Here is a 72089-nt window from a genome sequence, read left to right as displayed (position 1 = left end):
AACCAAGCAAATGTTAGCATTTTTAGTTTTGGAGATTTAATGTTCATCTAGCAGCTGTTCTCTGTTTAATTTGTTTTTATGGCGGTACTTCAGGTATGGCCTCCTGGATACTGGTGAATAAGCTCCAGGGCTGTGGTTAAGGAAGCAGTATATTACTCACTAATCTGCTCTACTCTCATGGTAATTTGTCAATTTTGATGTAGATTCCTATGATCTCCTTTGCAGGCTTTAGTATGATTTATTCATCCCATGCTACGGTTAGGGGTTGGGTTTAGAGGTACACATGTTTTTTAAAAAGCATAACTGTTCATAAGAATAAAACTGTATTAAGTCATACAAATTAGAAATTACAAATTAGCGAAGTTTTCCCATGAGCAGTAGGAAGGGCAGCCTTCAGTCACCCGGGCTGTCTCATTTCAGGCATGCTTCACAGACTCCTACAGGACTTAACAGCAGCCTGAGACATTGATTTCAACTGACTGCAGAGAGGTTGATGTGGCCACAAAAGAAGTGTTTTACAAGCTGCACCAGCAGAACACATTCTGGTTGCCCATACAGTTGTGGCCATCATTCGAGTACAAGAAACCACTGATTCCAAACACATGGATGTACAGGTGTGTTGAAAATGATGGCATCTGGCTGTTTTGCTTTTTTAGAGGAACTGCTCTTTTAGAATGAAATCCAATGAGACAGACAAAATCTCACCATGAGGTAACAGAACCAACCATGTGCATATAGTATTCAGACACCATGGCTTGCAATAAAGCAAACATTTAAGAGAGATCTGCACATGGTGCCACTTACATAACCATATGTGGGGGAGTGGTCCACTTGCTAATTCATATCGCTCCCTTTTCATAAAACTTTGTTTGATTGGTCTCCTAAGCAGAATCCTCCAATCTGTTGGTTTATATGATGTAACTCTGTAGAGTGTAGTTGCAACTTTGTTTCAACACATTTACCTGTAGGTTTCAAACAAGCCTGAAGGATTAACTTAGTTTGATGAGGTGTTTAATTGGTGTTAAAGCTAAACTGTGCACAGCTGTGAATCTGTGAGTCTGCATGCATAGACTGTAATTACAGTGCCGTTTTCAGTTTAATAAACAGCAAACGTTTTACTATTCAAGGACTGTCCCGATCAGGTTTTTTTGCTCTCGATTCCGAGTAATTTGATTTTGATATCTGCCGATACCATAACCCGATACGATCCGATACTTATACTATACTATAATACGATACTATACTGCATAAAAACAATAAAGAAGAATGAAGACACAGATCCAGAATGTTCCTTATTTTTTATTTAATTCACCTCATTTTAATGTTCAACAACTCTGTTAACAAACAGAGCACTTCTGTGAGGTAACTTCAACAATCAAGCAATAATTAAAATAAATTCTTCACTTTTGGACTTTAGTGCAACAGTAAAGATAAAAAAAAACTAATATAAAAACAAATAGCACCTCAACTTAATATACCCGGCAGGCAATTCCAAGTTTACATATTTCACAGTTTACTTTGGCATTGTTGTCATCATCAACTTTATAATACCTCCAGACTGCAGACATACTCGCACTTTCCGTTTCAAGCTCCTTCCGTGTTCTACTTCGCCAGCATTTAACCAATAGCGTCTCTGCAACAAAGTGATGTCATGCCACACGCGTTGCTGTTTCTGTGTGTCAAGATAGTCAAGATAGAGGTTTAACTCTGTGCCACCACATAACTATAGATGTGTTAAACAAATAATGAGTGTATAAATATATACATATACACTCATTACTTGTTTAACACATCTATAGTTATGTGGTGGCACAGAGTTATATATATACACACATATATATTTGAGTCTGGATCGGGAGGTAAAGTCTGATTCCGATCGAGCCTGAAACAGTGTGACTGGGCTCGATTTCTGATAACGTGATCGGATCTGGACATCCCTTATTCAAGCTATTCAAAAGTAGGTGCATCCTCTTCTGGGTGCAGGTGCCCTAGATATCTTTGCATTTATTAAACTGTTCTCTTAAGTAAAAACCTTGTTATAATTCCAAACTAAAATTATTGGGTGCATGCAACCCTACAAACCATTACATAAATAAGTTTAGTACAAAATTCTCTCAACCTTATGAATGCAGCCAATGTGACCTATTGTTCTCAAAGTTCACAAGACTCTGAGACACTGGCTTTTGCATTTGATCTTTTCTCAGATTGTAAACAACCTGTCAGAACACAGAAAAACAGATCACTCAATACAAGTTTGTCCTTGTTGTGTACACTGAATAATTCAGTGTGAGGCCAATTGGAGAGTTTTACAGCAACTTGCAATCCTCTATGGACCACATGCAGGATAAACCAAAGGAAACAATTTTTCATTCAGTTGTACACCCTGAAACCAATGAACTGGAAGACTAAAGTTTGGTGTTTGTTTAAAATATTGGAGCAGCTTCCTATAAAATAATTGCTTTACAGACACCTTTAAGAGAAACTCTGGCAGACGGTAATTTATCATTGATGGAAAAAGGACTGTTTCTTACAGTTTCTCCTACATAACAATTTTTATATAAGAGCAATTATTTGTCTTCAGAGACACGTCACTGATTTTGGTAGTGTTGTATTCAAGTTAATATAGACTAAAACCAATACAAAGGCAGGGAGAGAATGAGTTAACACCAGGCCATGAGTCCTGTAATTCAATTGAAAAACCCATTTTAAGACAGGGGTACACTGTGTGAATTCAGAAGATTGTTGAGTGTATGTGATCTAGAGCTGCGGTGTCAAACTCAGTTCCTGGAGGGCCACAGCCCTGCACAGTTTAGTTCCAACACTGCTTCAATACGCTTACCTGGAGGTTTAAAACAAGCATGAAGGACTCAATTAGTTAGATCATGTGTGTTTAACTAGAGTTAAAGCTAAACTGTGCAGAGTTGCGGCCCTCCAGGAACTGTGTTTACACCTGAGGATTTTGAAGCAATAGCATTCTGCACCAAAAAACATGGACAGAGGAAATGCTTTCAGAGCCACTCTCTTGCTCTCTTTCTCATTAATCTTAATAGTGATAAGAGCTGAGAATGTTTACGAAATTTTGAAGTTTTGCAAAAGGTGGTTTTTAGACAAAAATTTGTTATTGATATTTTTGGAATATTAAGGATCTCCTTTATCACATGGGTGTGCATTTTGAGCCCATTTAGTTGTTTTCTATAAATCGACAATTTCTAATATCCCAACTTCTGTATAATTAATTTGACTTAACAAAATGCCTTTTACTGTATATCTGGATCACAATTAAGTTGTCCTTTTTGCAATGCATTTGTGTCATAATTTTTATATAAAGACCAAATTAAACTATCTAAGGTAGACGTCTCTAAAGTAGAGAAACAATTCTTGATTACCATAACACTACATAAGGTTTTTCAGAATCAGAATCAGAATAGTTTTAATTAAAAAATATATATATTTATTTGTCTGTGCAATGCAAAGGTACAAACAAAGAAAATTAAAAACAGTCCTAGCTACAGCCCACAGCTTGATGATGTAGTTGACCAGGTCCACCACATAGTTGAGGATCGCCTGCACCTCCCCCTACCCTAAACCCAACTATCATAGTAGCATGGGCGTTACCTTAGTGGGCGGTACAAGGTCCACTACGTAGTTGACGGTCGCCTATGTCATCAAGCTGCAGACTGCAGCGAGGACATCTTGGAAAATTAGGGAAACCAGAAAATTATCTGAAATCTTCTCAATCATCTGTCAGTGATGTTGTCAAACTAATTATCAACAACAAATTTTAGCTTTGTGTTACTGAAATATTTTAGAATTTCATAAATTTGAATGTTTTGAAACACTGCTCTGAAGCATTTTGAAACACCCAAGTCTTGTGACTAAACCCATTCAAAGCATTGGGGCATTTCATATGCATTTCAGTGCAAATTTGTGTTTCAAAATCTGTATTGTAAAACTCAACCGATTGTGGGAGGTGTAGTCCAGGTTAATGTCAAGTGCAGGATGGAGTGCAATCTAGTGGCACTCCCACTGTTAACCATAACACATATATTTTGATTTTAATACTTGATTTAATGTGAGTATGAGTGTCAGATGATTTGTTCATTCTTTTAAAATGAGGCACCAGTCATGGAATTTGACCACAATAATAAAGAAGTATTAAAGTCCGTTGAACGAAAAGGATTATACCAATTTGAAGGAATTTTGTTTTTACAAAATATGTTTTTATTGATATAAAAATAGGCTAGTGTAACTAATGACTAGGGACCACAAATGAAGTGCATACAATAAAATAATGAAATTGATTATGTTAGATGTAATGACTTGCTTGTTATCTTATGAAAAGATAACGAATAGCTGAGGAAGCTTTTGTTATTAATTGACATTTGCTATATAGACAATCTAATACAAATTAGGGGACATCATACTGTATACCAAAATAAACTATGACAGGACAACGTTTTATTGCTTTTATAGTCTTGAACACAAAGTACTGAGGATCCAAACTAACACCACGAAAGGCCTATCTGGAACACAGATAACTGAATCCTTGGAGGCGAGAGAGCTGAAGTCTTGTGCAGAGCAGTTCAGATAGTCTGGAACATGCAGACATAGATCCCTGAAGAGAAGCTGAAATATGTATACATACAGTATGTGAATGATATCGATTGCCTCTTTTTGTGTTCATTTTTGTGATGGAATTTTCTGTGAGATTTTATTCTGCCTTTCAGTCACAAAAACCTATATCAAAAGATAGCATCTTGAATAAAGACATAAGGTCATGTTTATTGTGAAATGAAATCCAATTTCCAAGTAAATTAAAAGTATATTTTGCCATGGTTGATACTTTTTTTTACCATTGACCATTACAAATTCAAAAAACTGAGATACTTCTGAAAGTATCTGTGTGTGGTGTTCATAAAAAAAAAAAAGGTTTTATAGAATATGTATAAAAAAGCCCATGAATTTTAAAGTACTTTACATATTGTTACCCCCGTAGCTTTTAACCCTCATCATTGATTAAATTAGCATACATACATTACATATAAATGCAGCAGAACAGGGTTAAGACATGAGACAATTGAGCCGCTTATAGGGTCATAACTGATCTACTGAGATTTTCCATTCAACCATCTCTAGGGTTTAGAGAAAAGAGTCAGAAAAAGAGAAACTATACAGCATGTGTCATTTTTAAGTTAATTAAGATAATATATGTAATATTACTTTTAAAAGTAACTTAACCCAACACTGTTGGTGACACTCATGACAGCTGCATGAGAACAGCAATGTGAAAGTCCACACAGACTCTAAAAATGGATAAGACTATTTTAAAAAAAGGTTGTCTTTTCTAGTCTTGATTTCTGCAACATTCATCTAGTACTGTCAGAGTTTGGTGTAAACAACATAAAAGCATGGACCAATCTTGCCTCATATCAGTGGCTTAGGCCTAGTGGTGGTGTGATAGCATGGGGGATATTTTCCTGACACACTTTTGGCCCATTAGTACCAAATGAGCATCTTTTAAATGCCACAGCTTTCCCTTGTTACTGACCATGTCCATCCATTTATGACCACATCTTGTGGTGGATACTGTTAGCAGGACCATGTAATATGAGGATTTTTGCTTGTCTGTCTGTACAATTACTATTATCTGGCAGATATTTAAAAAGAAATAGACATGCAAATGAACCTACAAGCATGCACGAAAACTGATTTGAACAGATATAATCCAACCATACATTTTTAATGATGTCAGTATGGTAATATTGCCTTGTTTAGTATGAAATAGGCAATAAGGCATGATAAGCAAGGGGTTTGGCTTAGCAAGTTGTAAAGCAATGTTAGTTGCTAGTTGATCATCTGGAAAAGTGTCAGAAGGTAAATTTTTCTGATGAATCATCTGTTGAACTGCATCCCAATCATCACAAATACTGCAGAAGACCTATCAAAACCCACATAGACCCAAGATTCTCATAGAAATCAGTCAAGTTTGGTAAAGGAAAAATCATGGTTTGGGGTTTACATTCAGTATAGGGGCGGACAAGATATCTACAAAGTGGATGGCAACATCAACAGCCTGAGGCATCAAGACATTTGTGCTGCACATTACATTACGAACCACAGGAGAGAGCAAATTCTTCAGCAGGATAGCGCTCCTTCTCATAGTTCAGCCTCCACATCAAAGTTCCTGAAAGCAAAGAAGGTCAATGTGCTCTAGGATTGGCCAGCCCAGTTACCAGACATGAACATTATTAAGTATGTCTGGGGTAAGATGAAGAAGGCACTGAAGATGAATCCAAAGAATCATGATGAACTCTGGGAGTCCTACTAGAACGCTTTCTTTGGCATTCCAGATGACTTTATTAATAAGTTATTTGAGTCATTGCAGAGATGTATGGATGCAGTCCTCCAAGCTCATGGGAGTCATACACAATGTTAATTCTTTTTCCACTGCACCATGACTTTATATTCTATACTGTACATTATTTCTGCTAAGTCACAAGACTTTTGTGTAAGCAAAGTCAGACCTTACTGTCCTAATTAAATAAATAAAAAGGCATTATCATGTTTTATTTTGGCATAATAAGCGTAATCTTGAGGTCTTTGCCTTTCATATAAGCCACTTCTGATACCAAATGATCAACTAGGTTATTATTTGTTGTTTCTAAATCTTGGATAGGCGACAACACTTTTGTCAGTTATTGTCTGTGTACATGTGGTAGGGCCGTGCACAGGGGTTGGCCTGGTGGCTAGAGCCACTGCCCCTTTTGCCCTCATTGGCTGAGGTGCCTCTCTTGCTCAATCGCCACCACAACCCCCCCCCCCCCCCCCCACTCTTCACTTTGCGATCACAAACGTCCATCCATCTCCACAACCCCCCATCCCCCCTGCGCTCTTCGCTTTGTGATCGCGTTGAGCACCTACCCCTGTCTGTGGAGTCTGTGCACGGACCTGTGTGGTAAAATTGCCAGTACGGTAAGTGTAACAAAACCAAGGTTTTTCATTCATTTATTTTTGGCTTAGTCCCTTTATTAATCTGGGGTCGCCACAGCGGAGTGAACCGTCAATTTATCCAGCACATGTTATGCAGCGGATGCCCTTCCAGCCGCAACCCAACACTGGGAAACACCCACACACTCACATACACTATGGCCAATTTAGCTTATTCAATTCACCTATCCGGGGAAACCGGAGGAAACCCAACCGAACATGGGAAGAACATGCAAACTCCACACAGAAATGCCAACTGACCTAGCCGGAGCTTGAACCAGCGACCTTCTTACTGTGAGGTGATTGTGCTACCCACTGCACCACGGTGCTGACTTTTGACCTTAAAATGTTTTTTTTTTTTAAATAAAAAAACTGCTTCTATTCTAGCCAAAATAAAACAAATAAGACTTTCTCCATAAAAAAAAATATTATCAGACATACTGTGAAAATTTCCTTGCTCTGTTAAACATCATTTGGTAAATATTTAAAAAAGAAAAAATTCAAAGGGTGGCTAATAATTCTGACTTCAACTGTATATATATATATATATATATATATATATATATATATATATATATATATATATATATATATATATGTATATATATATATATATATATATATATATATATATATATATATATATATATATATATATATATATATATATATATATATGTATATATATGTATATATATATATATATATATATATATATATATATATATATATATATATATATATATATATATAAATACAACCTTGATTGATTTTGTTACACTAACCATAGTCAAACTGTAGTTATACAAATGATAATCAATGATCAATACACAAAAAACATGGTTCCTACACCTTTGCTATACTAAAACTGTAGTTAATTTTTTGTATGGGGAATGTGATTTTTTCCTCTATGGAACTGTTTTTTTTTTTAAACATTTAAAGATTTAAAGGAAATAAAAACATCAAATAGAAAAAAAAGTTAATAGCATGAATTAAGAAAAATATGAAAAATTCAGTCATTGTTCTTAAATACTTATTTAATGATTTGTTAAAATAACCTCCAGTGCCAGCCTGAGGAGTTGGGCTTCCCCATATTTCTTGTCTCCTTCTGTTTCTTACACATCGCTTTGAAGCATCTAGTGAGTTTTCCTGCAGCGTTTGCCTTTGGCTGATCACTGGGGGATTTTTTGTTAGCTTTCCTTTAGTATTCTCTGGATAAACACTTGTGCCAATTAAATTCCAAAACCAGACAAAAAAGAAGAAACCAGACAAAAAAGATACTGGCTGTAATTTCACTAAATATCTTAAACGTTTGCCAACAATATGGATTATTAGACTATCAGTCATATTAGCAGGAGCAAATCCCTCTGTGATAAGTGCATGTGAGAGTCGGAGGTTCCGTTTTCCCATTGTAAATGAAAAATCAGACCCCCCCCCCCCCAGAAAGGCATGTCCTCTTGTTCAGTTGGCTTTTGTCTGTTTGGTGTGTTCAAGAGCATCTTTTTGGTCAAGACGGACCCAGATGTGAGTCAGCGCGAAGAAATTACACAGTTGGGTTTTATCGATGCTAGTTGTTTGGCATCGGCTTGGTGTGTCCCGCCTTTAGAGGTTTAGTGAAGGTGGGTCAGTGGCTAAATTTACATGGACATCAGTAATCTATTTATTTGGCATTAATCTGAATAAGACAATAATAATAATAATAAGGTGTTTACCAGAGTTGGTTTTTGAATGTTCCTTTCATTATCTCGTTTTGCATGTTAAAGCACATAATTCAAATAACATCATTGTGTCACCACGCTATCTATGATTGATTAAGGTGTTTACATTTCTGTACTGCACTTGAATAATGCGACTAAAATAGGGATACTCCACATGTCTTAATTCTATTTCTGTTTAGTTCGATTATAACCTTAATCGTATTATGGTAATCAAAAATTGCTGTTTACATGGTAGACTCTTAATCAGAGTATTGTCTTAATCGGAATAAAATCTGATTATTGGTGTCCATGTAAACGTACTCACTGTGACCCAAAGGGCAAATGGAGTATACAGAACTCTAAGACAACAGGAGGGTCAAGCCATAAAATACACTGTATGAGCAACTGACCAAAATGTAAGTTATGCACATGACATCTTTTTTTGCCTTCAGTGTGCAGAAATCCAATAGCTGTTCTGCTATAAATAACTCTTTTATGTAAGAAAGACGATCATTATGGTTTCAAAAGACACGAGGGAGAGTAAATAATGTTCGAATTATGTCTTGTCTCTGGAGCCATTTTTTTCCTTTTTGCAGTCATTTGTCAAAAACAATGATGTTCCTCTTGGTTACTGTATTAAATCTGTAATGGTTGTTGCATCTGATTTAGTCCCCTCAGTGAAGCTTCAAAGATGAGATAATAGAAAATAATTATAATCAGATTATTGTGTCTTCTGAACTGTGCTTGTGGTCATCAGTAACACAATATTCCTCATGCTTCAATTAGAAACATTCGTTAGAAGACTATGTCTCATTACTCCAGATTTTTTACTATCTTTTTGTGTACAAGTGATAGTATTTTTGAAGTATTTTTGCACTCAATTAGTCTGTTCTTTAATTCCTCAACCAATTACTCTGACATGGTTTTAATGTTCCCATGAGAGATCAATAAAGCAGCCTTCAGAGGAAGCGGCTGATTGATGTCATGGCCGCTCAGTCCTGCAGCTATTCTGCAGAACAAACAGTCCAAGTCCAAGGCCAAGATTTCATAGTGCTGGTCCTTTTGTTGTCTAAATGACCACGTCCAGAACCCTAACAGGCTTTGAGACTCTGCAACCAAGCGGGACAAAAGCAGGAGATAAGCCCGTTCATGCTGGATTTCGACTATGGAAAGGGAATTTCAGAGGTAACATATAGTGCACACTTCAGTTTTAATATGGAACATAGTCTAATTGTATTTTCCAAAAAAAAGTACAATCAGTTCTCAAATTTAAATAGAAAACATTTAGAAGGTCATTATCTTAAAAGAACAAATTCTAGCATAATCGGTGGCTTTAACCTTGTTTCAATCTAAACCCATTATATGTATTTATTATTGATTTTTTTTATCTTTGGAACTTAAAGGAATATATTTTAATGAAACCTGGAGATTTTATGAAAAAAAAAAGATATAATTTGTGTGTGCCAAAAATCAATAAACACATCTTAGAATAAATACCTTGATGTACCTACGAAATCAGACACACATTCACTAGAGAATCGTGGCAAATGCATGTTAGTGACTTGAATCAGTAATGCACTGTTGCACAGTAATGTGCAAGGAGTGCATAACTGATTCAAGTCACTAACATGCTACTTTGTTACACTTTTTATTGAGGTTATTACATGCTGTTAATATTCACTTGCATTTAATAAATGAATCAATGCCTAGTCAATTAAATATTTATTATATATGTATATATATATGTATATATATATATATATATATATATATATATATATATATATATTTTTTTTTTTTTTTTTTTTTTTTTTATATATGTAAATATGTAAATGATATGAGTTTGCTCTCAGAAGCTCAGTGAATTCAAACTGTTATAGTTTGCCAACTGTGTAGTTCATTTGTGTAATTTTATTTGTGTAATTTCCTCTCTCATTAGTATTCCAGTCAACTGTTGGTGGTATTATAATAAAGTGGAAGCACTTGGGAACAACAGCAACTCAACCAGTGCATGCAGATGGTCACAACATGCAGAAGCCAACAACTTTCCTCAGAGTTCTCCAAACTTTATGTGGCCTTCAGATTACCTCAAGAACAGTGTAGTGCTTCATGGAATGGGTTTTCTTGGCCGAGCAGCTGCGTCTTAGTCTTGCATCAGCAATGAAAGACGTGCACAAAGCAATGTCCATAAAGAAATGTATGAGCAAGTTTAAATAAGCTTGACTGGCCTCCACAGTGTCCTGATTTGAACCTGATATAACACCTTTAAGATAAAATAGAGCAGAGACTGCAAGAGAGGCCTTCTCATCCAATAGCAATGCCTGACCTCATGAATGTGGAGGAGAATTGACAAAAATTTCTCATAAACACACTTTTAAACCAAGCTAAATTGTCCGTAGTGTATGGGTGTTTCCCAGTGATGGGAAAAAACATATGCTGGATAAGTTGGCAGTTCATTCTGCCATGTTGACCCCACTTTTTTTGAGGTTATTGCATGCTGTTAATCCTCACTTGCATTTAATGAATTGACCCCAGATAAAAGGGCTAAGTCGAAAAGAAAATGAATGAATTAATGACACTTTTAAACCTTGTGAAAAGCTAACTGCATATTAAACACAATAGATTAATTTTGCATATTAAACACAATGGAAAATATAAGTAATAACAAAATGTGTCTGCATTACTGGAAGTGTATATCGATTATTGTGTCTTGAAATGCAATTTTCAGATTTTAAAGGTAAAACACTTTTATATTTATTGTTCCTGTTGACGTTCACATTTTCATCTTAAAGGGCACCTATGATGAAAATCATCTTTTAAAGCTGTTTGGACAGGACTGTGTGTAGGTATAGTGTGTCCACAGTCATATTGAGATGATAGAAACACAATACGTCTCTTTTTTTACATTTCCTGGCATTAAAATAGCATTCGAACCCCTCCCATTTTGAGGCCGACAGCAACTTGATGTAGGAGTGCGGTTTCCCTGTCCACAGAATTGATTGACAGATGCGTATTAACATGTCTCTGTAACAACGCGTAAAGTCATATCAACAAGCAAAGCAATGGGAATAAAAGAACTGCTCGGTTCGCTAGAATCATCAATCATCATCACATGTGATTAAGAGTGAGTTTTACAAGTTTAACACGTTTTTAAAACAGTACATGTGTGGAATGAATCTGTATCTGGGTGTGTGCGTGAACTTTGTAACAACATTGTGTGTGACTCAATGTTGCAACTCCACAACAAATGCATCAAATAATTATTGATAAAGTTCTTACTGTAGTATTTCTCACAAACGCTATGTGAGATCTGCTTCCTTCATGTCTCTCTGTTGTCTGACGCAGTTGAGGGTGGACATTAAGGCACACTGACAGGCACAAGGGAATGGTGGGCGGGGAAGACTAGCCTGAAAGGCACAGTACACAAAAACAAGGTGTTTAAAGCTAAAAATCACAAACTTTTGAAAGGTATAATAAATAATCTGTTTTGAGCTGAAACTTTACAGACACATTCTGGAGACACAAAAGACTTTAAAAGATATTAAATCTGGAAAAAGGGGTAAACTAGGTGCCCTTTAATTATTTATTCTTTCAGACCAGAAACACAGCAAGCTTCATAGCCTTTTATCAAGCTATATAGCCTTAATAGCATGATTCTCATAATGGACAATACAATTTTTTTCAGTGTCACGCAAGTTGGAGAAATACCTCCAGATATAGAGAACTGTTGCCAGACTTAACATTTATTAAGTCTGTGTGCCAATTACATGTATTTAATACTTATTTAAGCTTTTCATATGGAAAATGACAAATATGTTTTTAAGATATATGTGAAGGGAAAAGGGTTATTGAAATTTAGCTTTTAATTTATGCTTTAAAAAACAACATTCTTTGATATTTTTTCAAGAATAACAACTGTCTTTGACAGTCTTTTCTTGCAAAAGTTAATAAATAAATAAATAAATAAATAAATAAATAAATAAATGAATAAATAAAGCAATTGTAAGGATGCTAAGTCTCTCCATAATATTAAACCCTGAGAACTGTTATGGAATTCCACATGAGACACTACCACAAGAATTGTTCAGCACTAAAACAATAAACTTTCTAGTCTGGGAAGACGATCAGCTAGGCTTCCAGTTGTTCAGGTTGTCTCAATCATGCATCCTGAGCCCCCATTTTTGGCCTGGACTTTACCTTTTCCACAAGAGCAGTTCAACACGGAATGTCTAGGTTTTTAATATGGTGTATCTTGTGACTATATATTCATGTTTGGTGTCATTTTAAATGTCTCTGTGTGATTGGTAAAGTGATCTTAATTTCACAGTAATATTTTACAATTTCCCTGATATTTTGACTTTGATAAGATTTTTGCCAGATGCTCCACTCCAGGGAAAATGGTCTTCACATCAACTTATGACCAGGCAGTGGTCTTAGTGAAGCTTTTATTGTTTTGAATTTATGGTGATTTGAGTATTTACGGGAAATGTGCAGAAGTGCCAGGGAGATTCTGTATCCAAGATACCCCGTTGCAGTGTTGAGACTCTGAGCTCTGCATCAAGGCTTATATACTGCAACGTACTTCTACACAGTCAGGTATTCATCATTAACTCTTAAATTAATCTTTGGGTAATTGATGTTGTTCAATCTTGATTGGCTTATTTTGTTTATTTATGTGAATTGGAATGGAAAGTGCCTGATAAATAAATGTAAATTTCTTGTTTAACTCTATTATCTCCTGAAATCACTTAAATCTAGTAGATTGTTTAGGCTGATGTTTCCGCAGCCTACGGCCAGTATTAGACTTACATTCAGGTTCAATGGATAGAACATAGGCACAACATTAGAGACCTGCTGATTTCTGACAATCACTGACTTAGTATGATATAATCTAGGGACTAAATCAAATTTCTTTAAGTATGTACAAGCATGGGGCGGCCTATTGTTACTTAAGGGAAATTAGCTTCCAGTTATATTCTCTGACTAGGCTAAATGAAACTTTCTTTAAGTATGTGCAAGCATGGGGCGGCCTATTATTACTTAAAGGAAATTAGCTTATCTGCTAAGAATCGGTACTGGCGAGGATGTGTCCATGAGCAGATGAAACTGGCCAGCATACTGACTCTAAGCGACTTCAGGTATACGATGAACCATTAACTGAAAATAAGGATTCATTAGGTTAATCGATCTAAATTAGAACAAATAACTACCTATAAGGTGATCAGCTTGAATTGGATGAATCTAAATTTAAATGATTATAAATTGGAGTCGGATTAAATTTGGAGCTGGAAACAAATAAAAAAAAACCTAACAAATAAAAATATTTATTATTCTAAAAAGGCTTACACACATTTAACCTTCACCCCTGCTGTTAGTTCTGTCATAGGACTAATAGATGGACCCTTACACAACGAAATTTTATTTCACCTTAAATGTGAATACATAAATCAATTAAATATTTTTTTAAATGTTTAAGTAAAATACCTTTTTGAGAGGAAATTGCACCACATACTATGTATGAAGCGAGAGACACTGCACCATGACATTAGTTTTTTTATTTATTTCAATAAAACTAAAAAGCTTTTTTCAGAGGTTCAGAAGACTACATTTCTCCCTTTTTTATAAGACTTATTCTTAATTATGATATCAGAACAGTTGTTTTACCTTGACATTTTTATTACTATCAACTTGAATTCAGCAATTAAACACATTCTCATAAGGTGTTTTGAAATCCTTTATGCAAATCATTTTTTAATGTACTAAAAAAAGGAGGCAAATGAAGAATAGACTTGTATTCAAGCCCTTTCACATTGATTTATTACCCTGAGCATATGATATTTGTATTACATCATTCTGAAAATGACAAGCCATGGACTCCTTTCTGACAAATGACAATGAGCACTGGAAACAAATAAAATAATATAAGCAGTACAGTCATTTTGATTTATTCACTTTCATCAGTTTTGCCACAATGAACATTTCCACGTGATTGATGTCTGATTCAAAAGTGCCACTGTTTCAGCCGAATGTTTTATTACAGTGTACAAGATATTTACTCATGCAGTCAGTCTCAGTGACCGGATCATGAAAAATGACCAGCCTCGTAGTGTGACCACATCACGTCTACATCACTAACACAACACATTAAAAGAGTAAGTAATAAATGAGTCATTTCTCAAGTTCTCGATCAGATTGAATTCATCATCTGCCCTAGCCCCTCTTCATACTCTCTGATTTGACTCTTTGTGACAGTTTTCGTCTCGCTGCTTGGAACATCGCATTCAAGCACGTCACTAGATTTGCACCAGTGCTATGCATTCATTGAGGGCTGAAAGCACAGCAGGTTGAATCACTGCCAGAATTGTCCTATTTCCAACGATGTCAAAGGCACTGCTGGAGCAAGGCCCTGTGCCAGGCAATGCCTGATTACATTACCAAGAGCAGATCTCTGCTCACTCATTGGTTACAGCAGAAAAGACAGCAGAAAGTTCAATGCGACTAGATCTGTGATGAATCACACGGCAGTTTGATCAGACACATTTTGCTTTTCATTGTACTTCAAGTACATACAAAAGTCTGGAGGCTTGTGGCAGGTATCTTGCGCCTTTAAAGAACAAATTGCATCATTTTATTCCATTCAGGTAAAGGAAATGATGACAGAATAAGTGACGATTTTGAGGTGTCGCACCAACAACTTAAATCCAAAGAGACATTCCAGTATTTTTACACGATGCTCCGGTGAGGGACATTTGAAGCCATGTCTGGTGCAATGATGTCAAAAGAAAATCAAATCAAAAAAAGCAATTGAGTTACACTGCTTTATTAATCTACACCAAAGCATATTGGGATCTCCACAACATAAACAACACTCCATTTTCGGTCCATCTCAATTCAGAGAGAGAAAGTCAACCCTAAACACGGATTGCTTTTTTACTGAGTGTTGCAAATCTATATCAAATCAAAAAAAGAGTCAGTCACAATCACTTTTGAAACATTACTTACTATTTTTAGCATGTATTCAACACTTATATAACAAGATTCACAAAGCTTCAGATATTGACAAAGTTTACATCATTGCTTTTGCAAATATGTCATCAGAAATACATAAATGAACAATTTCACAGCAACTACTGTACTCTGTCCTTTATTAACAGCATGTTCATTTTCAGTGAAATATAATGTTCCTTTGACAAATGTGTCCTTTGCAAATCTTGATGGACCTTAGTCCATAAAGTCACCTTGTAATCACAGGCATTTCTACCTCTTTATGTCTAACTATTACTTCTGGCTAATTTTCACTCTCACTTTACAGTTGTGTTGCTGCCTTAATCATGTGAGATTGCATTGCAGTGTGTAGTGTCTGCTGTCAAGAAGAGGGTAGAATTAACATACTCATCTCCCATCTGCTATGATAATCACAAAAAACAGCTCTGTTGAAAGATTTAATCTACTGTCGACAACATACTAGAGGACAAATCCTCTGTATGTTGGTATTTTTCAATGTCTTTAATGGCTCACATAAGTAATCCAACAAACTCCTGTCACGCTATTGAATGAAAATAGTCTAGGAAATGGAAATGGTCGGCTCTATTTGAAGACAAGAAAGGACTTTTCTGCTGACATTCGCAGTGAATGTAGGACATTCATCCATTCAATGTGAGAGAAAAAAAGATGGAATGAACAAACATAAATTCTGTAAGTTTACCCAAGCAAACTGGAATAAAGGTTCCAAAAAGGTTATGTTTAGACATGCCAGTTCAGTTATTTTTAACCAAATTGAGTATGTTTCTAAACACAATGTAAAAAATCAAAAGAAACACTTTCCACTGTTTAAAAAAAAACCTTCTGTGGACAGAAAAGTTTCCATGGATTTTAAAGGTTCTTCATGGACCCAATCCATAACATTTATTTATAAAAGTGTATTTGTGTAAAGAAATTAAATGTGAGCCTTATTACAACTTTTAAATCTTCAAATCTTGATTAATTAATATAAAAATCTATTGAAAATGACAGTAAAACAGCCTGTTCTGTCCTTCTAAATACCAAGTATGATGTAAATTGACAATTATTTCTAATGTTTACTGTCTAATCTACACCACCTGACAAAAGTCTTGTCATTGATCCCTGTTGTAAAAGCAACAAATAATAAATTGACTTCTAGTTAAACATCTGTAAAAGTGTCAGAAGGTAGATTTCTCTGATGAATCATTTGTTGAACTGCATCCCAATCATCACAAATACTGCAGGAGACCCATTGGAAGCCGCATGGACCCAGAATTCTCGCATAAATCAGTCAAGTTTGATGAAGGAAAAATCATGGTTTTTGGTTACATTCAGTATGGGGTGTGCGAGAGATCTACAGAGTGGATGGCAACATCAACAGCCTATCAAGACATTATCAAGACATTTGTGCTGCCCATTACATTACAAACCACAGGAGAGGGCAAATTCTTTAGCAGGATACTGCTCCTTCTCATACTTCAGCCTCCACATCAAAGTTCCTGAAAGCAAAGAAGGTCAAGTTGCTCCAGGATTGGTCACCAGAAATTAACATTATTGAGCATGTCTGGGGTAAGGTGGAGGAGGAAGCATTGAATCCAAAGAATCACAATGAACTCTAGGAGTCCTGCAAGAACGCTTTTCTTTGCCTTTCCAGATGACTTTATTAATAAGTTATTTGAGTCAGTGCAGAGATGTATGGATGCACTCCTCCAAGCTCATGGGAGTCATACACAAAAGTAATTATTTTTTCCACTGCAGCATGACTTTATATTCTATACTCTACATTATTTCTGTTAAGTCTCAATACTTGTGTAAGCAAAGCCAGACCTTCTGTCTTAATAAAATATTTAAAAATCAAGGCATGATCATGTTTTATTTTGGCATAATAAGCGTAATCTAGAGGCCTTTGCCTTTCATGTAAGCCACTTCTGATACCAAATGATCAACTAGTAGTCAAGTTATTATTTTTTGATCCTAAAGCTTTTGATGACAACATTTTTATCAGGCAGTGTATATAGTTCTTCATATCCTTTTAAAGGATCTCAAAAGAGAGCACTGAGGTTAATCTCAGAGTCCTCACAGTCTCCGTTTAACAATTTCAATATAATTTTGTGATTTTCAAAGACAAAGCAGACAGAAGAACAAGATAATTAAAACTATACTGGACCTGGCAGGAAACACAAAAGTGTTGCTTTTTAACACCAAAATAGAAAGAGTAGAAAATAGTCATGATTATATCATGACTTGTTTGGGACAAACTAACTTTAGGAGAAAGCTTGCTTGAAGAACAAATCAGCTTTCGACCAATGATTCACAGTGTTGTGTACATCCAGATTCATGTGCTTCTAAAAAGTAGTTGTCCATATAAATTCTACCGTCTTTTACATCAAGCAAACAGCTCAGTCAGTCAGTACACAGTCAGCATTGACTTAAAGTGCAGAAAGGCCAATGTAAGTTACTATTCCGTTCTATACAGCAGCAAACAATCAGATTAATCTCCATCAAGGTTAATTTTACCCTGTTTTGGCACAGTAATAAATAAATAAAGTACACTGACCAAATGGTGCAACTTAATTCCAGCGTATGGAGGGATTTGTCACAGATGAGGTATGTTTATTATTTGTATTTCCTGTGCCTAAAATCCCAGAATGTATTCCAGAAGCAATGAAAGATTGTGGATCATGGCAGTTGTAATACTTTCCTGTGCGTAAATGAATGAACAAAAAAAAGATGTCCAATAAAACCCGAGTACAGTTGTGTATATACATAGTTTTACAATAATGCTTTAATTAAAGGGGCTATGTGTAAAGACAAAAAATAATGTATTACACTTTCTATGTATTGTGTGAACAGCTTGTAGCTTGTAATGAACTCCCCAGCCTGGTAGACTGTCAATGAAATATGATCTATGTGGAGTCAGGATGTTTTTGACAGGAAAATCAAATGGATTGTGCAAAGTTCAGGACAATATTAAAAGAGCTATTTTTTATTGCAATATCGCTGTTCCTTTAAAAGAAATAACACTGATAAAAACTACTGACATAGTACCCAAATATACTTTAAAAATCATATTTCATCTGTTGAAAAGAATTGCAGGGATGTGTCTAATTAAAAGAACTTTGTCTTGAATACATCAGGCCGTTAAATCACTTTAAATACATTACGTGAACAAAATCTAAAAAATTTCTGGCTAAGACAGTTTTACATATAGCCCCTTTAAATGAATCTATCATACAAATATGTTAACATTGCAGTTTAAACTGTAATTATAGTTAAACAAGCAGATGTGTCCATCTGCATCTGACAAGTACATTCATGTTAGCAGCAAACAACCATTTAAAACAAATGTATCAAATTCATTTTATGCACACCTATATTATAGAATGTTCCCAATGTATTTTTAAAAAATTGCTTTAAATAAAAGTCTGTAATTTGAGATGTAATTTATGTAGCCAGTATCAAAAAAAATAATAACAAATACAATTCATCTTAAAGAGAAGCTCCTTCCATACTGTATTCAGACACTTTCTCTAAATCTTCCATCACTAAGTCCTGCTCATTGATGTGATTCATCCTCCTCGAGCTGTTGTTCTCCAGGCTATTTAGAGAGATTGGCTCCGTGGAGGGTTGCAGATTCACCGGCTGCACAGAATTACCCTGTACCCTGTGAGAATAAGTCCGATGTTGACCGCCGACGGGACACAGGCCAAACTTAAAGATGGCCTGAAATCCACGGCGGAAGTTCTCATTGAAAAACCCATAAATGATTGGGTTGACGCTGCTGTTGAAAAAAGCTAGCCAGTGAGCAAATGGGTATATGTAGATGTTAATGACCCTGTACTGATGTTCGGTAAGTTTAACATAGTCTGTTAGCATCATCAGCGTCCACAGGGGCAACCAGGACAGGATGAAGAGCAAGGCCACGATGAGGAGCATTTTGATCACTCTTTGTTTCTTCTTCGACACAGAATGGCGATTATCATGGCCATGTTTGCCCCCCGCCGGCATAGCCGTTTTAAACAGAGTGATCCCAATCCTTGCATACATGATCACTATGAGGGACAGAGGGGCGAGGTAAATGTTGGCAAACAGGACGGTAGTGTAGATCTTCCTCATTTCTTGGTTAGGCCAGTTTTCTCTGCACCAGTAGAAAGGGCTTGATTGATTATTTCCCCGAAACACACGGATGTTTGTTCTTTAGTCACCTGGAGCATGACACCAGAAGGGCACATGATGGACACCGCCAGCACCCAGATGATCACGATAATGAAGGTGGCTGTTGATATTGTCAGTTTTTGCTTGAAGGGATACACAATACATCGGAATCTGCAAAAGACCAAACAGAAGCAGGTTACATTTTGAACAGCTCTTTAATTTAACGGCTCTGTCTGACATGAAACTAATTAAATGGCATGTCTTTGTAGTGATTTTGAAATATTTTTAATAATGTTTTAGCTTAGCAGTGCTTATTCTTTACACTACGTTTAGGGGTGAACAGGATGTCTTTTAAAATGTTTTGCTCTCATTCCCTGATCTCAAATCTCAGCATACGTCCCAGTAAGTAAAATTTCTGAATATTTTTGAGCTGAAAAAAAAAAATAAAATCTACAACCCAGAGTGTTTTCACTACACAGTATAGGTATGATTGGCTACAAAAGTTTATTCATAGTTGACTGTCAAAAATCAATAAAGCAGAGGTCACCAAAATCTCAGAGGAATATTCCAGTACTTTGTTAAACCTATGCCAAAGTAGTAATAATAATAATAATAATAATAATAATAATAATAATAATAATAATAATAATAATAATAATAATAATACATTTGATTTATAATGCGCTTTTCTAAGACCCAAAGAGCTACAACAACAGAGAAATCAAACATGCAATAAAATACAAGTATACATAAAAAAGTTCCAAGAATCTAAAAAATACTATACATTACAATAATAAAAAAAAAAAAAATTATTAATCAGTTCCGAAGGCAAAAGGGGTCAATCCTGTGCTAGTAAGGTGTACCTAATAAAGTGCACACAGCAACAGTTTTGTCTGGTTCTTGAATCTGATTGGCTGATAGCAATGTCTGCAAATAACAGTACTCGTCCAGCCTCTTCACCCTTCACCCTTGTGTATTACTCTGCCCACATATAGCAGCGGACACTCTACAGTTTGACAAATATTGCTGCTGTTGAAGAACATAATGCATTGTCATGGAGCAGAGCAAAGACAGTTGATGTTCATCCACGAGATGGTAACAGAGACCCCATAAAAAGTCCTTAGAAAAGAAAAACAGCGTAATTTCTAACTACAGCTGATCAAATAATTATAAAACTCACAAGTGACTTTCTAAGTCGATCTCTCACTTTTGTATGTTGTAGTGTATTGAGTGTGAGATGGGACTGGCATATCAGATATGTATGTATTTTGTGTTGGCCACTCTTTGTATAACCCTGAGTTACTTTTAGGTTGGCCATCTGTTTGTTTCTAATAAGTCTTCTGTTTTCGTTACTGCAGACTAGTTCAGTAAAAGAGAGAAAGAAATGCCCGCATGTGTTTAGCATTTTTCCATATAGCAAACACAACAGCAATCCGGTAGTGTTTGCACTGCTTTGGCTTTTTTGGGGTTAAATATAGTAATATCCTGATTACAACAAATACTGGGAAATCTCTGTAGACTGATGGCATTTCATGCCGTTCAGCCACATAATTTTAAAATGTCAGCAAAATCACCTGTCTTGTCATCACACTGCTAATATATATATATATATATATATATATATATATATATATATATATATATATATATATATATATATATATATATATATATATATATATATATATATATATTATGTAAAACTCCTGCCAGGAATAACAGAATGAGACTCATTTACAGATTCCAGTGAAACATTAAGATGCGACAATAAAACAAGACAATAAAGGAGGATAATATAGTCACTGCTTAAGGAAATTTATATTCAGTTCATTATTAAGAAGTCTGAACAGGTCAAAATGAGTGCCAGGCTCATGGAGCCTTGACAATTTACATTTTATGAAGGTGGTTTAAAGCATACTACCATCTGATTTCACTACAAATAGGTTTTCATTTTAAAATTAATCAATATTTGCATAGTCTGATGATAATAATTTACCATACCATTCCCATTAGCCATTACCACTTAGTCACTCATACAGTGATAATTATTACTGGTCCATTTGCAGTTAAACATGAATTAAACATTTCAGCGTTCATAATACTGCTGTACGAGCCATCTTAATGAATGCCATCTTAATGAATGGTTATATGAACACTAATGTAATGTTTTGGACGTGTGATTCAGTGAATATCACACTTTAAAAGAAACACTTCTTTTAAGAAAAAGACTTTGCAAAACCAAATGAGAAGTTACATAATAAGAATGCAACAACATTTTGATTCCAACAGCATTTAGATATACTGATAATTTACAGCAATCTTCTTTGTGCTTTTAATTGTTGCAGGAGGCTATAATTATCTTCAGAACAGACGAATAATAGGAAAAAAAACATAAGCATTTGAAATAAGTGTGCCCTATCTGTATTACAGCATCTGAAGAATAATGGGTAGAATACAAATAAAACTGTGCTGGCAAAAAGTAAGTATAAGGTATTAAATGCTCAGAATTGCTGCCTTCTGGGCTCTTCAGCTCCTCAAGCGATATATGGAAATTATTTCCATGAATACCTTGTTTGCAGCATACACATCCACCTCCACAAACCTGTTGCATTTACATTTATTTTCATATGCCACACAAAATGTATATCTGCAAGCTGTGCCTGAAGCACTCCTACATCTATTGTTGTACTTTGAGTGGAGATGTTCCTTCTTTTTATAGTGCACTCACTTGGACCAAAGGCAAAAAGAAATACTGAAATTTAAAATATTAACTGCCTGTGCAACTGCCTTCTGGAATTTTTCATATTTAGAAGAATGTGAGAAAGCTGCTCATGAAACTTTCATGTTCAAACAATACATTTTTAAGTGCCCAAGGCCTTCTAATGCATCATTACATTCATAAGAATAATCAAAATAAAAACAAACCTGATAAAAGGAGACCAGGGTAAGTTTGAGTTTTTATGCATCATTTAGTAATGGCTGTACACTCTAAAAAAAGGTTGCACTGCATTAATATGAAGGAAATTTTCTGTGGTTATTTTTACAGGTGTTTTACGTGCATGTTTTAAAATCTACATAGCATTGTGTTGCATTTTTTAAAGCATAATGAAACATTCATTAATTCATTTTCCTTCTGCTTAGTCACTGATTTATGAGAGGTCACCACATCAGAATGAACTGCCAACTAGTGCATGTTTAACACAGCGGATGCCTTTCCAGCCGCAACCCAGTAAACTGGAAAGCCCCCATTCACTCATTTATACACACTCATACACTAAGGCCAATTTAGTTTTTTCAATTTACCTATTGTATAATGCATGTCTTTGGACTGTGGAGGAAAAGAACCTGCCGAGGCTCAAACCAGCGACCTTCTTGCTGTGAGGCAACAGTCCTAACCACTGAGCCACCGTGCTGCCCTCATAATGAAACATTTGTACATTTAACATGATCCTTTTTTCTATGTATAGTTTTTGTGTACCTTGAAAAAATGGAGATCCACATATAGACAATCTGATCCCAATACACTGTACTATTCAGTATTTATGATAACGATGAAAAAAAAACACTAAATATAAAAGCTTAGCAGAATCCTCACATCAACTGTATCAATAACAACAGAAAAAAAAAACATTATTGTTGGAGTCACTTTCAGAGAGATTTTTTTTCCAGATTATGAATGCCATAATTAGTGACAATCAGAATCTACAAAACTGCAGCACACACACACACACACACACAAAATCTGTAACTGCCTCTCTGGCTATACCACTAACTGTACTCTCTCTCTCTCTCAAAAAAAAAACTTTTTTTTTTTCTAATGCTTCGCTTCTTAGACTTTACACACCTGAAACTTGTCTATAGCACTTGTTCACTGCTGCTCTTATAGTTAGTGTAAATTGCTTCCTTGTCCTCATTTGTAAGTCGCTTTGGATAAAAGCGTCTGCTAAATGACTAAATGTAAATGTAAAATGATAATGTTCACTGGTGTTGATGAAAGTATTCAGAGGAGATCGAATTTAGAGTAGTCCTCAAGCCTACCAGTTCATACATTTCAAAGTCTCTCTTAAGTTGTCCTAACAGCAGTTTTTAAAAATATTTAAAATTAAACACATTGCTTTAACTCCCAGTTAGTGCTGTTAAGCTGGCACCTGATGGTAATTTCTTCAATTATTGGACAAAATTTGGCATTCCGGTTTTACTACATTAATTTCACTGACTTTGAAAGATGAAGCCCTATCATACACCTGGCGCAATAAGACATAAGACGTGTTTGGTAAGATTTGCTGCTATTTTCAGATCACTTGTATAATGTTATTATTATTATTAGCATTATTATTTATTATATGCATATTTATATTTGTCTTAATAATTTTTTTTTAGATTTGTCCACCTGTCAGGTTTTGGAGACATATGCATCATATGGGGCATAAGAATAGGTTGTATGTTTGGATATAACTTAGTTTTTTGACCACACTTGGTTATTATCGTTTATTTATTTGTTTGCTGGAAATTAGAACAGAATTTAGAAATAGTTTTGAAACAAATCTATTTTAACAAACTAAATTAAATATGTAGGCTAATTGATGTCTTTAGTGGAGTGCGTACAACACTGTTTTCTTTCTCTACGAAAGTGAAGGAGTAAAGAGTAGAAGTAAAGTAAGGAGAAAGTAAAGAGGCTAAATAGAGAAGACTCGTTCTTTATCCTTGTGCTGGAGATGGCCTGTTTACCTGTTTTCTTGCTAGCAAAGCATTTGTTTTTTCCACTTACAAAGTCCGCCATGTAAATAGCTAATGCACTATGGCACGATGCAACTGACTCTTAAAGGAAATGGCAGATGAGAGTCTGATTGGTTTAATGCACGTTTTGCTCAAAACACACCCATAACTCATTAGAAGAATAAGCACAAGCCCTGTTAGACAATGGACTTCACAATTTCACTCTTTCAAGTCAAACAAAAAAAATGATAGTTGTCCATGGAAGACAGAAGCACCACTTCAACAGTGTAAGAAATGCACAGCTGAACAGTGTAAGAAATGTATCTGCATACATTATCTTGGCATTTAAATTAACTTGGAGTGGTTATAAAACAAAGGATTACACTGTTTATAAATTGTTCTCTGTATTTGACCTCCTAGTATGGTAATCTTTATTGTTATAACATTAGTGTGCACTTTGCATGGTCGTTATATACAGAACACACTATATACATTATACATATCTGTCATAACAACTGATTACAGATTACAGATCCTCAAAATGAAGGAATCATACAAACAGTGCTTAGAGTGAAACTGACAGTGTAAAACATGACCTTAGCTGACTACTTAACACATAATTAAATGTGACTCCATGTGTAAAAATGTGAGTGTAGACCGGGGTTAATATAACACTCTGATTCACCGTCTGGTTGTGTTAGGAAGGAACAGATGCACTACAGCAATAACGCACACCAGTACACACACACACACACACACATAGTCCAACAGTGATTGTTTTCATTTCACTGCTCCCCCCAAAGGCCCCATGTTGTGATGATATAACAATGACATCAGGTTGGTATGGAAGTCCAGCTGTCCAATCTAAAGGAACAGATCCATTCCAACAGCCTGGATATACTAATGGACCAAAAACTGCACATCACAGTGTACATCCTTATCAGAATTACCAAATATCAAGCTGCTTTTATGATCTCTATGCTATTACAGTGTGTGCCACTCTGCAGGTTCATTATTCAAGTGGTTCATTATCGGCAAACATATTACCACCATGCCAATTAATTTTATAAGCAATGGTCCTTATTCAAAAAACACAAGCTCCATGTCAATCCCTCATTATCTTTATTTTAATGTTGTTTTATGAATGAGACCACAACATGTCACTTTTAATGGTGGTTCTGAAGTGGTGGTTTTCACCCAGGTGGTTTTAGCAAACTTCAAAGCAGCTACAGGAAAGCGTAAAATGCCCCATTATGTTTTTTTAGATATTAGCTTTCGTTGAGTGCACACACTGCAAACACAAAGCCTGCGAGCCAAAACCAGTCTCCCACCTCATTTCATGTGTCCTGTGAGATAATTTCATTTTACTGTGATCCTGTTATTCCCACATTTTCATGTAGACTGTAAAACACAAAATGTTTAGTGCGTCCCAGCCAATCAGTTAGCACTTGCCCATAATAACTATTCACACTCATCACACTTGGTGTTCAGTACTTGACGTGCTGAACTGGTAAATTTAAATATGCTTTCTCACTTTGGCTAACACTCTGCCAGATGTGGATGCATCCAGTTATCTGAAGTTTATTTTTCAGACATACACGTAATGCTTATAAAGCTGTTTATAGATTGTAAAATGGTGTCTTCAGGAGCATCAATATTATATTCATTCATTCATTTTCTTTTCTGCTTAGTCCCTTTATTAATCTGGGGTCACCACAGCGGAAAGAATCGCCAACTTAACCAGCACATGTTTTATGCAGCAGATGCCCTTCCAGCTGCAACCCATCTCTGGGAAACATCCGTACACACTCAGTCACACACATACACTACGGACAATTTAGCCAACCCAATTCACCTGTACTGCATGTCTTGGGACTGTGGGGGAAACCAGAGCACCCGGAGAAAACCCACACGAACACAGGGAGAACATGCAAACTCCACACAGAAACACCAACTGACCCAGCCGAGGCTCAAACCAGCAACCTTCTTGCTGTGAGGCGATAGCACTACCTACTGCGCCTATACCTACCTATACTCAAATTTATTCAAATTTAATTGATTTGTTTTTGGTTTTACTTTATACACTTTTTTATATACATCCTTTTTACACATTTATTTAACTAAAAGTTATGTTGCAACAACATTCTCATTAGAGTATTAGCAGACTGTCCGCTTAAAATATCCGCTGCATATTCTGCTCCACCAACAGACAATCAACTGACCATAAGAAACTTTGCAAGTACCTGTACATGTCAACTTAAGCCCCGGTCAGATCACACAATTTTTATTGTCGGTCACTATGTCAGATTATGCAATTTTGTCTTGATAAAATCTTGACTTGTCGTGGGTAACAAATGTGCCAGACTACATGTTCCTTTAGGATCAGTCATCTCGTGATGTCTACGACGATGTTATTTCCCAAAGCAATAACAATATTTCTTATCTTTCAATGTTGTTTGGTCATTAGTCATATTGTATATAGTAATATACCTGTACATACACTTGTCAATTTGTATATTTGCATTTACTACTTACTTATATATTTTTAAATATATTTATTATCTGTTTTTTGTCCTGTCTCTGTAATCCTGTTGCACTGTAGAAGCTCTGTCACGAAAACAAATTCCTCGTATGTGTGAACATAACCTGGCAATAAAGATCTTTCTGATTCTGATTTTCTTTTTTTTTAATCTTATGTCAATCTCAATAAACACTGATGCTTGCTGACAACTAAACTACATTACTTAAGGTCATTGAACATGTACATGAATAGGATCAAACTTATGATTCATTTTTTAATATTAAGATCTAAATCTAAATCTAATATTAAGATCTAAATCTAAATGTATTTTTCCTGCTTATGAAACGTGAAAGTGAAAGAGACAGAGAAATTGAAAGCACAACAGCAGCAAGGATGCTCAAGACATAATCTTTAAAGGCCACCTATGATGAAAATCATCTTTTTAAAGCTGTTTGAACAGAACTGTTTGTAGGTATTGCGTGCCCACAGTCATATTGGGGTAATATAAGCCTAATAAGTCTCTTTAAAATTTCCTGATGTTTAATTAGCATCTGAATTCCTCCCATTTTGAGGTCGACCGCAACTTGACGTTGCAGTGCGGTTTCCCCGCCCACCGAATTGATTGACAGATGCGTATTAACATGTCTCTGTAGTAATGCGTATAATCACATCAACAAGACAGAATGTGTGCAAAGCAACTGGGAATAAAAGATCTGCTCAGTTTGCTAGGATCATCAATCATCATCAAATGTGATCAAGAGTGAGTTTTACAAGTTTGAAACGTTTTTAGAACAGTGCATGTTTGTAATGAATTACAGCGATTTACTTCAGCTTTACTTTATCACCACAGCCACTTGTCAGTACAATTATAAAAGATGACACTTAAATCCCGGTTTGTAGACATTAAATCAGGTTTATTTTGTACATCAACATAATGGATATCCATACAGCAGTGGATATTAATGTGTATCCGGTCACATTCGCGTGCAAAAACAGTGCAAAGCTAAACGCGTGCGCTGTCTGTGTGTGTGTGCCTGCTGTGTGTGAATTTTGTAACGACATTGTGTGTGACTCATCGTTGCAGCTCCACAACAAATGCATCCAATAATCATTGATAAAGTTCTTACTGTAGTATTTCCCACAAACGTTATGTGAGATCTGCTTCCTTCATGTCTGTCTGTTGTCTGACGCAGTTAAGGGCGGAGATTAAGGCACATTGACAGCCACGTGGAACGGTGGGCGGGGAGGACTAGCATTAAAGGCACAGTACACAAAAACAGCAACAAGCTGTTTAAAGCTAAAAATCACAAGCTTCTGAAAGGTATAATAAATAAAAGATACCTTCTGGAGACACAAAAGACTTATATTAAATCTGGGAAAAGGGGGAAAACTAGGTGCCCTTTAAAATAATGACATATTAAAAGATTTGCAAATATATGACAGAGGTTTGTGATACAACAATTACAGTGAAGCATCAATTAAATCCTTATTTAAGAGCGAAACAAATCATTCACCCGCACAGTTGAGTAGTGAATGGGCACAAACAAAAATCTAATTTGTATATTTTTTCTTGGAAAAAATATCTTTTTGAAACAAATTCCGCTTGGTATAATTTGTATCTTAACTTGAATGTATTATTTGTCAGTTATGTAGATAAACAAGAATAACAAATAACATGAGATTAAGTGCTTCAAAACAAGTCAAAACACGAATTGCTGTGATATTTTGTTGCTTCGTTAAATAAAATAAAATCTAGCCTAAATAAAATTACAGTGAAAGATTCAGTTTCAGAGAAGCCTATATTAAACTGTTTTCACTATTGAAAATTTGAATAGCAGGAAAAGGTTTTACAATGTATTCGCAGCACTGAACATGTTCCCAGATTACCTCAGAAGAACAAACTCGGTTGGAAGGCTGAAAGAACCTCAGAAACTCGTTGTTTCTGCATATTTGTGCCAGTCTGTCAGATAAAATTAATAATATTTTTTAAAAAGGTAGTTGAAGTTAATAGTTAATAGAAGTAGTTGAATAACCAATGATTGATCTTATCCACCCATGACCCACCCTTAAGTAAATATGCAGCCTATTTTTTGATTACTTGACCAGTACATTAACGTCAGCACCTACTGATTTAAAGGGCACATACGTTACCCCTTTTTCCAGATTTAAGATAAGTCTTTTGTGTCCCCAGAATGTGTCTGTAAAGTTTCAGCTCAAAACAACCTACAGTAAGAACTTTACCAATGAGTATTTGATGCATTTTTTGTGAGTAGCAACCATGAGTCACACACACACACACATAGCGCAGACACACACCAATAGCACAGACACCCACACACACACACACACACACAGAGAGAGAGAGAGAGAGAGAGAGAGAGAGAGAGAGAGTGACAGAGTCAGCACGCGCGTTTAGCTTCACACTCTCTTTGCACGCATATGTGACATGACACAGGTTAATCCTCACTGCTGTATGGATATCTGTTATGTAATGTACAAAATAAACCTGATTTAACGTCCACAAACCGGGATTGAAGTATCTTCTTTTATAATTGTTCTGACACGTGGCTGTGCTAATGAAGTAAAGCTAAGCTAAATCACTGTAATTCATTACACACGTGCACTGTTTCAAAACATTTTATACTTGTAAAACTCACTCTTGATCACATTTGATGATGATTGATGATCCTAGAGAACTAAACAGACCTTTTATTCCCGTTTGCTTTGCGCACGTCATCTCTTGTTGATATGATTATACACGTGACTACCAGGACATGTTAATACTCACAGCTGTCAATCAATTCGGTGGGTGGCGGACCGCACTCCTACGTCAAGTTGCGGTCGCTCTGAAAACCGCTCCAATTGGTCCACCGTTTTTATGTTGTTAAATTGAAAAAAAAAGGACTGGGTGTGTTTATATCACCCCAATATGACTGTCTATACAATATATCTACACACATGTCTGTGCAAACAGCTTGAAAAGTAGATTTTTCACCATAGGTGGCCTTTAACTGAGAAATTTTGTGCTCCTAATGCACAGTGTCTGAACTAGTCATGAAGAATGGGAAAAAAATAAACATGCAAGAGTTTCTGCGATGGTGTCGTGAAGTATCGCAAACATGGAATCGGTTGTCATGAGCTATGCCATATTACACAAGAAGAAACGATTGAATCTGGTATCACGACACCCTTTTGTCGTTTACGAATCCCCAGGACACCTTACGTCAAGAAAATCGCGCCGAAATTATGACAAATTTGTGTGATCTTTCCGGGGCTAACAGTCATACAGAACCTTACAGTCTACTAATATTCTAATGAGAATTGGTTGGTGTCTAGTTGCAATGTATTTTATAATCATCAAAATGAAAAGAAGTGAAACTTCACTTATGTAAACATCATGCAAATTTGTCATGCAAATAAAGCAAGTTTGAATTGATTTGAATTAAGAGAGAGAGAGAAATAGAGAGAGGTGAAGGAATTGACTTTGATACCCCCTGATGCATTGTGTAATGTAGCTATTTTCGAATGTAAAGGCATGCATAGTGTCAACAATCAAAGTGCATTATACTGTAAATGGAGTAAATGTCTCCCAAAAGAAATGTCATTTTCTGAACTGCCTGAAACAAGACAGTTACATCATTCTTACTCCCTGCACAAACCTGTGTAGGATTGTAACATTTATGCATAATACCAGCCTATCGTGTATACTTGGCAAATGATGAACAATATCTGCTTTGACCCTCAAACACTCTAGTTGTAGTGAAGGCCTGGAGGTGTTTGGTTCATGTTGTCAAACTGTGTGGAGAAGACAATGTTTTCTTTGCTGTGAAAACAAATCCACTTTGCTTACACTTCGCAAGGATTAGGACTCATTCTTGAACCAACATGGTAAATATGCGGGTTTCTCAGAAAAGATGGGTTTATAGAGAACAAATTCTTGAATAAACTGGGACAGACACAATGAGACATGAGTGTCTTTTTTATTTTTGTATGGATGGATAGAAACCTTACAAAAATCACAATATAGACACTTCAAAGTAGGGATGTCCAGATCTGATTATATGATCGGAAATCAGGGCCGATCAAGCGGTTTCAGAATCGGACGTTTATATCTATATTTATGTGGTGGCAGAGAGTTAGACTTTTCTTGACCACATAGAAACAGCAATGATGGGCATGACATCACTTTGTAACAGAGATGCTATTGGTTAAATGGAAAAAGTAGAACACGCAGCTTAAAACGGAAAGGGAGAGTATGTGGTAAAGTCTCGATAGAATACAGCTGTGGATACGCACATCAATATAGCATTTTTTTTTTGACACTGTATAACAATAATTTATATTTTTTACAGTACTGTGATAGTTGGGTTTATGGTTGGGGTGGGGGTCGACGTTAAAAAATAAATTGTATTGGGTAATTCAATAAATAACTTAAATAATAGTCAGTACAACTACTATTTTTACATTACTGTGATGGTTGGGTAGACATTAATAAAATACAATTAATGGGAAATTTAGTAACTAATATAAATAATTCTCGTTAACTTCTGGCTGCAGCCATATCTGATCAAGAAACAACTGGAGTATGTCTGCAGTCTGGAGGTGTTATAAAGTTGATGACGACAACGTTGCCAAAGCAAAGTGTGAGATATGTAAACTTGGGATTGCAAGGGGTGAAGAATTTATGTTATTTATTACTTGATTGTTAAAGCTACCTCACGGTAGTGCTCTGTTTGTTAACAGAGTTGTTGAATGGTAAAATAAGGTGAATTAAATTTTCTTCGCTCTTTTTTATTCTTTTTTTTATGTATTATAGAAATCAAATGACTCAAGGGCATAAAACCTGATCGGGACATCCTACTTTAAAGATGAATACATTATTAGCAATACATCTAAAAATAATCTAACAATAAATTGCTAAAACACTTAAAACCAAAATGTGTATCAATATGTTGATATTGATCTGTCATTAAGTATTGAAGAACATAAAGTTCTTTAATAATTAGGAATAAAAAAGCATAACAATACTCACTGTGTAAGTTACTTAAAACAAGCAGCTTTGTCATAATAACGGCAGAAATGCCTTAACCTTTATATGCCGGGCTTTGAATATTGTGATGGATAATGAGGCCGGGGCCTTTTGAGTCACAAAGGTTGAAAAAGCACTGTCTTAAATATTCAAGCCCAAATGCTGTTTAAATATTTTTGAAATAGCTGTCATAACTGAAGAAACTGTCATTCTACGTCATCTGATCTTTTGACAGTGCATCATTAATGCCTTGAGCAGAGGGACAAGGTGATATTAACATGACATTACCTGTCAACCGCTATGGCAACCAAGGTGAAAACAGAGGCTGAGACCGAAATGCCTTGCACCATGCCGCTCATTTTGCATACCATGCTTCCAAATGGCCAACCTGCGCAGAAGAGAGAGATCACATATTGAGAGATGATCCTGACATAACGATACAGGGAGATGCACACTAATTGGATGACATTAATATCTGTTAAAATTGACTGCAGAAGAGTGTCCCATTATCCATGAGCTATTGAACTTTCATAGTATTTACAATGATGTAGTACATCATGCTAAGTGTCATTTAGCAAGCATCTTACACACAGAGGGACACTCATTGAGCTTTTGCCGTAAATGTCATGCCATGTTTATTTCATTTTGCACGCATGTTGGCAAAATTGCATATTATATATGGCAACCATGAAGGAAAAAAATTATATATTTATATGGTGTATATGAATTTTTTTCTATCAGACGAACACAGTTTTAAACAGTAGTTTTAAATTTGATTCACCAGGGGTTAACACAAAAGCAGATCAATGTGTTTTTGTAACAACAATATTTCTAATTATTTAATTATAAACTCCAATCACTGACACTCCAACTCCAATGCACATTCTGTTTACAATCCATGATACATGACGTACACTGTAAAAATATCTGTTAATTAACAGGTTTCATATTTTGTGATTCACAGGTGTTTTCCGTATGGTTGTGAATTGCATTGTAGGACCTTGATCTCTTCTCCGTCAACATTTGATGTTGCAAATTCAGCTCTACAGTTTAACAAAATATAATATAATGTATATGAAATAATATATAGAAACTTAAGTCTGTAAAATAACAGAAAATGTACTGGCAGGTTTTAGTTGTTTGTATCATAAATTACACCAACCATATTTTAATATTTCCTTACTTTACTCTTACCAACTGTTGTTTACATGATGTGTGTTTCCTGTTACTGCATGACATGAGCCTCACTGCAATGCAGATTAAACAGCGCAAATTTACCTGAGGTTAAACGTGGCATTTAGAATGAAGATAATTTAGGATTAAGCACAGTGTGAAAAGCCCCAGTTTGTTTACCACACAAAATTATGATAAACAGGAAAACTGTATATGGTTATACAGTAAGGCAAGGCCAGGCAAGTTTATTTTATATAGCACATTTCATACACAGTGGCAATTCAAAGAACCTTACATAAACAGGAATAAAAGAGACAAGTATAAGAACATAAAAAATAATAAAAATGATTTAAAACAGATAAAAACAGATTAAAATGTGTTAAAACAAAAGAAAAGAAAAAAAGAAAGACATAATAGTGTGATCTGTCGGACGTAGCACAGTGCTCATTCAGTAAAGGCTCAGCTAAACAGATGTGTTTTCAGTCTTGATTTGAACGTGCCTAATGTTGGAGCACATCTGATCATTTCTGGAAGCTGATTCCAGCAGCAGGGGGCATAGTAGCTGAAGGCCGATTCACCCTGCTTTGACTGAACTCTTGGAATTTCTAGTTTATATGATCCTAAAGATCTGAGTGATCTGTTTGTCCTTTGTGAGCCTCTCTGTAATGTATTGAGGTCCTAGGCCATTTAGTGATTTATAGACAAGTAATAATACTTTAAAATCTATTCTGAATGTAACTGGGAGAAAGTGTAAAGACCTGAGGACAGGTGTGATGTGCTCTGATTTTCTGGTTCTGGTCAAAATCGTTCTGGTTCTGGATGAGCTGCAACTGTCTGACTGTCTTTTTGGGAAGGCCAGTGAGAAGGCCGTTACAGTAATCCACGTTGCTGGTGATAAAAGCATGAACAAGTTTCTCTAAGTCCTCACTGGAAACAAGTTTTCAAGATGATCGTATGCTGATTTAGTTACTACTTTGACATGAATACTGAAACTCATATCTGACAAACAACATATCTTTACCTTATTTTTGTTATTTGACCCTTAGAGTAAAGGCCAGGATAAAATTTAAACTGTTTCCGACTGTGTCGGAAAAAGTCATATACACACAGGATGGTTTGAGGATGAGTAAATTATGGGTGAATTTTTGTTTTTGGGTTATCTATTCCTTTAAAATTACTGAAAATTAGTTCAGCGTATTTGGCCAGTTGCTTTTAAATCCCAATCAAAGGCTATCTGAAGTGTAATCATTACACTGCTTTAGGCCAGAACAGCAAGATGCCTTTGGTATGCCTTGATATACCGCATGTGGGTCAGCTGCTATCATACTTACCATCTGGAGGGATTTGTTGTGTTTTGTGTGTTTGATTGGAGGAGGTGAATTGGCTTAGAGAAAGGCTTAACAGTATTTCGCTGTGTGGGCGGTTACTGTGTGTGTAGGAGACTGCATTCATTTGTGTGTTGTTTATAGTGACTCTTAGAGGCGACTCACACATGATGGGGTGTCTGTTTAAACAAAAAACAAAACAAAAATACAACTTGTTAGATGAAGGATATTATGAAGTCAGTCCCCTCCATCATAATTATGAGAGTATGGAAATAATAATCTTATGATAACATACTTTTGTGCTGAATGTAGTATTTTTTAGAAAGTTAACTGCATTTTGTTTGCAATTAAATAAATTTGCTGTATACTTCTTTCTTTTTTTTCTTTATTAAATGTTTAGGTCAAATAAATTTAGGGCAACTGAAAGAGACTTACTGCTGCAATCCTTAGACTACGTTCAAGATAGAGAGAGAGAGAGAGAGAGAGAGAGAGAGAAGAGAGAAAGAGAGAGAGAGAGCAGCGTGGAGAAGAGAGAGAGGAGAGAGATAGAGAGAGAGAGAGAGAGGAGAGAGAGAAGCTGCTATCTTCATAGAGGCTGTTTTCTCCCGGTTCCAGTGTGAGCGACAGCGCAAGCAGCGACAGTCGAGCTGGGTCCTTCTCCCGTTCCTAGCCTTTCAGCTGCGAGTGCCCTGGGAAGGACAATGGCCACACTAGTGGTCTAGTAACACCACCTCTGGCTAAACTGGCAGATAATGCGTGACAATGACAAGGTTCGTTTTCATAACGCACTCATATCCAAGGCTGGCCTGTTCGACAAACACTGTGGATGAGTTTCACCCAAGAACTCACCGCGGGTTAAATAGAAGTCAAGGCGATAGGGGAAGTGATCTACAGGTGGTCTCTCAAAACGCTCTTTCCCCTGACCGATCCATTTTAGGCTTCTCCTTACCGATGGTGCCCATCTGTGAATCCAAACCTGCTCCACTGCCCCCACCGGCTAAGTGACAGCATCGATGCTGGCCTGTCTGAAAGAGTTCGACAGGAAAACTGCGGTCCCACTGAATCATTTCAGGGGGGCCTGGGGCATATGGCTTCATATAAGACCGCTTTAACATTGGCTTCACGATGGGGTCTCCAGACTTGCATGAAATGCGGGCCACACCAATGGGTGACTGTCACCTTGCTGTGTCACCACGCCTTCAGGCCTTGAACGGACCTTGCTTTTCTATAGGTGTGCCTCTAGAACCAGTGTGCAGACATGTCGTTGTCTTGACGGATGCTTCCAGCACTGAGCTGGGGGGCCATATGTTGGAACTCAGCTGCATTGGCATATTAATTGCCTGTAGCTGTTAGGAGAGGGGGAACGCGTGTTGGTAAAGACGGACAGCACGGCGACAGTAGCTTATATCAACCACATGGGGGTATACACTCTTGCCGCATGTCTCAGCTCGCTAGCCGTCTGCTCCTCTAGAGTCATACGCAGCTGAAATCAATGCATGCCAATTACATCCTAGGCGAGCTCAACCATGCAGCCCGATGTGCTCTCACGGCAGCTTACATACCCAGGAGAATGGAAGCGCCCACTCCGAAGCCCAAGTTGACCCGTTTGCTTCTCCCAAGACCACCCATTTCCAGTGGTTTTACTTCCTGACCGAAGTCCCCCTCGACACGGACGCACTGGCCCACAGCTGGTCCCGGGGCCATGCGCAAATACGCATTTCCCCCAGTGAGGCAACTCGCACAGACACTGTGCAAGGCCATGAAGATAAGGAGCAGGTCTTGTTAGTTGCGCCTCTCTGACCCAACCGTACCTGGATATCAAACTCTCTCTTCACACGACGGCCCCTCCCTGGGACATACCTTAGAGGAAGGAACTTTTTTCTCAGGGACCAAGGCACTATCTGGCACCCAGATCTCTGGAATTGTGTGGTCCATAGACGAAGCACGGAGGACTTAGGTGACCTACCGGCTTCGGTGGTTACCACCATCACTCAGGCTAGAGCACCGTCTACCAGGGCATGCCCTGAGTGGAGTCTGTTCACTGAATGGTGCAATTCTCGTCGAGAAGTCCCCAGGAGATGCCAGATGTGCTTTTATGTGGACTGCACTCAGAATTTTAGATCTTCTGAGCAGCTCTTTGTCTGTTATGGCAATCCGCAGAAGGGAAGTGCATTATCCAAACAGAGGTTTGCCCACTGGATAGTGGATGCCATCTCCCTCGCTTATCAGTGCCAGGGCAAGCCACATCCCGCTAGGGTGAAAGCACATTCGACTAGGAGTGTTGCCTCCTTTTGGGCGTTAGCATGCGGCACCTCTCTAACAGACATATTTAGAGCTGCGGGCTGGGCGACACCTAATACATTCGCCAGATTTCATAATCTACTAGTGGAGCCGGTTTCCTCATATGTGCTACTAACTCAGGTGAATGAGGAAATCGGTTTGGTGTTGAAGCCTGCTTCTGCGCATTCTCTTTAACACGGAGATTGTTTGCCTTTCTTACTCTGTTCAGTTGAGTTCACATTTGCCAAACCCTACAGAGTTCCCTCTGAGGCCCACAGCACCTGACTCAGTGGAAGAGTCGGGTGCCTGGCCATTCCGTTGCTGGCATACCCCGTTTTATTTCTCCTCAGATCATTGGCCTTCTGGTGAATCCCTATAGTGGAAGTTTCCACCTAGCATTTCCGTTCCCCCCTTGGGGAATGAGGGTTACATAGTAATAGTTATAATCAACTAAGTAAATGAAACATAATTTATATTGTATTAAAACAGGGTGCGCTTAACCAATGACAAAATTCACTTTTACTAGTTTTAATCGGTAATTCCGAGGGGGAAAATATTAAAACTGATTTTTGTCCAGTTAAAACACTTTTCTCTCTCATTTCTCTCTTCTCGTAAACCACCTGCACACAACTATCAAGTAGGCTGAAAAACTTCATACACACAAAAAATAAAATAAAAATAAATAATCCAAATGTTCTCTCCCAGCAGAAATTAGGTAGAAAGAATACTTTGGAACCTTAGGACCCTTTGGGAGTCCAAGGGAACAAGAGACTGTGCTTCCTCCCCTGTGGTGTGATATTACTATAATGACAAAGCTTTTTTTTCAATATAGCTTTTTTTTTTGTTTACCGACATTATTCATTATTGATTTCTCAAAGACATAAGAAAAGCTGTTTTCACCCACTGACTACAAAAAAGTTTTCATTTGCTTTAACCACATTGCTATTCTAATAAGGTTATTAAATGTCAGTAGTATTAATGTCATTGAACTGTAATCACAATTTGCAGGTAACAAAACTGTAACATATAAAAAATATATATAATTAGAATGCAACACTTTGGATAGAAAGAAAACATTAATTTATTAAAAAATATTGAAAATTGCATATAAAATTGCATTCCGTGCCTAATTAATTCCAAGCAAAGTATGAAGTGAATGAAATAATGAAATGTCACTCCAGTGAATCACTATGAGTTTACAACTGGGACAGCCAGGGGGGAAATCAATAAGTAAACAGATGTCTAATTTTGTTACATAACACTGTCTAATCCTAATTCTTTAAAATCTGTGGCAATTTACGCAAGCTATTTGCTGCTAATTTTTTCAAATGTCCTATATTTGCAACCTGGAATCATTGCATCTCCAGCATGAAAAATAGAAAACGTTAAAAAAAGTAGAAAAGATTATTTCCAACATCCTGAAAGAAGCCAGTATAGTTGCAAGACACATTGTAAATAACCAACTCACAGAAAGATGTTACAGAGAAACATAGTCATTATCTCTGACAGCTTCAATAGCACTGAAACAATATTCATTTTTAGGAATATAATGATGGGCAAAGTCTAATTTTGAGTTATTTTCTCCATAAATGACAATATGATTCGTAATTCCTAATAGCATAGTGCTGATGAAATGAATGCAACACAACAGGCAAGTGTAGACAGCATTTCTGTGAAATTGTGCCAATTTTATCCTGCATAGGAAGGCTTATGTCCTGGAAGCTGTTATTGATTGAAGCCACCAATGTGCATCTACATGACGGCGTTGCTGTAAAGCCAATGTCATGTTGCAGGCCATTAAAACACAGTCAACTCTAATGATGCCAATGATTTTGTCTGTGTAGAAACACATACTTCCTATAAAACTAGATAGAGATGCCCAAAGGAAAACCAAGTATCTCATTTGTTTCTTTTTCAATGTCTGATTCAGATATTGGCATCAAAATTGTTATGGTAAAGGACATAAAACGTGCATTTTTAGATTTTCAGGAAATTCTATTCAGAATGAAAAGTCATGTATTGTCATGTGTAACAGAGTAGAATAGAACAGAATGGATGGATGGATGGATGGATGGATGGATGGATGGATGGATGGATGGATGGATGAATGAATGACATGAATAAAGAATGAATGAATGAATGAATGAATTAAATGAATGAATGAATGAATGAAGAACTGAATGCTGAATGAATGAATGAATGAATGAATGAATGAATGAATGAATGAATAAAAGAACTAAACATTTTTTACAAGAATACCTGTTGATATTGCATTGTGCAATGTACAAATAAATCATGGTTGATAAAGGAATTAATGACAGCTATATGAACAAAATGATTAATGAATGAATGAATACCTGAATGGTCGATCCATTGATGGATAGACTGACAAACACAGACAGACAGACAGACAGACAGACAGACAGGACAGACAGGTAGGTAGATAGAGGTCAGGTAGATAGATAGATAGATAGATAGATAGATAGATAGATAGATAGATAGATAGATAGATAGATAGCTAGATAGATAGATAGATAGATAGATAGATAGATAGATAGATAGATAGATAGATAGATAGATAGATAGACAGACAGACAATTTAAAGGAATTTACAAGAAACCTGTTGAAATGATATATTTCTCTGTACAGTACATCTATTTCCAGCCACGATCCATTAAGTGCATAGCTCATTAAATTGCGTGAAACCACCATAGCACATTCACTAAATACGTATGAGTCATATAGACGTTTATCCAGTAGTTCTTGTAGGCAACATCTTGACAGCAAGAAATAATAGCAGCATAGTACACATACCATCAAAATGCTGTGGGTCCTTTCACTTTGTGCTAGAGCTAAATACTTCGGTTAATCATTATACGTTCACTCACACGCATACACTGTAAAAAAAAAATTGGTGCATTATTATTTTTTAATTGGTACATTATTATTATTATTATTTTTTTGCAGACATCAAATTAACTTTTTCTAGTCATGTCACGCACATCAATCAAAGTGACTAAAACTATTAAGTTGAACCTTTTATAATAAAAAAGAATAATTGAAACCTGATTAACTTATAAAATAATTTAAAGCAACATAAAAATATGTGCTGTCTTGAGTTTTTGTCATTACATTTTTTTACAGTTTAAAGCAATAGCAGATGACTAGCACGTGCTGTCTGTTATATTTTGTTATATCCATTAGCTTCCACATCTGATTCACATGTTATGGATCCTTTCACTCACCAGGGAAACTGGTCATTTGCAAGGACAAAGAAATATTTTGCACAACTTGCAGCAATCTCATAACCAAGATGCCATGCCATTTAAGTTCAGTTTCAGTGCCGGTTCTTTCTTAAGGGTGATTCAGAATAGCACTTAAACACACGATTTACACATCAATGAAATTCAAGAAATGCCCCAATCTGGAATAAACCAGCCCTTTAGATCCTATATCTCTGTATCTCTTATTTATCTCAGCATGCATTTATTATAGTCTTCAGTCTGAGACATGCATGGGGATTTCTAATATAGCACTAAATGTTTATCATTATTATTATTTGACCATTATTTTTTAATTATTATTACTTTTTTCATGGAATTTCCAGACCGGCTTGCTGGTCATATCTTACAAATCTGTCTTTCTAAAGGTGAACAGCATCCTCTACTGCCAAGCACAATATGAACTCGGTGTTAACTAAAGCCTCCAGGCTACTAGAATAGATGTTTTCTCAGGAGACAACAGCCCTATGGTGATCCATAAATGTCAGATAAATTTCAAGCATGCCTAAATTGTGGAAAGAACATTAGATAGAAGAAGCAACTTTGAAAATGCAAAGAATAACATATATGATTCAAGGCATTGCACTGACCTGTAATAATGTTGTCTAGAAGAGTTGTGGGCATGCAGAAAATCCCAACAAGAAGATCGCTGATGGCGAGGTTGAGGATGAATAGGTTGGTGACGGTGCGCATATTTTTGCTCCGTAACACGATGAAGCAAACCACTCCATTTCCAATCATGCAGACCAGGAATATGAGGAGGTAGGACACTATGAAGACGGCTGCTACTGATGGCTGATGCAGGTAATATCCAACATATGTAATGTTGTTCAGAGGTAAAAAGAATTCACTCGAGCCATTGATAAAAGTCCAGTTACCATCCTCCACAAGGGTAATGTTCAGGTCCAGAGACTCGTTCATTTTAGATCTGCGGATAATAGAAAAATGGGTTTTATTTTCACTCTTCTCTACAAACGATTTTGACTTTATTTAATTTTTTTTTGTGTTTGTCTTTCTCTTTTTTTTTTTTTTTAGTTCCAACCACTCTCGCATACAGCTGCTTCTGAACAAACCTATTTATAAACTGAACTCTCTGACTTCCAGCTGTGTAATTAACTGTTCATATTGTAAGCAACTGATTGACAAATAATGCCCTACCATTAGCCTACTTATCATAAAGTGAATTGCAGTTATCAATCTGCGGTCATGTTTGCCTCTGTAATCACTCAGAAAAATGATTAAAATTCAGACACATCAGCTAAATCCTCTTTGGCTGACTTTGGGTCTGATTTAATGTAATCAGAAATTCTTTATTGGCTATTGTGAAGTTGCATTGAGAACATTTGTGATGCACAAAGAGATCAGATTCAAGAAATCATCTAGTAGTTTGAATCATCGGTCAATGCACCCTGACCATCATATATTTTATATATGCAATATGAAAAGAAAAGAAAAACAGTTCAATATTTAAAAACCTCGTGGTTAAAAGGAAAGCAGGTACACTTTATTTTTCAGTGTTCGTGTACATCGTAATTACACATTTAATTATTGATGAGTAATATTTATTGACTACATACACATGTAGGGTTAGGGTAAGTTGCTTTTGGTTGTGCATAATTTATTATTGTTAAAATCAAATACTAATAGACAAAGGGGCTAATAGCAGGCACTTTCATAATATAAAATGCAAGAGAGTTATAGTGGCAGTGTTGACTGACATAAGTTCCACAGTGCATTCTTAAACACTAAAGTGCACTACTAATGAGACTGTATAATATCCACTGATATTGTATTTCAGCCAACAAAATTGCAATTTGTCCTTTCACGTCGTATTACAAGCTAATAAAAATACAGACGTTCTAGCCAAACATACAAAATCAATGTATCTTACCTTTTTGTAAACGCAATTTTCCTATAGCACTACCTGTTCCCAGGTAAAAACGAACACCTCCTTGTTCGCCTGTTCCTCCACAAAGAGACATAAGGAGTCTTTGGAGATGTTTTTAATGATTAACAACTAAATAATTATTTACAAATAAATTTCCTTTCCTCATTACGATCTTCTGCGTGCCATAATTTGCAGTTTCAACAAGTTTTCCAAGCGAAGCGCAGCTGCCGGTGTCAGCTCCACAGTCACTTCTCAGCGGACTGTCAGCGAGCAATGAGCAGGCACGAGAGAGAGAGAAAGAAAGAGAGACTGAGTGAGAATAGAGCCGGCGGTAGTGTGATGATGCGCTTTTAAATGCGTCACAGAGCGCGCGCATGGATGGACACAGCCTACAATTGCGCTCAGGGCGATAGTACTTGGTCTAGTGTCATAGTTTCAGCTCAGAATACAAGCAAACATAAACACTGATAGGAAAACAGCTAAGTACAATGAATTTATTTCATTTTATTCGTATTTGTGCGCAGTCACGTTTTGTTTTGAAGCTGATATTATTACAATAGTCTATTAATCAAACTGGCTGTCTCAAGCACAATCTACTTTAATGTAAACGCATAACTGCGTACATGTTCATATCTTTATACGATGTCAAAAGATTTCTGGAATCACAGAAATGTGTTGACACCTTGACTATGTAACAGCAATAGGGGGCACCATTCGCTAGTGTTTGTGAACAGGGCATAGGTTTCCTCATTACTTTAAAGCGGTAGTTCATCCTAAATATAAATTTTGTCACAACGTTAGTTGTCCAAAACCTATGCTGGTTCCTTTAATCAGTGACATGATGCATAAGCAGAATGACTGGCGATCAGTCTCCATTCACTTTGCTGCTTACATATAATAAAGAATGAAAGAATGCAGACCAAGACTAATCTTTTGCTCATGGTAAATTTAATCTTCGTTCCACTTCAAACATAAATAAATAAATAAATACTATTTTAACTAGTTTGTATTTTTTATTGATTAAGATCTTTTGAAAAGTGTAAAGAAGTCAAAAACAGAACCAGAAATTCTTCCTTTGTACAGGGTTCATGCAGTCATGGAAAACCTGGAAAGGTCATGGAATTTTGACATGGCATTTTCCAGTCCTGGAAAAGTTTTGGAAAAACAGAAAAACTCACAAAGTTTTGGAAAAGTTGCGAAAAACGCATATCGGTATACTTGAATATAGGTTATTCACTTCTTTTCTGTCCTTGGCCAATCACATACTCTCACATTATTAGTGCAGTGTAAGCGTTATCTAAATAATTTTACATACTGTAGATATAAATAACAATGAAACTAAATAGATTGTTGCATGTTTTACGATATGCTGTAAAAAATTTGAAACATGCATTGTTTTTCTTTTTACCACGCATATGTAGACATTGCATGAAACATTAGGTCATGATAATTTACTTGAAAGTCTTGGAAAAATCATGGAAAAGTCATGGAATTTTAGTAGTAAAAATGTGTATGAACCTTGCTCGTACACACAGATGAGAAAAGTAAAAACAGGGAGGCTTGCGGGTGCAGTTTTCTTCATGGTTGTGACATCATTACACCTTGTGACATCATGTCATATAGATGTCTTCTGGGTTACATTTGTATTTAGTATTGCAGACCCTATTTTGTCTGGAAGAGGATTGAGACCCTTTTTCAGGGTTTGTTCACACTTGTCATTGGGTTCTCTTGATTCTACTGGTACAGACCAAAAATATATTAATTATGTGTACTTTGCCACTGAATTGGCAAAACATCCAAAACAAATGCTTGAAGCATACACTACATTTTTTATAGTCCACATGTTGTAAGCTATTTGTTTGTTACAGTAGATCTTTGATCTGTGTTGTTCAATTTTCGTTGAATCACAAGCTTGGATATCAATGAATCATACGAAATGAGATACAGCACGCTAACCGACCAATCACACCAGAATTAGTTTGAATAAAAACAAACCTGTTGAGGTGTGAACACATCTCAGAAGTCTCAGTCCACTTGTTGGGACCTGCACAAGGTCGCAGATGGTAGCGTTAATACTTAGAGAAATAACACACCACACTTTTTTTAATCAAACCAAACCTGACCAACAGGAACACATCCTCAGTGCCATTGTGCCTAACATGATGGATGAATGGAATACATTAACTATTTAAATAAAGCCAAAAGGAGAAACAGTTCTCGCTTATTCACAGTCTGCAAGTACTGATCTGAAGAGTAGTGAGAATCTGAAAATGAAACTAAATGAAAACAGTGAGCGCTCTCTCTCTCTCTGCCAGTGCAGTGAAATGAGCTGGAAATGGGCTCCCAAGGCAGCAGCATCAAACGGACACATCAGTACTTTGATAGCTCTTCCATTGGGTTATGTCTGTATATTTAATGGTAACATACAAAACAGCTGTCTGAACATTTTAGTTCATTTATTTTCTTAAAATAAACTCCTGGGAAAACTTCATAACTATTACACACATTTAAAGGTATCTGTAAAACATGTTCAGTCTAGTACGCATGCACAAGTACTTCACAAGCAAATTAACAATTGCAGACTACAGGCCTGTTTGTGTGCAGGCACATACTGTATAGTGCTTTTTTACTAATATTATATTGCTAGCTACTCGTTTGTTGGCAGGCATAATACAGCATTTTTTGATGCTCCATGTGAACAGAGATCATTATGATATGTTCTTGTCTGAATTTTTTTTAGAAATGCAATTTTTTTTGTCCCATTGAATACTTGTTTTTGTATTGTTGTTGTATTAATGTACCCACAATCATATACTTATTTGACTTTCATCAGACATTTTGTAAAATTCATTTTGCATATTCATATGTAAACATTTAAAAGATATAATGTTACATCCAATTCAATTTAATTCAACTTTATTTGTATAGCGCTTTTACAATGTAGATTGTGTCAAAGCAGCTTCCACTATGAAAATCAAAGTAAATTGAATCCGTGTCAGTTCAGTTTTCAGTGTTTAAGTTCAGTTCAGTTTAGCTCAGTTCAGTGTGGTTTAATAATCACTACTGAGAGTCCAAACACTGAAGCCAACTCCATCGATGCGCAGCTCTACAGATCCCGAACCATGCAAGCCAGTGGCAACAGCGGCAAGGAAAAAACTTCACCAAATGGCGAAGTGAAGAATTAAAAAACCTTGAGAGAGAAACCAGGCTCAGTTGGGCACAATCATTTCTCTACTGGCCAAACGTCTTGTGCAGAGCTGCAAGTCAAGGCGCCGGAGGATGGAAGCTGGACCTCAGCGAAGACTCGTCTGTCCCCAGAGCATCACCGGAATCAGTCTCATGCTCTCCACTCCTCCATGACCACCACAGCAGCTGCTCAGGATACGGCCCTCGTCCAGGATATGGAAACCTTGGGATCATCTCATTGCTGGTCTTGGATCGAAATCAGCGGCGCTGCATAGTCTGAGGGCCTCGGGATGAGTATCCCCAGGTGGAAATAGAGAATAATTAGCGTAGCTGCTGTTCATAGTGTATATAAATGAGATGCAGATTCATGTGCCGCTAGAGTGATGCAATGAGTCTATGCTTTACTAAAAGATAGGTCTTTAATCTAGTTTTGAATTGGAGAGTGTGTCTGAGCCTCGGACATTATCAGGAAGGCTATTCCAGAGTTTAGGAGCCATAAATTAAAAGGCTCGACCTCCTTTACTCGACTTTTGTAGCGAGACAGAAGGTGGGTTAGATAAACAGGAGCTAGATTGTTTAAAACTTTATAGGTAAGAAGCAATATTTTAAATTCAATACGAAACTTAACAGGGCAGCCAGTTGTAAGGAGGATAAAATGGGATGATATGATCATATTTTCTAGACCTGATAAGAATTCTGGCAGCTGCATTTTGTACTAGCTGAAGTTTATTAATAGAGGATGCTGGGCAGCCAGCAAACAAAGCATTACAGTAATCCAGCCTTGAAGTCATAAAAGCATGGACTAGCTTTTCTGCATCTGAGATGGATAGCATGCTTCGTAACCTTAGCGATATTTCTCAGATGAAAGAAAGCAGTTTCCACTGAATTGGGCTACACACAAGATTTACAATGTAAAGGGCTGCATTATTACTTGTTCATACAGTAGATATTTTTAATTTTAATAGCAAATGTACGGTTGCTAAAATGAATTAACATCATGAAACAACACCTTTAATTCATTTGATTAAAACATTTTTTTATCTTAATTTTAATTTAATTCTGACTACCTGTGCTAAAAAAATATAAATAAATAACATTTCACCTTTAACATCACCGAAAATGTAGGTAACACCAGCAAGCAGGAATCGCTGCAGTCTGGAGACCTCCAAGTGGGAGGGATTACACCGCAAGTAGGTTGAATGACCTCCAAGTGGGAGAGACCTAAACCAAATGTAGGTTGGATTTAGATGGTGTAGGTGGAGCAGATATTAATAAAACAAATCAGTTTACTATGAGGTTGGGTTTAGGGTTGGGGTAGGTGTAGACATTCATAAAGCACAATATTTGACTCCGTGTCATGTACAAGACATTAAGTAAATAAAAACTCCATATTTGTACAGCCCACTTAGAGCTCGAAGGCCCATTCACTTGGAGCTTAATTCCCACCCTCTTGGAGTTGGCTCCGACCTCCGTTTATACCCCTCTCAACGCCAGTGACCAAGAAAAATGGACAAATGTTCTTAAAATAAATGTTCAAAAAAATAATAATAATAATAATTAAGCTGTCATTATGTATTTTCAGACAGATTGTAATTGATTAATGTGGTTAAATGTAGAAATGTTTAAAATGTAAATTTTAAATGTTAACAAAAAATGTTTTTTTTTTTTTGCTATATCAAAAGTGCATATTTCTGTAGAACAACCCCTTCAGTATTTAGGGCTTCAGCTGAGGATCATATCTTAATAAAGACTCTGATTTTATATTGTGTTATGTGCACTCTAAAATAGAGCCTCACCAGGGCCACAGTAGGAGATGGTTAGTCATTTATGGGCTGTGTGAACAAATTTTGGGACATGGGCAGCCACATCCGATGTAATTTTCTTCTGTGGCCTTATAAGGGCTTCCTTTGCAGGCAGGTGTTGTTGTGGTAAATCCATGTAGAAAAAACAATAGGGGAAACAGGGGAGATAAGCATACTTTAGATTCTTTAGAGGGTCTGACTGGTTAATCGTTTCTGATGCGGTGTGTATGGTCCTGCATGTCAAAGAGGTTAGAATAACTCAATTTAATAGAGTGTGAAATGAAGCCATGATTGGACTTTTAAAAGCTTTCATGTTACTGTTCGGTTAAACAATACAAAATTGCAAGTACTGTAATGTGCAATGTATTTTTAATAACACTACTATAGGTGCACTAATAAGCACTAAATAATGATTAACTAATCCACAAATCTAAAAACTAATCCACATAAGTTATTGTATAACTCACAAAGAGCTAAACCATTTATTAATGAGTACTGCATGAACAACAAATGAACATTCTATATTATTATATTATTCAAGAACTCAATAAATTGTTATTAGTTGGGCTGTGCAATGTCTCATTTCAGCATCGATACTGCAATGTGACATTCACAATAGTCACATGCTAGTATATGCAATGTTGAGTCTGGATAATAACAAGTATCATCAATGCAAGTGTTTTTTTAGGCCTGTGACTGTGTGAGGGTTTTAAAAGCATTCAGGCATAAAAATGTATCGTTTGTAACTTTGGAAAAAATAATAACAGTTAATTTTATCGAATTGTTTTAAAACGAAGACTTTGCAGTATTATTTTACAATTGATTATTCAATCACTGTGTACATTCGGAAAACAAACGGTGGCAGAGTGGGAAGCACAATCGCTCACAGCAAGAAGGTTGCTGGTTTGAGCCACGGCTGGGTCAATTGGCATTTCTGTGTGGAATTTGCATGTTCTCCCCGTGTTTGCGTGGGTTTCCTCAGGGTGCTCCGGTTTCCCACACAAGCCCAAAAAACATGTTGTGTAGGCAAATTGGTTAAGCAAAATTTTCCATAGTGTATGAGTGTGTATGGATGTTTCCCATTGATGGGTTGCAGCTGGAAGGGCATCTGCTGTAAAACATATGCTGGATAAGTTGCTCAGACACACTCTCCCATTCAAAACTAGATTAAAGACCTATCTTTTTAGTAAAGCATACAATAATTGCATCACTTGGCGATACATGAATGTGCTACACACAGGTTTCTGCATCTCATTTATATACACTATGAACTGCAGCTACGCTAATTATTCTCTTTATTCTCCATTTCCACCTGGGGATACTCATGCCGAGGCCCTCAGACTATGCAGCGCCACTGATTCAATCCAAGACCAAGACCAAGGTTTCCATATCCTGGACCAGGCCGTATCCTGAGCAGCTGCTGTGGTGGTCATGGAGGAGTGGAGAGCATGAGACTGATTCATGTGACGCTCCAGGGACTGACGAGTCTTCGCTGAGGTCCAGCTGGTGAATTGGTACTGTCGCCAATTGGTGAAGTTTTTTCCTCACCGCTGTCGCCACTGGCTTGCATGGTTCAGGATCTGTAGAGCTGCGCATCGATGGATTTGCTCTTCAGTGTTTGAACTCTCAGTAGTGATTATTAAACCACACTGAACTGAGCTAAACTGAACTGACACGGATTCAATTTACTATGATCTTTCATGTGAAGCTGCTTTGACACAATCTACATTGTAAAAGCGCTATACAAATAAAGGTGAATTGAATTGAATTGAATAAGTTGGCGGTTCATTCTGCTGTGGCGACCCCAGATTAATAAAGGGACTAAGCCGAAAAGAAAATACTATACTATATATAAACACTAACACTATATAAACTACTGATGCAAATTCATAAGCTAATTGTGACAGCAGACAAAGTTATGTACTTCAACTTTCAGTTCTCTGCTAGTTAATTAGTAGATAAATTTGCTAAGGTACAGTATAGTTATGTTATGACTTTATTTGTTGAGTCACAGGACTGTTAACTAATTGGTAATACACCGTATTTAGTTAGATTGTCCTGCCTGTATTATCTGTTCATTAGTTAATCATGAATTAAATAAAAATAAAATGCAACCATATTGCAGTGTTACTGTTATGAACAATGTAAACATGAGAAGATACCTGAGGCACAGGGGTACCACAGGGGTTCTTCAATACACAGTAGGTGCCCATTCAAAACAGGCTATTCTCTGAGGAAGTAAAGACAGTAGCCCCAACATAAAGGCAGAATCACAAATACATCTACTGAAAATCTTTGAATGTGAAGCAGGTTATTTGAACTACCTTCAAAGAATGTCAAGCACATGTCAAACTTGATTCCTGGAGAGCCACAGCTCTGCACACTTTAGTTCCAACCCAAAAAACCAACCCAGCTCATTCTGATTACGTACCCCTAGATACATTTCTGGAGAGAGCAAAATACAGGAGCACGTTTTTTTTTGCAGATTTTGTTTTTGCGAGGCCGCTGTGTATGCTTTTTGAGATCTCAAATTTCAACCGAGAGTGCCATTCACGACTGATATTCTCATGTAAATCTACCAGAGGCCGCTGTTGACTAACTTACAGACTGACTGACAAATTGACTGATCCCCTCACTCTCCTGCTTTCCTAAACCTAACCAACAGAATTTTGAAAAGAATCGATTGACCCGATTGTCCCTAAACCCAACTGCAGTTTTTTTAAAGCAATCTAGAAAAAGAAAAGACCCCTGCTTTTTACCATGTTTTCACATTTGACTACAATTTCACACTGTTATTTACTTGGTTATTTTATTTTTTTGCTTCTGTTTTTGTCTTACCTGCTTTCTGGAACCATTTTTTCACCAGACTCAAACTCGAAATTTATATATTAGAAATTATATAGGCACTATATATTAGTCTCCCTGCCCAATACATGTTTTCCTCTCTATGAAAAACATCAGAATATGACTGAAAAAATTCTAAGCTTTGTGAGAAACCTCAACAGTGTTAAATTCTGCTAGTGCCAGTCTTTTGTAATAAATCTACTGATGCTATATATGTGTGGGTGTGTTTGATAAGCTGTTCATGAGCTAGTTGGGTATGACTATTTCTTTATACAGAACATTGAAAACAGATTGTGTATTGAACTGTGAGTATCATAAATTATTCATTTTCTTGTGAGATGATAGACAGGGATTAAATTAGGAATTAGAGAGCTTGGAAGCCCATTTCAGTCAGGTCCTAAACTGAATTAAACACACAGTTCAGTAACAGTGTCACAAAATGAGAATGCCAAACTGCCCACCAGCAAATTTAGGTGGTTAAGCTCAGCTTTCAAAAAATTCACGGATAATGTTCTTTCTGATATAGGCTGATCCTACTTTGGATTGGTTCTGCATTCATCATACCCTATAAAGTAAATAACTCAGACCACTGGACCTTCAAGATTAATTGACAAGCAATCTGACCAATCACAATACCGACATAATACTGAAAAATAAATCAATCGTAGCAATATGTGGACATGAAATTGCAATGCAGATAGCAGGTACTTAGATAGGTTGGGGGATAAACAAAATGTATTCCTACTCTTGTCATAAAAACCTGTTTAAGAAATGGAGTGTGTGAAAGTGTTGTTGTTTCTTAATTTTACAAAGGCCAATGTTTTATTGTAAGTATACTGTTGTAAGAGGCTAAATTATTATATGCTTTGTTTACATGACAAACATATAGTTTTGACTCAAGAAGGTCCATACTGACTCCAAAGGCAGATACTGATAAGATCAGGGTCTAGCATGTGGACTTTGGGGGTTTTACGATGTGGTCACATGTTGATTGGTCAGTTTGAATGTCTCAGCATTTTGGGCTTTAGTCACATGGTCAACAAAGATACAAATAGGTGGTAAAACGCTGCTCTGCCTCTTTTCTTTTCCTGGCCTGGCTTTTCCTGGTCTGCTTTCCTCCTCTGCTCCTCTCCTCCTCTGGAGTCTACCTTCTCTGACTCTACTGCAATCAGGCTAACTTCTGGGCTCTCTGCTCTGCTGCTCCCCCTGTGTCTCTCCTTCTACCTATGGTAACTTTAATTTTACATTTAAGCTGGGTACAATTTATATCATATGTTTTATCATTTCATATTTGACCAATTTATACAGTTATTTTGTAACTAATTCAGTTGTAACCATAGAGAATTATTGTCATTAAATCATCTCATTTTCAAGTATTTGTGAATTACTTTTGATTTAACATCAACACTTAACTGTTCCATATTGTAATACAATACAATCACATAATATCAACGCTCTCCCACATTTATAGCTATTAATACTGATATAAGATTGCAGAAGAATAGTTTGACTAGAATGTACAGTTTTTTACCATCAATACTGATAACTTTTTAGTCATTCGGCAGAACTACAGTTCGAACCGCTGTGGTTTAAAACCCATTCCTACACTGTATATTGTACATAGACTATAGAAAAAATAATACATGTCTATAGATTTGAAAGGGGAAAAATGTGATTCAAATGATTAGAAATTAAACTTAAGAGAAAGTAGTTGTATAATTTTATTGGTGATTCCAAATATAAAAAAACAACCATAAGCTTGGAAAACAGTTTTGGAGAATTTGATGTTTCCCTATTCACAGAATACCTGAGAGGCATTTCAAAGATGGCCTCAGAGTGAATGGATTTGCCTTAAAAGGACTTTGGCATATACAAATACAAACAGACTCCCCAACAGGCCCGGCTCCAGCTTGGGACAAAAAAAAACTGGCATTCCAGATGGGCTTTCAACAAGATACTGGAAATAATTGCTGTTTTTAAAGAGTTTTATTCCTTAACTTTTTGAAATGTCAAACATACCTGCAATATAATCACCCATATTGATTTTAATGCATTTAATATTGGTAACAAGTGATGTCACGATGCTGGAATGTCCAACTTCGAGATGATACCTTAAAAAAATATATACGTTCCATCAATTTTCTATATTTTAATCTTATTATTATTATTTTATTATTATATATTATTAATTATTATTTAATGCACCAGAGCCCATATGGACATTAGTATTTAATACATTTTAATAGCACATCTTTGTATATTAGCCTATACTGTTTAGTGGTAGATATCTAATACATTAACATTTATAGTCCATCAAAATCATTTTTCATTGTTTATTTCACATATAAACATTTCATATGTTTTAATCAACCCAGCCACCCCCCCATAGATCCAGGCCTGCTCCCCAAGTATTCAATAATGTGGAACTGTTATGCCCAAAAATATGGAGCGTTAATTGTTCTTCAATTGCAATTTGGAAGAGCAAATTAATTCACCGCCATGACCCAACTTGTCAACCCAACTTAAAGAGTCATCTAGCTGGCTGCTTTTAATTCAGAAATCTCTGTATGTGTCAACCACTACTGAATTTGAGGAAATCCCTGTTGATAGTACAGTCATATTTACTGCCAAATACACATTCCAGACAGGTTTTAATTGCCAGCTACAAGTGCATTTTGTAATTGTTCTACTTCTGTGTGAAATCAACATTTAATTCTCCATAAATGATTCATGATTTCTCCAGGGAGTCCATGAACAGACAGCAGAAGCACCATGGCAGATGTGAAAACTTGTTAGCAAGGGCTGGCAGATCCTGTGAAGCATCAATTGTAAGAATGTAATCAAACATGACTTACTTGACTCAAGTGTGTACTCCAATTTTTAAACATGAATTTGTCAAGAAAAGTCAAATAACTGAGCGTCTCATTATCAGCAACCTTGTGTGACAAAATCGGTTAATTTGTTTATTATATTTTAAAAGGCCATCTACTGGACTTGGCATTTATACCCTTTAGACAAATCCATAATTAATTTACTGAACCTCAAATGCAATTTGATCATAAAAGCATAATTGACAGTACCAATTGAACACTATCATCCACAAATCAAGGATGTTATTGTGCCTCAAGGCCTATTGATACAGTATATATGAGAAAGCAAAGCTTAACTATAATGATGATAAAATAATACCATTCTAAATATAAAAGAATAGCAGAGTCCCGAATGAACAATCAGACTCACTTTTAGAAAATATTTTCCCATCTCAATAACGAAGGACACTCACAGGCAATAAAAAAACATTCCATTGGGCATGCTAATATTTGTTAAATGTAGCATTACAGTTATCACTCTTGACCTGAACAGACAAGGGCTGCTAGGGTTTGGTTCAGACAGAAATATGCAACAGGTTCTGAGCACACAGGCTTTTGAAAAATTCAGGGCATAAATAAATATGTTAAATTACTCAGTAATGATGCACACATCATGAGTTTTGGCAGTGCAACCTGCAATTCAGGTGGAATGCCACAGTGGAATGAACCACCAACTTATCCAGCATATGTTTACACAGAGGATGGGAAACCCTCATACACAGTTATTCACACACACACACCACACACGCACACACACACACACACGCACACACACACACAACACACACACACACACACACACACACACACACACTATGGCCAATTTAGTTTATTCACCCAGGTAGCAAGGAATTCTGGCCCAGATTTGGCATAAATCTTGCACAGCGGCATTCATCCAGCACTGGCATTTAGCAGTGGGCCAAACATGGCCCTGGTTTGGCAGAGGTGGCACAATCTTTAAGGTGACACAATACTTGGGCCAGATGTAAAATGTAGTATTTGGGCCAGATGTTAATAATTTATATGTGGGCCATGTAAATTTGGTCAATCTTGACCTACATTTAAAATACATTTTTATTATTTTGAAATAAAGAAAAAAAATTGACCAGTTTGGTCGCTTTGAGAAAAATCACGCCCATAGCACGCCTAAAGCGCAATGATTCATGGGTTTATCAATTTCATTGCAGTCGTGACACTAACATATCTGGTCCAGTCCAGGCTCAGTTATGGGTTATTAACTTGGCTGTGACTTGGCTTAGATATGGTCCATGCTTGACCCTTGTCTAGAAGCCAGACTTGTACCGTAATTCACTGCGGCAGTAGGCACCAAAAAGCTGATTGTGTGTGCCGGAGCTGGGCCAGAGATATTTTGCTGTGTGGGTAATTCACATATAGTGCATGTGTTTGAACTGTGGGGGAAAACCCATGCCAACAGGGGGAGAACATGCAAACCCGCACAGAAATGCCAACAGGCCCAGCCAGGACTCGAACCAGCGACCTTTTGCTGTTAGGTGACAGTGCTAACCACTGAGCCACTGTGTCCCCAATCTCAAAATGTCACTTGTGATTTTGCTCTGAGTCCATATTTTGTTACATAATGCTGCTTTGACTGTCAGGGCTCTGAGCCTTCTCAGTGCAGTCTTGGCAGAAGTGCACATCATGGATAAGTTGTAGCTGCAAATGGGGAATTTGCTAGCACCCATGTGAAAGATAAAATGATAAATGTAACATTGTCTTGTGGACTTAGAAAACATGTGCATCATTGTGAGTCAGCAAGACTGCTGGTGCACGTGAAGTGTGTCACTTGGGATTGGGCTATCGTTTGATTGCAAACTAGTATTTATTACATGTCAAGCTGGTTTAATGTAATATTTAAATATCAAAAGTTAGCTTAACCTGACATTTTTAACTGACCAAATTAAAAGGTAACAGTGTCACTTGAATGCCAACTGTAAAAAAGGTCTGAAAAACCAGCCTGCTGACAGATGATCTTAAAAAGCACCAAATGCCATGACAATAGAGGCCACATGGTCAGTTCAGGTGCATCAGAACTCAGTATATCTGAATTTTTGGTGAGGCAGTGACTGTTTTACATGGATAGTCCACCCAAAATTGTTAATTCTGTCATCATTTACTCACTCTTCACTTGTTAAAAACCTGTTTGAGTTTCTTTCTTCAGTTTAAACACAAATGGTGGCATGGTGGCTCAGGGTTGCACTGTCCCTTTACAGCAAGTAGGTCATGGTTCAAGTCCTGGCTGGGCCAGTTGGCATTTCTGTGGGAGTCTGCATGTTCTCCACATATCCACGTTTCAAAAGACATGCACTATAAGTGAGTTAGATAAACTAAATTTTCGTAGTGTATGAGTGCCTGTGTGAATGCAAGAGTGTATGGGTGTTTCCCAGTACTGGGTTGTGGGGAAGGGCATACGCTGCATAAAACACATGTTGGAATAGTTGGTGGTTCATTCCACTGGGACATGATAAATCAAAGATTAAGTCTAAGGAAAATGAATCAATGAATGAATGTTGAACAAAAAATAAGATATTTTGAGAGAGAGAGAGAGAGAGAGAGAGAGAGTGACAGAGTCAGCACGCGCGTTTAGCTTCACACTCTCTTTGCACGCATATGTGACATGACACAGGTTAATCCTCACTGCTGTATGGATATCTGTTATGTAATGTACAAAATAAACCTGATTTAACGTCCACAAACCGGGATTGAAGTATCTTCTTTTATAATTGTTCTGACACGTGCTGTGCTTAATGAAGTAAGCTAAGCTAAATCACTGTAATTCATTACACACGTGCACTGTTTCAAAACATTTTATACTTGTAAAACTCACTCTTGATCACATTTGATGATGATTGATGATCCTAGAGAACTAAACAGACCTTTTATTCCCGTTTGCTTTGTGCACGTCATCTCTTGTTGATATGATTATACACGTGACTACCAGGACATGTTAATACTCACAGCTGTCAATCAATTCGGTGGGTGGGGGACCGCACTCCTACGTCAAGTTGCGGTCGCTCTGAAAACCGCTCCAATTGGTCCACCGTTTTTATGTTGTTAAATTGAAAAAAAAAGGACTGGGTGTGTTTATATCACCCCAATATGACTGTCTATACAATATATCTACACACATGTCTGTGCAAACAGCTTGAAAAGTAGATTTTTCACCATAGGTGGCCTTTAACTGAGAAATTTTGTGCTCCTAATGCACAGTGTCTGAACTAGTCATGAAGAATGGGAAAAAAATAAACATGCAAGAGTTTCTGCGATGGTGTCGTGAAGTATCGCAAACATGGAATCGGTTGTCATGAGCTATGCCATATTACACAAGAAGAAACGATTGAATCTGGTATCACGACACCCTTTTGTCGTTTACGAATCCCCAGGACACCTTACGTCAAGAAAATCGCGCCGAAATTATGACAAATTTGTGTGATCTTTCCGGGGCTAACAGTCATACAGAACCTTACAGTCTACTAATATTCTAATGAGAATTGGTTGGTGTCTAGTTGCAATGTATTTTATAATCATCAAAATGAAAAGAAGTGAAACTTCACTTATGTAAACATCATGCAAATTTGTCATGCAAATAAAGCAAGTTTGAATTGATTTGAATTAAGAGAGAGAGAGAAATAGAGAGAGGTGAAGGAATTGACTTTGATACCCCCTGATGCATTGTGTAATGTAGCTATTTTCGAATGTAAAGGCATGCATAGTGTCAACAATCAAAGTGCATTATACTGTAAATGGAGTAAAATGTCTCCCAAAAGAAATGTCATTTTCTGAACTGCCTGAAACAAGACAGTTATATTCTACTCCCTGCACAAACCTGTGTAGGATTGTAACATTTATGCATAATACCAGCCTATCGTGTATACTTGGCAAATGATGAACAATATCTGCTTTGACCCTCAAACACTCTAGTTGTAGTGAAGGCCTGGAGGTGTTTGGTTCACGTTGTCAAAATGTGTGGAGAAGACAATGTTTTCTTTGCTGTGAAAACAAATCCACTTTGCTTACACTTCGCAAGGATTAGGACTCATTCTTGAACCAACATGGTAAATATGCGGGTTTCTCAGAAAAGATGGGTTTACAGAGGACAAATTCTTGAATAAACTGGGACAGACACAATGAGACATGAGTGTCTTTTTATTTTTGTATGGATGGATAGAAACCTTACAAAAATCACAATATAGACACTTAAAGTAGGGATGTCCAGATCTGATTATATGATCGGAAATCAGGGCCGATCCCGCGGTTTCAGAATCGGACATTTATATCTATATTTATGTGGTGGCACAGAGTTAGACCTTTCTTGACCACATAGAAACAGCAATGATGGGCATGACATCACTTTGTTACAGAGATGCTATTGGTTAAATGGAAAAAGTAGAACACGCAGCTTGAAACAGAAAGGGATAGTGGTTGGTAAAGTCTAGATAGAATACAGCTGTGGATACGCACATCAATATAGCATTTTTTTTTGACACTGTATAACAATAATTTATATTTTTTACAGTACTGTGATAGTTGGGTTTATGGTTGGGGTGGGGTCGACGTTAAAAAATAAATTGTATTGGGTAATTCAATAAATAACTTAAATAATAGTCAGTACAACTACTATTTTTACATTACGGTGATGGTTGGGTAGACATTAATAAAATACAATTAATGGGAAATTTAGTAACTAATATAAATAATTCTCGTTAACTTCTGGCTGCAGCCATATCTGATCAAGAAACAACTGGAGTATGTCTGCAGTCTGGAGGTGTTATAAATGTTGATGACGACAACGTTGCCAAAGCAAAGTGTGAGATATGTAAACTTGGGATTGCAAGGGGTGAAGAATTATGTTATTTATTACTTGATTGTTAAAGCTACCTCACGGTAGTGCTCTGTTTGTTAACAGAGTTGTTGAATGGTAAAATAAGGTGAATTAAATTTTCTTCGCTCTTTTTTATTTCTTTTTTTTATGTATTATAGAAATCAAATGACTCAAGGGCATAAAACCTGATCGGGACATCCTACTTTAAAGATGAATACATTATTAGCAATACATCTAAAAATAATCTAACAATAATTGCTAAAACACTTAAAACCAAAATGTGTATCAATATGTGATATTGATCTGTCATTAGTATTGAAGAACATAAAGTTCTTTAATAATTAGGAATAAAAAGCATAACAATACTCACTGGTGTAAGTTACTTAAACAAGCAGCTTTGTCATAATAACAGCAGAAAATGCCTTAACCTTTATATGCCGGGCTTTGAATATTGTGATGGATATGAGGCCGGGGCCTTTTGAGTCACAAAGGTTGAAAAAGCACTGTCTTAAATATTCAAGCCCAAATGCTGTTTAAATATTTTTGAAATAGCTGTCATAACTGAAGAAACTGTCATTCTACGTCATCTGATCTTTTGACAGTGCATCATTAATGCCTTGAGCAGAGGGACAAGGTGATATTAACATGACATTACCTGTCAACCGCTATGGCAACCAAGGTGAAAACAGAGGCTGAGACCGAAATGCCCTGCACCATGCCGCTCATTTTGCATACCATGCTTCCAAATGGCCAACCTGCGCAGAAGAGAGAGATCACATATTGAGAGATGATCCTGACATAACGATACAGGGAGATGCACACTAATTGGATGACATTAATATCTGTTAAAATTGACTGCAGAAGAGTGTCCCATTATGCATGAGCTATTGAACTTTCATAGTATTTACAATGATGTAGTACATCATGCTGAGTGTCATTTAGCAAGCATCTTACACACAGAGGGACACTCATTGAGCTTTTGCCGTAAATGTCATGCCACGTTTATTGCATTTTGCACGCATGTTGGCAAAATTGCATATTATATATGGCAACCATGAAGGAAAAAAATTATATATTTATGTGGCGTATATGAAATTTTTTCTATCAGACGAACACAGTTTTAAACAGTAGTTTTAAATTTGATTCACCAGGGGTTAACACAAAAGCAGATCAATGTGATTTTGTAACAACAATATTTCTAATTATTTAATTATAAACTCCAATCACTGACACTCCAACTCCAATGCACATTCTGTTTACAATCCATGATACATGACATACACTGTAAAAATATCTGTTAATTAACAGTTTTCATATTTTGTGATTCACAGGTGTTTTCCGTACGGTTGTGAATTGCATTGTAGGACCTTGATCTCTTCTCCGTCAACATTTGATGTTGCAAATTCAGCTCTACAGTTTAACAAAATATAATATAATGTATATGAAATAATATATAGAAACTTAAGTCTGTAAAATAACAGAAAATGTACTGGCAGATTTTAGTTGTTTGTATCATAAATTACACCAACCATATTTTAATATTTCCTTACTTTACTCTTACCAACTGTTGTTTACATGATGTGTGTTTCCTGTTACTGCATGACATGAGCCTCACGGCAATGCAGATTAAACAGTGCAAATTTACCTGAGGTTAAAAGTGGCATTTAGAATGAAGATAACTTAGGATTAAGCACAGTGTGAAAAGCCCCAGCTTGTTTACCACACAAAATTATGATAAACAGGAAAACTGTATATGGTTATACAGTAAGGCAAGGCCAGGCAAGTTTATTTTATATAGCACATTTCATACACAGTGGCAATTCAAAGAACCTTACATAAACAGGAATAAAAGAGACAAGTATAAGAACATAAAAAATAATAAAAATGATTTAAAACAGATAAAAACAGATTAAAATGTGTTAAAACAAAAAGAAAAGAAAAAAAAGAAAGACATAATAGTGTGATCTGTCGGACGTAGCACAGTGCTCATTCAGTAAAGGCTCAGCTAAACAGATGTGTTTTCAATCTTGATTTGAACGTGCCTAATGTTGGAGCACATCTGATCATTTCTGGAAGCTGATTCCAGCAGCAGGGGGCATAGTAGCTGAAGGCCGATTCACCCTGCTTTGACTGAACTCTTGGAATTTCTAGTTTATATGATCCTAAAGATCTGAGTGATCTGTTTGTCCTTTGTGAGCCTCTCTGTAATGTATTGAGGTCCTAGGCCATTTAGTGATTTATAGACAAGTAATAATACTTTAAAATCTATTCTGAATGTAACTGGGAGCCAGTGTAAAGACCTGAGGACAGGTGTGATGTGCTCTGATTTTCTGGTTCTGGTCAGAATCGTTCTGGTTCTGGATGAGCTGCAACTGTTTGACTGTCTTTTTGGGAAGGCCAGTGAGAAGGCCGTTACAGTAATCCACGTTGCTGGTGATAAAGCATGAACAAGTTTCCTCACTGGAAAACAAGTTTCAAGATGATAGTATGCTGATTTAGTTACTACTTTGACATGAATACTGAAACTCATATCTGACAAACAACATATCTTTACCTTATTTTTGTTATTTGACCCTTAGAGTAAAGGCCAGGATAAAATTTAAACTGTTTCCGACTGTGTTTGTCTGTCAAAAACAAACAAAAAAGTCATATACACACAGGATGGCTTGAGGATGAGTAAATTATGGGTGAATTTTTGTTTTTGGGTTATCTATTCCTTTAAAATTACTGAAAATTAGTTCAGCGTATTTGGCCAGTTGCTTTTAAATCCCAATCAAAGGCTATCTGAAGTGTAATCATTACACTGCTTTAGGCCAGAACAGCAAGATGCCTTTGGTATGCCTTGATATACCGCATGTGGGTCAGCTGCTATCATACTTACCATCTGGAGGGATTTGTTGTGTTTTGTGTGTTTGATTGGAGGAGGTGAATTGGCTTAGAGAAAGGCTTAACAGTATTTCGCTGTGTGGGAGGTTACTGTGTGTGTAGGAGACTGCATTCATTTGTGTGTTGTTTTATAGTGACTCTTAGAGGCGACTCACACATGATGGGGTGTCTGTTTAAACAAAAAACAAAACAAAAAATACAACTTGTTAGATAAAGGATATTTATGAAGTCAGTCCCCTCCATCATAATTATGAGAGTATGGAAATAATAATCTTATGATAACATACTTTTGTGCTGAATGTAGTATTTTTTAGAAAGTTAACTGCATTTTGTTTGCAATTAAATAAATTTGCTGTATACTTCTTTCTTTTTTTTCTTTATTAAATGTTTAGGTCAAATAAAATTTAGGGCAACTAAAAGAGACTTACTGCTGCAATCCTTAGACTACGTTCAAGATAGAGAGAGAGAGAGAGAGAGAGAGAGAGAGAAAGAGAGAGAGAGAGAGAGCGAGAGAGAGAGAGAGAGAGAGAGAGAGAGAGAGAGAGAGAGAGAGAGAAAGCTGCTATCTTCATAGAGGCTGTTTTCTCCCGGTTCCAGTGTGAGCGACAACGCAAGCAGCGACAGTCGAGCTGGGTCCTTCTCCCGTTCCTAGCCTTTCAGCTGCGAGTGCCCTGGGAAGGACAATGGCCACACTAGTGGTCTAGTAACACCACCTCTGGCTAAACCTGGCAGATATGCGTGACAATGACAAGGTTCGTTTTCATAACGCACTCATATCCAAGGCTGGCCTGTTCAACAACACTGTGGATGAGTTCACCCAAGAACTCACCGCGGTTAAATAGAAGTCAAGTGCGATAGGGGAAGTGATCTACAGGTGGTCTCTCAAAACCGCTCTTTCCCCTGACCGATCCATTTTGGCTTCTCCTTACCGATGGTGCCCATCTGTGAATCCAAAACCTGCTCCACTGCCCCCACCGGCTAAGTGACAGCATCGATGCTGGCCTGTCTGAAAGAGTTCGACAGGAAAACTGCGGTCCCACTGAAATCATTTCAGGGGGGCCTGGGGCATATGGCTTCATATAAGACCGCTTTAACATTGGCTTCACGATGGGGTCTCCAGACTTGCATGAAATGCGGGCACACACTGGGTGACTGTCAACTTGCTGTGTCACCACGCCTTCAGGCCTTGAACGGACCTTGCTTTTCTATAGGTGTGCCTCTAGAACCAGTGTGCAGACATGTCGTTGTCTTGACGGATGCTTCCAGCACGAGCTGGGGGGCCATATGTTGGAACTCAGCTGCATTGGCATATTAATTGCCTGTAGCTGTTAGGAGAGGGGGAACGCGTGTTGGTAAAGACGGACAGCACAGCGACAGTAGCTTATATCAACCACATGGGGGGTATACACTCTTGCCGCATGTCTCAGCTCGCTAGCCGTCTGCTCCTCTAGAGTCATACGCAGCTGAAATCAATGCATGCCAATTACATCCTAGGCGAGCTCAACCATGCAGCCGATGTGCTCTCACGGCAGCTTACATACCCAGGAGAATGGAAGCGCCACTCCGAAGCCCAAGTTGACCCGTTTGCTTCTCCCAAGACCACCTATTTCCAGTGGTTTTACTTCCTGACCGAAGTCCCCCTCGACACGGACGCACTGGCCCACAGCTGGTCCCGGGGCATGCGCAAATACGCATTTCCCCCAGTGAGGCAACTCGCACAGACACTGTGCAAGGCCATGGAAGATAAGGAGCAGGTCTTGTTAGTTGCGCCTCTCTGACCCAACCGGACCTGGATATCAAAACTCTCTCTTCACACGACGGCCCCTCCCTGGGAGATACCTTAGAGGAAGGAACTTTTTTTCTCAGGGACAAGGCACTATCTGGCACCCAGATCTCTGGAATTGTGTGGTCCATAGACGAAGCACGGAGGACTTAGGTGACCTACCGGCTTCGGTGGTTACCACCATCACTCAGGCTAGAGCACCGTCTACCAGGCATGCCCTGAAGTGGAGTCTGTTCACTGAATGGTGCAATTCTCGCCGAGAAGTCCCCAGGACATGCCAGATGTGCTTTTATGTGGACTGCACTCAGAATTTTAGATCTTCTGAGCAGCTCTTTGTCTGTTATGGCAATCCGCAGAAGGGAAGTGCATTATCCAAACAGAGGTTTGCCCACTGGATAGTGGATGCCATCTCCCTCGCTTATCAGTGCCAGGGCAAGCCACATCCCGCTAGGGTGAAAGCACATTCGACTAGGAGTGTTGCCTCCTTTTGGGCGTTAGCATGCGGCACCTCTCTAACAGACATATTTAGAGCTGCGGGCTGGGCGACACCTAATACATTCGCCAGATTTCATAATCTACTAGTGGAGCCGGTTTCCTCATATGTGCTACATAACTCAGGTGAATGAGGAAACTCGGTTTGGTGTTGAAGCATGCTTGCTGCGCATTCTCTTTAACACGGAGATTTGTTTGCCTTTCTTACTCTGTTCAGTTGAGTTTCCCATTTGCCAAACCCTACAGAGTTCCTCTGAGGCCCACAGCACCTGACTCAGTGGAAGAGTCGGGTGCCTGGCCCATTACGTTGCTGGCATACCCGTTTTATTTCTCCTCAGATCATTGGCCTTCTGGTGAAATCCCTATAGTGGAAGTTATCCACATAGCATTTCCGTTCCCCCCTTGGGGAATGAGGGTTACATAGTAATAGTTATAATAAACTAAGTAAATGAAACATTAATTTATATTGTACTTAAAAACAGGGTGCTGCTTAACAATGACAAAATTCACTTTTACTAGTTTTAATCCGGTAATTCCGAGGGGGAAAATATAAAACTGATTTTTGTCCAGTTAAACACTTTTCTCTCTCATTTCTCTCTTCTCGTAAACCACCTGCACACAACTATCAAGTAGGCTGAAAACTTCACACACACAAAAATAAATAAATAAATAAATAATCCAAATGTTCTCTCCCAGCTGAAATTAGGTAGAAAGAATACTTTGGAACCTTTAGGACCCTTTGGGATCCAAGGGAACAAGAGACTGTGCTTCCTCCCCTGTGAGTGTGATTTAATATCATGACAAAGCTTTTTTTTCAATATAGCTTTTTTTTTTTGTTTACCGACATTATTCATTAATTGATTTCTCAAAGACATGAAGAAAAAGCTGTTTTCACCCACTGACTACAAAAAAGTTTTCATTTGCTTTAACCACATTGAATTCTAATAAGGTTATTAAATGTCAGTAGTATTAATGTCATTGAACTGTAATCACAATTTGCAGGTAACAAAACTGTAACATATAAAAAATATATATAATTAGAATGCAACACTTTGGATAGAAAGAAAACATTAATTTATTAAAAAATATTGAAAATTGCATATAAAATTGCATTCCGTGCCTAATTAATTCCAAAGCAAAGTATGAAGTGAATGAAATAATGAAATGTCACTCCAGTGAATCACTATGAGTTTACAACTGGGACAGCCAGGGGGGAAATCAATAAGTAAACAGATGTCTAATTTTGTTACATAACACTGTCTAATCCTAATTCTTTAAAATCTGTGGCAATTTACGCAAGCTATTTGCTGCTAATTTTTTCAAATGTCCTATATTTGCAACCTGGAATCATTGCATCTCCAGCATGAAAAATAGAAAACGTTAAAAAAAGTAGAAAAGATTATTTCCAACATCCTGAAAGAAGCCAGTATAGTTGCAAGACACATTGTAAATAACCAACTCACAGAAAGATGTTACAGAGAAACATAGTCATTATCTCTGACAGCTTCAATAGCACTGAAACAATATTCATTTTTAGGAATATAATGATGGGCAAAGTCTAATTTTGAGTTATTTTTCTCCATAAATGACAATATGATTCGTAATTCCTAATAGCATAGTGCTGATGAAATGAATGCAACACAACAGGCAAGTGTAGACAGCATTTCTGTGAAATTGTGCCAATTTTATCCTGCATAGGAAGGCTTATGTCCTGGAAGCTGTTATTGATTGAAGCCACCAATGTGCATCTACATGACGGCGTTGCTGTAAAGCCAATGTCATGTTGCAGGCCATTAAAACACAGTCAACTCTAATGATGCCAATGATTTTGTCTGTGTAGAAACACATACTTCCTATAAAACTAGATAGAGATGCCCAAAGGAAAACCAAGTATCTCATTTGTTTCTTTTTCAATGTCTGATTCAGATATTGGCATCAAAATTGTTATGGTAAAGGACATAAAACGTGCATTTTTAGATTTTCAGGAAATTCTATTCAGAATGAAAAGTCATGTATTGTCATGTGTAACAGAGTAGAATAGAACAGAATGGATGGATGGATGGATGGATGGATGGATGGATGGATGGATGGATGGATGGATGAATGAATGAATGAATAAATGAATGAATGAATGAATGAATGAATAAATGAATGAATGAATGAATGAATGAATGAATGAATGAATGAATGAATGAATGAATGAATGAATGAATGAATGAATGAATAAAGAACTAAACATTTTTTACAAGAATACCTGTTGATATTGCATTGTGCAATGTACAAATAAATCATGGTTGATAAAGGAATTAATGACAGCTATATGAACAAAATGATTAATGAATGAATGAATACATGAATGGTCGATCCATTGATGGATAGACTGACAAACACAGACAGACAGACAGACAGACAGACAGACAGACAGACAGGTAGGTAGATAGGTAGGTAGATAGATAGATAGATAGATAGATAGATAGATAGATAGATAGATAGATAGATAGATAGATAGATAGATAGATAGATAGATAGATAGATAGATAGATAGATAGATAGATAGATAGATAGATAGATAGATAGACAGACAGACAATTTAAAGGAATTTACAAGAACACCTGTTGAAATGATATATTTCTCTGTACAGTACATCTATTTCCAGCCACGATCCATTAAGTGCATTAGCTCATTAAATTGCTGAAACCACAATAGCACATTCACTAAATACGTATGAGTCATATAGACGTTTATACAGTAGTTCTTGTAGGCAACACTCTTGACAGCAAGAAATAATAGCAGCAATAGTTACACATACCATCACAAATGCTTGGGGTCCTTTCAATTTGTGCTAGAGCTAAATACTTCGGTTTAATTCATATACTGTTCACTCACACGCATACACTGTAAAAAAAAAAATTTGGTGCATTATTATTTTTTAATTGGTACATTATTATTATTATTATTTTTTGCAGAATCAAATTAACTTTTCTAGTCATGTCAAGCACATCAATCAAAGTGACTAAAAATATTAAGTTGAACTTTTATAATTAAAAAAGAATAATTGAAACCTGATTAACTTATAAAAATAATTTAAAGCAACATAAAAATATGTGCTGTCTTGAGTTTTTGTCATTACATTTTTTTACAGTTTAAAGCAATAGCAGATGACTAGCACGTGCTGTCTGTTATATTTTGTTATTATCCATTAGCTTCCACATCTGATTCACATGTTATGGATCCTTTCATACTCACCAGGGAAACTGGTCATTTGCAAGGACAAAGAAATATTTTGCACAACTTGCAGCAATCTCATAACCAAGATGCCATGCCATTTAAGTTCAGTTTCAGTGCCGGTTCTTTCTTAAGGGTGATTCAGAATAGCACTTAAACACACGATTTACACATCAATGAAATTCAAGAAATGCCCCAATCTGGAATAAACCAGCCCTTTAGATCCTATATCTCTGTATCTCTTATTTATCTCAGCATGCATAATTTATTATAGTCTTCAGTCTGAGACATGCATGGGGATTTCTAATATAGCACTAAATGTTTATCATTATTATTATTTGACCATTATTTTTTTAATTATTATTACTTTTTTCATGGAATTTCCAGACCGGCTTGCTGGTCATATCTTACAAATCTGTCTTTCTAAAGGTGAACAGCATCCTCTACTGCCAAGCACAATATGAACTCGGTGTTAACTAAAGCCTCCAGGCTACTAGAATAGATGTTTTCTCAGGAGACAACAGCCTATGGTGATCCATAAATGTCAGATAAATTTCAAGCATGCCTAAATTGTGGAAAGAACATTAGATAGAAGAAGCAACTTTGAAAATGCAAAGAATAACATATATGATTCAAGGCATTGCACTGACCTGTAATAATGTTGTCTAGAAGAGTTGTGGGCATGCAGAAAATCCCAACAAGAAGATCGCTGATGGCGAGGTTGAGGATGAATAGGTTGGTGACGGTGCGCATATTTTTGCTCCGTAACACGATGAAGCAAACCACTCCATTTCCAATCATGCAGACCAGGAATATGAGGAGGTAGGACACTATGAAGACGGCTGCTACTGATGGCTGATGCAGGTAATATCCAACATATGTAATGTTGTTCAGAGGTAAAAAGAATTCACTCGAGCCATTGATAAAAGTCCAGTTACCATCCTCCACAAGGGTAATGTTCAGGTCCAGAGACTCGTTCATTTTAGATCTGCGGATAATAGAAAAATGGGTTTTATTTTCACTCTTCTCTACAAACGATTTTGACTTTATTTAATTTTTTTTTGTGTTTGTCTTTCTCTTTTTCTTTTTTTTTTTAGTTCCAACCACTCTCGCATACAGCTGCTTCTGAACAAACCTATTTATAAACTGAACTCTCTGACTTCCAGCTGTGTAATTAACTGTTCATATTGTAAGCAACTGATTGACAAATAATGCCCTACCATTAGCCTACTTATCATAAAGTGAATTGCAGTTATCAATCTGCGGTCATGTTTGCCTCTGTAATCACTCAGAAAAATGATTAAAATTCAGACACATCAGCTAAATCCTCTTTGGCTGACTTTGGGTCTGATTTAATGTAATCAGAAATTCTTTATTGGCTATTGTGAAGTTGCATTGAGAACATTTGTGATGCACAAAGAGATCAGATTCAAGAAATCATCTAGTAGTTTGAATCATCGGTCAATGCACCCTGACCATCATATATTTTATATATGCAATATGAAAAGAAAAGAAAAACAGTTCAATATTTAAAAACCTCGTGGTTAAAAGGAAAGCAGGTACACTTTATTTTCAGTGTTCGTGTACATCGTAATTACACATTTAATTATTGATGAGTAATATTTATTGACTACATACACATGTAGGGTTAGGGTAAGTTGCTTTTGGTTGTGCATAATTTATTATTGTTAAAATCAAATACTAATAGACAAAGGGGCTAATAGCAGGCACTTTCATAATATAAAATGCAAGAGAGTTATAGTGGCAGTGTTGACTGACATAAGTTCCACAGTGCATTCTTAAACACTAAAGTGCACTACTAATGAGACTGTATAATATCCACTGATATTGTATTTCAGCCAACAAAATTGCAATTTGTCCTTTCACGTCGTATTACAAGCTAATAAAATACAGACGTTCTAGCCAAACATACAAAATCAATGTATCTTACCTTTTTGTAAACGCAATTTTCCTATAGCACTACCTGTTCCCAGGTAAAAACGAACACCTCCTTGTTCGCCTGTTCCTCCACAAAGAGACATAAGGAGTCTTTGGAGATGTTTTTAATGATTAACAACTAAATAATTATTTACAAATAAATTTCCTTTCCTCATTACGATCTTCTGCGTGCCATAATTTGCAGTTTCAACAAGTTTTCCAAGCGAAGCGCAGCTGCCGGTGTCAGCTCCACAGTCACTTCTCAGCGGACTGTCAGCGAGCAATGAGCAGGCACGAGAGAGAGAGAGAAAGAGAGACTGAGTGAGAATAGAGACCGGCGGTGTGATGATGCGCTTTTAAGCGTCACAGCGCGCGCATGGATGGACACAGCCTACAATTGCGCTCAGGGCGATAGTACTTGCGTCTAGTGTCATAGTTTCAGCTCCAGAATACAAGCAAACATAAACACTGATAGGAAAACAGCTAAGTACAATGAATTTTATTTCATTTTATTCGTATTTGTGCGCAGTCACGTTTTGTTTTGAAGCTGATATTATTACAATAGTCTATTTAATCAAACTGGCTGTCTCAAGCACAATCTACTTTAATGTAACGCATAACTGCGTACATGTTCATATCTTTATAACGATGTCAAAAGATTTCTGGAATCACAGAAATGTGTTGACACCTTGACTATGTAACAGCAATAGGGGGCACCATTCGCTAGTGTTTGTGAACAGGGCATAGGTTTCCTCATTACTTTAAAGCGGTAGTTCATCCTAAAATATAAATTTTGTCACAACGTTAGTTTGTCCAAAACCTATGCTGGTTCCTTTAATCAGTGACATGATGCATAGCAGAATGACTGGCGATCAGTCTCCATTCACTTTGCTGCTTACATATAATAAAGAATGAAAGAATGCAGACCAAGACTAATCTTTTGCTCATGGTAAATTTAATCTTCGTTCCACTTCAAACATAAATAAATAAATAAATACTATTTTAACTAGTTTGTATTTTTATTGATTAAGATCTTTTGAAAAGTGTAAAGAAGTCAAAACAGAACCAGAAATTCTTCCTTTGTACAGGGTTCATGCAGTCATGGAAAACCTGGAAAGGTCATGGAATTTTGACATGGCATTTTCCAGTCCTGGAAAAGTTTTGGAAAAACAGAAAAACTCACAAAGTTTTGGAAAAGTTGCGAAAAACGCATATCGGTATACTTGAATATAGGTTATTCACTTCTTTTCTGTCCTTGGCCAATCACATACTCTCACATTATTAGTGCAGTGTAAGCGTTATCTAAATAAATTTTACATACTGTAGATATAAATAACAATGAAACTAAATAGATTGTTGCATGTTTTACGATATGCTGTAAAAAATTTGAACATGCATTGTTTTTCTTTTACCACGCATATGTAGACATTGCATGAAACATTAGGTCATGATAATTTACTTGAAAGTCTTGGAAAAATCATGGAAAAGTCATGGAATTTTAGTAGTAAAAATGTGTATGAACCTTGCTCGTACACACAGATGAGAAAAGTAAAAACAGGGAGGCTTGCGGGTGCAGTTTTCTTCATGGTGTGACATCATACACCTTGTGACATCATGTCATATAGATGTCTTCTGGGTTACATTTGTATTTAGTATTGCAGACCCTATTTTGTCTGGAAGAGGATTGAGACCCTTTTTCAGGGTTTGTTCACACTTGTCATTGGGTTCTCTTGATTCTACTGGTACAGACCAAAAATATATTAATTATGTGTACTTTGCCACTGAATTGGCAAAACATCCAAAACAATGCTTGAGCATACACTACATTTTTTATAGTCACATGTTGTAAGCTATTTTGGTTTGTTTACAGTAGATCTTTGATCTGTGTTGTTCAAATTTTCGTTGAATCACAAAGCTTGGATATCAATGATCATACGAAATGAGATACAGCACGCTAACCGACCAATCACACCAGAATTAGTTTGAATAAAAACAAACCTGTGAGGTGTGAACACATCCTCAGAAGTCTCAGTCCACTTGTTGGGACTGCACCAAGGTCCAGATGGTAGCGTTAATACTTAGAGAAATAACACACCACACTTTTTTTAATCAAACCAAACCTGACCAACAGGAACACATCCTCAGTGCCATTGTGCCTAACATGATGGATGAATGGAATACATTAACTATTTAAATAAAGCCAAAAGAGAAAACAGTTCTCGCTTATTCACAGTCTGCAAGTACTGATCTGAAGAGTAGTGAGAATCTGAAAATGAAACTAAATGAAAAACAGTGAGCGCTCTCTCTCTCTCTGCCAGTGCAGTGAAATGAGCTGGAAATGGGCTCCCAAGGCAGCAGCATCAAACGGACACATCAGTACTTTGATAGCTCTTCCATTGGGTTATGTCTGTATATTTAATGTAACATACAAAAACAGCTGTCTGAACATTTTAGTTCATTTATTTTCTTAAAATAAACTCCTGGGAAAACTTCATAACTATTACACACATTTAAAGGTATCTGTAAAACATGTTCAGTCTATACGCATGCACAAGTACTTCACAAGCAAATTAACAATTGCAGACTACAGGCCTGTTTGTGTGCAGGCACATACTGTATAGTGCTTTTTTTACTAATATTATATTGCTAGCTACTCGTTTGTTGGCAGGCATAATACAGCATTTTTTGATGCTCCATGTGAACAGAGATCATTATGATAATGTTCTTGTCTGAATTTTTTTTAAGAAATGCAATTTTTTTTCCCATTGAATACTTGTTTTTGTATTGTTGTTGTATTAATGTACCCACAATCATATACTTATTTGACTTTCATCAGACATTTTGTAAAATTCATTTTGCATATTCATATGTAAACATTTAAAAGATATAAATGTTACATCCAATTCAATTTAATTCAACTTTATTTGTATAGCGCTTTTACAATGTAGATTGTGTCAAAGCAGCTTCACATGAAAAATCAAAGTAAATTGAATCCGTGTCAGTTCAGTTTTCAGTGTTTAAGTTCAGTTCAGTTTAGCTCAGTTCAGTGTGGTTTAATAATCACTACTGAGAGTCCAAACACTGAAGCCAACTCCATCGATGCGCAGCTCTACAGATCCCGAACCATGCAAGCCAGTGGCAACAGCGGCAAGGAAAAAACTTCACCAAATGGCGAAAGTGAAGAATTAAAAAACCTTGAGAGAAACCAGGCTCAGTTGGGCACAATCATTTCTCTACTGGCCAAACGTCTTGTGCAGAGCTGCAGTCAAGGCGCCGGAGGCTGGAAGCTGGACCTCAGCGAAGACTCGTCTGTCCCCAGAGCATCACCGGAATCAGTCTCATGCTCTCCACTCCTCCATGACCACCACAGCAGCTGCTCAGGATACGGCCTCGTCCAGGATATGGAAACCTTGGGATCATCTCATTGCTGGTCTTGGATCGAATCAGCGGCGCTGCATAGTCTGAGGGCCTCGGGATGAGTATCCCCAGGTGGAAATAGAGAATAATTAGCGTAGCTGCTGTTCATAGTGTATATAAATGAGATGCAGATTCATGTGCCGCTAAGTGATGCAATGAGTCTATGCTTTACTAAAAAGATAGGTCTTTAATCTAGTTTTGAATTGGGAGAGTGTGTCTGAGCCTCGGACATTATCAGGAAGGCTATTCCAGAGTTTAGGAGCCATAAATTAAAAGGCTCGACCTCCTTTACTCGACTTTTGTAGCGAGACAGAAGGTGGGTTAGATAAACAGGAGCTAGATTGTTTAAAACTTTATAGGTAAGAAGCAATATTTTAAATTCAATACGAAACTTAACAGGCAGCCAGTGTAAGGAGGATAAAATTGGGATGATATGATCATATTTTCTAGACCTGATAAGAATTCTGGCAGCTGCATTTTGTACTAGCTGAAGTTTATTAATAGAGGATGCTGGGCAGCCAGCAAACAAAGCATTACAGTAATCCAGCCTTGAAGTCATAAAAGCATGGACTAGCTTTTCTGCATCTGAGATGGATAGCATGCTTCGTAACTTAGCGATATTTCTCAGATGAAAGAAAGCAGTTTCCACTGAATTGGGCTACACACAAGATTTACAATGTAAAGGGCTGCATTATTACTTGTTCATACAGTAGATATTTTTAATTTTAATAGCAAATGTACGGTTGCTAAAA

At 36.8% G+C, this 72089-nt stretch overlaps 1 protein-coding gene across 1 annotated transcript; it reads right to left on the bottom strand.

The window, feature by feature from the left end:
• Positions 1–19165: 19165 nt before the first annotated feature.
• On the bottom strand, positions 19166–41087 carry npffr2a (neuropeptide FF receptor 2a). The gene is given in 4 exon segments (XM_056456973.1): positions 19166–19879; positions 19882–20012; positions 32396–32495; positions 40757–41087. Coding segments are annotated over 4 exon segments (1266 nt in total). The 3' UTR covers positions 19166–19175.
• Positions 41088–72089: the final 31002 nt, after the last annotated feature.

The sequence above is a fragment of the Danio aesculapii genome, chromosome 5 (genome assembly GCF_903798145.1).
Source record: "Danio aesculapii chromosome 5, fDanAes4.1, whole genome shotgun sequence".
Taxonomy (NCBI): Eukaryota; Metazoa; Chordata; class Actinopteri; order Cypriniformes; family Danionidae; genus Danio; species Danio aesculapii.
The sequence above is the reverse complement of the archived record's forward strand: the minus strand, read 5'-3'. Positions and strand labels throughout refer to the sequence as shown.